General features: G+C 39.3%; 1 protein-coding gene across 1 annotated transcript; it reads left to right on the top strand.

Moving 5' to 3' along the window:
- The first annotated feature begins 17,767 nt into the window (after positions 1-17,767).
- Positions 17,768-35,541, top strand: ATP6V1G3 (ATPase H+ transporting V1 subunit G3). The gene is made up of 3 exons (XM_058533933.1): positions 17,768-17,849; positions 29,304-29,404; positions 35,368-35,541. The coding sequence occupies exons 1-3, from the start codon at positions 17,768-17,770 to the stop codon at positions 35,539-35,541; spliced, it is 357 nt and encodes a 118-aa protein (XP_058389916.1).
- The last annotated feature ends 36,548 nt before the right edge of the window (positions 35,542-72,089 follow it).

Genomic DNA, 72,089 nt, shown 5'->3' with positions numbered 1-72,089 from the left:
CTCCCAGCTGAGGAGGTGTCTGCATAAACAGGAATGATCCTGACCCCGAGTCAGACAGACCTGCACTCAAATTCATCCGGTGCCATTTCTTAGCTGTATGATCTTCAGAAAATTACTTAACTTATTTGAACACTAATTTCCTTAACCAAAAATGGGATTATAATCACCTAATACAGTTAGTTTGAATTTTTCAGACCTTGTGCACACAAACACTTCTCAGAACAGTGACTGCAATAATATTTGGTGGTTTACTCCCTTCCCTCTGTGCCTGCTCTTTGAGAGCGACTATCTTTTTATCTGTCAGATGTCAGCCATAATGTTAAAAGAAATAAGCCCCAAGACCAAAAATTTTGGGGAGAGATGTTGTACTGCCTAAGAATTCAGATGAGAATTGTCAATGGGTGGTCCAGCATTCCAGTGACACCAGAATTTCTTGGGACTAATCTAAGACCAATTTGAGGGCTGATTCAAACACCAGATTGGTCCTAGAATCAACCTGATTTTCCTGAAAAGGAAAGAACCTCCTCAGCTCTCTTTTAAGCCCAGCCCAGCTAAGACTCCACGGATCACTCCCAGCCTGGAACTGAATCCCAGAAAAAGAAAGAAGGAGAGAGAGAGAGAGGGAGGGAGGGAGAGAGGGAGAGGGAAGGAGAGAGAGAGAGAAAGAAAGGCGGGGGAGAGAGACAGAGAGACAGAGAAAGGAAAGGAAAAGAAAAGAAAGGAAAGGAAGGGAAGGGAAGGAAAGGAAACAGAGCTAGTTGAATTTCTTGGAGGACAGACAAAAAAATCATTCTATTAATATTCACCTTGTGGCATCCTGTAATCCTATATTCCATTAATCCAATAAAACCATTAATCTATAAAGACACAAATCTCCCTAACAAAACAGTATTATTTCTACTATTTAATTTAGACTTCAATAATCTTTCAGTTATCAAACAAAATTTTCTAATTGAACTACATCAGAATCTGCTTTTGATTGTATTATTTTAATGTAACTTCTTTCTCTTTTCTGCATCTGTGGCCACTTCTATCTCCAACTCTTCTTTTCTCTGAATTAAGAAAGTAAAACCTCTGCCAGAAGAAAATACTCTGAGAAATAACCCTATGGATAGACTCATCTGAATAAGAAATCAAGGAGGAATCTAAAAAGAAACAAAGATGATACTCCTGCCTTTGGACCTGCTACATTTTCTACCTGCTGGTTTAGAGCACTCCTTGGTTTCTTTTAGGACTCAGTTTTTGAATTTGAGTGTACTGAATTTTCCAGATTGAATGATGAGGAGCCATGTGCTTCTGTTTATCTCCTTGTCCCTACTGAGGTCACAGTAAAGAGAAGAGGAACACAAAGCAGGTGAAAAGAAATGAAGGTCCTTTCTGGCAACAGAACCAAAAGTTGCGAAGGAACTAGGTTGTGAAAGCGAAACCATCGATGCCTCTACAAGAGTCAAGACGTCTGTTTTCCTTTTCTTAAATATTTAGCTTTCTTTAGTAAATCTAAAATTTAAAAAGCAATAGCAGATTGTAGAAAGGGCTAAGATAAGTTTTTCTGAGTGTTTCTCTGCCAAATCTAGTGCTAGGAATTTCAGGCAGAATAGCGTGAAAGCTCTTTGGTGTCAGATGGGCTTTTCAGCACCGGAAGCTCAGGGCCAACAGTGAGAGTTCTGAAGCATGGACCCAGATCCCCAAGTCAGTCTTGAGACCACACTGTTCTCAGGAATCCGTCAGACTGCAGGTTGATGGACAGGGTCTCCTGCATCCCCAACGCTCTACATGAGATAGGTGCTGACTGGTCCATAACAGCAGCCCCAGGAATTGGCTTCCTGTAATGGGAGACAGAGCATCACAGGCAGGTCATTTTACCCAAAGCCTTTGTATCTTATAATAATGATAATGACTCTGTTCACTGTTTTATTCTTAACACTTAGAATAGTGCCTATCAGGTAGTAATAGATACTTATTGAGTGAATGAATGAATGTAGTGCTTACATTGTGATAGACACTTAGCTTAACTACCTTTTGTACATCATTGCATTTAATCTTCAAGCTTGCAATCACCCTATAGGGTATTAGGTGTTACTCTCCCCATTTATAGGTAAGAAGAGCCTCAGAGAGGTCGAGCAACTTGCCCAAGCTAGAAATAGGGCTATCTGATTCTAAAATTCCTCTAGCTATGCACCATCATCCCATCTCATCCTCAGTCCTAAAATAATAATTTTAGGACTGATTATTAAGGAACTATTTGCTAATGGCCCTAATGGCAACAAAATAGTTACCTCGAATTATTCTAAAATATCCTTCAAGAAAATTAATTTTCCCTATGTTTATTCATGCACTCAGGCAACAAATATTTATGAAGTGCCTACTGCTATGTGCCAAGGACTCTGCCAGGTTCTGGGATGGTGTGGACAAAGAAGACTTGAGTTCCTGTCCTTAGAGAGCTGGAGACCCACACATAAGTGGAAGGTCGTAATATACACAGAGGGCTGAGCACCATTTCAAAAAGATGCACAGGGTATTGTAGGCATGCAGGAAAAGGAGATCTAATCCCCCTTCCTCCAAGAATGTCAAACAAATAGTATGCATTAAAGCAGCACAAGGCTGAAAGTACTCTGGTGGCTTTTCAGGCAGCGATGCAACTGCAATACATCACATGATAATGTCTGTATTCAGGTGTTAACGCGTGCTATTTGCTTCAGACTCATTTGTCATTTCCAATCTTGGTAAACTGTCACTCATCCCTTTTCCGGGTTAAAAACTCTGTGGGTTTTTTTTTTAAGGGTTAAAAACTCTGTGTTAAAATTCTCTGTTCTCAGATATTTCATTTTCTCATCTTTTGATCATTTTTACTGTTCTGTCTACATCCATCACATTTATTTTAAATTATGGAGCCAAAAATTAGAATGAGTCCCCTAAAAAGCCTTGGAACAGTGATACATATCACATAAAAGAGGAACACTCCTACTGTTCTACTCCTGTTTCTATATCCCAGGGTCGTGTGGATAGATTTCTGTTTGTGCAGGCAATTCTTGAATAACATACCATACTCTTGTTGTCCTATCAAGTCCCTTAAACTACAGCAAGTGCAGTTTTTCCATTCCCCTTTCTCTTTTTGATCACACTCCTCCAATTCCACCACAGCTTTTGGATTTCCCCTGTTTTTAGAAGCGTCCACATGTTATAGGTTTTAGGTTCAAATCTAAGCAAATTAAAAGTAGTTTAGGAGACGAAACTAACAAAAACAAATGCACACAAGTAAGCTGCAGATTCTAATTAAAGTCACTAATTCTAGTGTAATTTCTTCTTACTTACAGTAAACAACCAAAAACATTTGTCTGTTTATACCAAAATACCTGCCCTACCTGCTGGATCCTGCACTGTGTGTTTCCTGTCACGACAATCGCAAAACAAGGATACTTTATTGGAATTCACATTTTTAAAAGCTTGTGAAGCTATTTTGAAAAATAGTTGAATTATTATTATTCCAACTATCAGCAAAATACTTCAGATGTTTTCTGTAGCTGCAACAGTTGGCTGGAAATACAGAAATATCCCTACGCAACCCTTGTCTTAGGGTTCATCTCTGATTTGTAAATGTAATTCACTGAAAGTCTTTTACTTAAAAAAAAAAAGAAAGGGCAAAAAGAAAAGAAATAAAGCTATAATAAAAGCACTTTATAGTAGTTGATGCTTTTGTATGTCACTTTGGTTCTGCACATACAAATACACATGTATTTGTTATGGCTGATAGATAATAAAATAGATCAATAGATAAGTAGGTAGGTAGGTAGATAGATAGATAGATAGATAGATAGATAGACAGATGATAGTTAAATTTTCTATATCTCAGATATTTTTCTAAGTGCTTTTCAAGTGTCAAATCATTTCATCTTTACAACTCAATTACTTTACAGTTGAGGAATTGGAGCTACAGAGAAGTTAACTAACTTCCCCAAGGATGCAGAGCAAATGAATTGCAGAACTAGGCTCAAGAGCAGCACTGTCCAATAGAAATATAATATGAGCCACATACGTAATTTTAAACTTTCTAGTAGTCACATTCAAAAACGTAAAGAGATGGATTAAATTAATTCTTATACTTTTTATTTCACCCAGTACGTCCAAAGTATTATTTCAACATTCAATTAACAAAAAATAATTAATGAGATATTTTTACATTCTTTCATGCACACTATATTTTCAAAATCCCGCATGTAGTTACATGTATAGCACACTCATTTGGTATAGCCACATTTCAAGACCTCAATAGGCATTTATGGCAAGTGGCGACCATTTTACATAAGGCAGCTCTAGAGTCTGGGCTATTTTTATTTATTTATTTATTTATTTATTTATTTATTTATTTACTTATTTATTTTTTGATGCTTGACATTGATCAATCTCAGGCTTTAAAATGATGAACGTTTCAGATTGGGTCACTGGATTTAGCTTACATAAATATAATCAGTTCTAAATAATAATGCAAGTGTTTTATGTCTATTTTGACTTCAGAAGGTGCATGACGAGCATGAGCCAAGAACTAAATATTGCCTACATTTGACGAGATGGGAACCTACTTCATCAGCTGAGCCCAGCTTTCCCCTAGCTGTTCACATCGCACCATGTGCCTTGGTTCCACCCTGCAACATCAGGCCCCCATCCCCCCCGCCACCCATTTCCTTCTGCTCGGGCATGCAGCTTCCCCCTGCCCCAGACCATTCTTCTGACCAACCTTCTCTCTTTGTGTGAGTTCCTAACAGAGATCTTCTTGAGCTTCAAGTGGTTCTTGAAAGCTCCCTAATATCTTTGAACACTCTCCTGTACTAAAGTTCTCTTACATCCACTGTGGTCAGATGTTTTTTGCCCAAGGGGAGATGACATCTTTGAAGCCAAAGTCCCAAAGCTGGGCGTGTCCCAGAGCACAAAGAGAATGCATGGGCACAGGACCTAGCCCAGGGAAAAGGCTGCGCTAGGCAACCCTTTCTCTAGGTCTGGTTCTTGGCACTTTCTCTTTGACACGTTACCTCCCTTTCATTGAGGTTTCTTGAACATTCTCCAGGGTCACCAATGGGTAGCTCAATGGGTGTTCCTTCTTTCCCTCTCCCATATACCCAGAAAGGGGAAACTAGGTTAAAGGAGCATGTGGGGCAGTCCTAGAAGATAAGAAAGCCATAAAAGGGCAGCCTGGGGGGAGGGGGAGAGGAAAGAGGAACACAGCCCCCTCCTTGCCTCCCTGACAAGGGTTTCTAATGAGGGAGGTGGTGGGCAGATGGCGTGCAAAGCGTTCTCAGTTCTCTATAAAACAAGCTGGGAAACACCCTCTTCCCCACAATCTTGTGATGTCCTAAGTCACCCAGGAGTGATTTGTACCCCAACCAAGAGCAGGGGCCCCCAGGGCCAGCCTCATCACCACCTCAACAATGGCTCCAGTGCTGCGCTGTCTCAATCCCATTTTACCTCAAGGAAGCCCCTCGGGCTGCACATTTTCGGATTCCGTCTCAAGCTCACTTGCTGCTTTCTTTGACAAGGGAGGAAAGGGCAAGGAGAAGACAACCCAGTGGCTGTTGATGACCAATGTCTACAAAAAAGTTTGGAGACACTGCCCTCCTCCAGCCACCCTGCCACGTGTATAAACAATCCAACCTCTCTGCAGAATACTCAGTCTTTTCCATGCAAATCCATGACTGTTTTATTCCTAAATCTCTTAACAGTAAGACAGAATATTAAGTAGAAAGAATATTAAGAGTCAGAGTAAATGTCAACTCCTGGTCCTCACTTGACCTTTGAAGAGCCAAGTGACTTGGGCAAATTACTTGAGCTCCTTGCGTCTTAGTTTCTTCATCTATAAAATGGCAGAATTATGTTTGTCCTGCCTACCTCACAGTATTATTGTGAGATTCAATTGAGGTAATACACATAAAGATGCTTAGCTAAAAAAACAAAAAAAAAGTTTTTAATTAAAGAAATTAAAAAATAAAAACATACAGTGAGAGATGGCAACTAGACTTTTGGTGGTAAACACAATATAGCCTACACAAAATTGAAATACAATAATGTACACCTGAAATTTATATAATATTATAAAGCAATGTTACCTCAATAAAAAGAAAGTACTTAGCAAAGCATCAGGTGCTATACACATATTATTATTGTGTGCTATTTTGATCAAGTGCTATATATTATTCCTAACGTCACGTTGAGTGTGTGTCCTCCTTTGCTGTATAGACACTGCAAGTGCCAGTAGCACTGTGAAATTTATGGAGTTCAAGTCAACTAATTTGTGTCACAAAGAGTACTGTGGAGGATGTATTAATTTTCCAGAACCTATAACCTCTAGGCTGATCTAAAATATGTCAAATAAAAAAAATTCAGTTTTATGTCATTTATTTTCCTTTGATAGAGCTACATCTGAAAGATCAAGGGTGAAGTCTCAACACAAGTCTACGACATTTAAATGAAAATGTAACTGAGTGACTTGCCTACTCCATTATCTTGTTTAGTGTTCACAAAAAAGCAAATCTAATGGCCTATGTTATGGTTACAGATTAATAGGAAAACAGAATAAAGCAAGCATTCCAGGCAATCAGGAACACTTCCCAATTGTTCAACCCACCCAATTCACCATTAGGCATTTGATAGTTATCTGAAAGCCAGAAAAACTGGAATACCCAGATACTTTGTTCTTTTGTTGTTTTCCTGGTCTATGTCAGTGGTTCACAAACTTCAGGATACACGGAATCACCATATACAGTTTTTTTAATAAGCAAATTCAAGTAAAGCAAACTTTACAGGGCTTCTAAGGGTTTTTGTTCATATCTTGACATGAGCAACCCGTGGACTTTAGGACCTAAAATGGCTTTATAAGCTGCAAGTGGACCCCAGGACTACCAGTAAGACTACTTACTGCGGCCACTGTTATCTCCTTCGCTCTCACCACTCAAAAACTAGCACTAATAACTACCATTTATTGGGAACTTTCTATATGCCAATCATTACAACAGGCATCTTTTATTTACTACCTCTGATGTTTACAACAACAGAAAAAGGTGGGTGTAACTATAACCATTTACAGAAGAAGAAACAGAGGCTCAGCCAAGGGAAGCAACACTTTGGAGGTTATGTGGCTAGGAAATGGTGTAGTCAAAACCTCAGCCCAATGTGGATCCAATGGGTGTGGCTCTTTCCACCATGACAGAGCACAATAATGACGACCTGAACAAAAGCTTCAAGAAAACCTTCTCTCCTGTAGTAAGCAGACCCAGACCGGTCATATGGCACATGTGGTGTTTTCCGTTTGCTGGTTTGCCTGGTTGAAGAGGTCACTGCGCCTGAAAGCTTAAGAGAACTCTGTGACATTGATTAAAAAAGAGGTTCAAGCCTTTGGTGGTTCTCCTCACGGGCTGCTAGCAAGTCAGTTACATGGTCAATATGAACAAACGGAGCGTTTCACAAGAACGATCTTCACAGGCTCAGTGAGATTTTCTTCTGCTTTGCAGAACGTAACGTCAAGCAAATTATCTTGGACCACGTGGTATTGACCGAGGAGAAAAAGAATGCACAGTTCAGAAGGGGACTAGACAAAAATCACTGTGTAACTGATGCTGTGTAACAGGCAAGAAGGTTACATAATGTTTTTCAGCATGATCTCTGCTTTAGCCAATGGTTAGCAATAATAGCTAGCATTTATTGAGCACACTATATGATAGGCATTTTTAGTACTTGATCCAATTTAATCTTCATAGTATACTCATGACACAGGTACTGTTTCATCTACAGCATTTTATAGATGAGGCTAAGTAACTTCCCCAAGATCACCCCACTTATCAGTAACGGGGGTTTGACCCCAGTCTCCTGGTGTTTGGGCCCCAGTACTGAGCCACTCTACAACCTAACATGTCAGCACTGAGCTAAGAGGTCAGACTTTTGGGAGCAATGGCAGATGCTATACAGACGTCTAATGACACTTCCAAGGGTAGGATCCAAGGGTAATATCTTTGAGTTGCAAATTTGTTAAAAGGAACTGTGATGCAAAAAGTACAAAACCATATTCTTGAATGAAGGAACTGCACTGAAATCTGCCCTTTTAGTCATGATGCATTTCAAACATTGAGGACTAGACCGTATCTCTAATAAAAGCTTCTTACTTTACTTTCAGACCTGCCCTGGATTACTGTTCAAATCCTTTTACATTATGTGTCTGAATTGTCATCTGATAGTGGGAATTCTTGCTTGATAACAGAGTTTAGCTATGTATTTTAGCTAATTCAAACCATAATTTTTCATAGTTATAAATCTATAGAGGGTCTAACAGCAAAATTGGGCCAAAAGATAGGACTTTTTATTATGTTATATTAAGTCACAAAATAAAGCATTTTTCAAATCACTATTCCACAGGCAATTCCTTTTAGCCATAGAAGTTCGTCTTGAAGGCAAAACTGCTGCTTGGACTAATACAATTGATTTAAAAAAAAAAAAAAGTAGGACCTGGCAGAAGAAAAGCAGTGAGTTCGCCTGGTGACAGATGGAAAAATCATAAGGACGTGAGCAGTGAGGCTGACAGGGCAACGGGACCAAATATAAAGCTTTGGATATTTTTTATTTAATTATATACATATAAATTTTTTTTTGGTGAGGAAGATTGGCCCTGAGCTAACATCCGTGCCAATCCTCCTCTACTTTTTGTATATGGAACACCGCCACGGCATGGCTTGATGAGCAATACATAAGTCCCTGCCTGGGATCCAAACCCGCAAACCCCAGGCTGCCAAATTGGAGTGCGCAAACTCAACCACAACACCACCGAGCCAGCCCCTAATTATATATTTTTTAAAATGTAGCACTAACTTGTGCTAGACACTACTCTAAGTGCCTTATAAATATTAACTAATTTAATCTTCACAATAACCCCACACCTACCAAAAGGTAGGTACTGGTTTTCAGACATAAGCTCTGCTCCCAAGTCCATGTTCTTAAGTCGTGTTATGTTGTTTTTGTCAGTGACAATGCATAATCCTAACTAGAAAAGTGAGGGCATGGAAATTAAGATATACTCACTTAAAGACTTCCCAAATAATTTTGGAATATATTGTAGTACAGTTTAAATCTAGTTGAATGTCCTCTAAAGGAATAAATTACACAGAAAATTTTTAAAAGATTATTTTTCCCCTGGTAATAGAAACTTTGATCCAACAAGTCTATTAAAAATAATCTCTCTCGCTCTCCTTTTCTCTCTCTTCCTTCTTTCTTTCCCTCCCTCTTTTCTGCCTCATTAAGCTTTAGGTGTATATTGGATTAATATGTACAGGAAAGGAGCAAAGGGGTAACGTGGTGGTGAATGTACTCTACAAACAGGTCTCCGCAGACCTCTCATACACGAAGTCATATTTATTACCAGCTAGATTCATGGTAATGATCATACTCTCCCTGGGAGCTTCATATTCATTGGTTCATGCAGCAATATTTGAGCACCTACTGTTTACCAGCCACTGTGCTAGATGCTGAGCACAAAGGAATCAATTAAAGAGGCAAAATCTAGGCCTTCATGGAACATGTTATTCTAGTGGGAGGAGACAGAGAATAAACAAGAGAAATAGTAAAATAAAATGTGAGATGGTGCTAATAGCAATGGAGTAAAATAAACCAAGAAGCAAGGCAGTGAGTGTCCGGGTGGCGGAGGGAGGCAGAGTCTGCAAACTTAGATGGGGAGGTCAGAGAAGCCCTCTCTGAGTCAGGACGTGAAGGTGGGGAGGAAGCAAGCCATTGCAGGGGTACCTGGGGAAAAGCATCGCAGACAGAGAAGAGCAGAGCACAGGTGCTGCGGCAGTAGCATGCTAGGAGCAGGGAGGTCAGAGTCACTTGCGTGGAACAAATGGCAGAAGCCTTTGGATGCCTTGGTCAGGATCTGACTTTTACCCTAAGTGGGCTGGGCAATCATTATAAGTCCTTGAACAGAGGCATGGCATCGTCCTGACTGTTTTCATAGGATTACTCCCACTGCTGTATGGAAAACAGCCTTACGAGGAGCAAGAACGGAAACAGAAGAGCAGTTAGTAGCCCATGACGAATCGTGTACTCAAGAGAGGACAGTGGGACGGCGGCTTCCACCAGAGTGGTAACAGGAGGGAGTGAGAGTCTGATTCCAAGTTTATTCTGAGGGAGAGTCAACAGATTTGTTGAAGGACTGGAGATGGGAAACGAGAGAAAGAACAGCCCTGCTCTGAGCTGATATATGAATGGAACTGCCATTTTCTTAACTGGGGAAAAACATAGGAGGAGCATGTTTGCTGGGGTTCAGGACCTCTGATTCGGACATGTTAAGTCCCAGATGCCTTTAAACACTCAGGGGAGAGGCGCAAAGCGGAGACTTCACTTGTGAGTTATCAGCATGTAGAGGGCGTTTAAACCCATGACCAGGATGAGATCACTCAGGGAGTGAATACAGATAAAAAGAGAAGTAGTCCAAAGAGTGAATCCTGGGCAACTCCCAAATTTACAAAAAAGGAAATGGGAAGGAATGAGTAAAATATACCGAAAGGGAGCAGCCAGAGAGGTGGAGGGGAAGTCAAGAATGTTGGTGTCCTTCAAGGTATGTGAAAGGAGCCTGTCAAGGGATTCACTGGGAGTAGCAGAAACACCAGACATGCCGGTCCCTACCTGTCAAAACATTGTGGGGTATTTAGGACTGTGTCTTCCATCCCTTTGAATAAACACCCAGATACCTCAGTGGAACTTGCTGTTCCAATGTGGAGCGGGACAGGGAGTAGAGGGGATTGTAGACAATTACACAACAATCTCAGGACAACTCCCTGAGACTAGAACTATCCAAATTTTCCACAGAATCCATCCCGAGAAGCAACATCAGCTTCTGCAGGGATGGGGGAGCCAAGAAACACGGCAAAAGAAACACAAAACTGAGACCTAAAGTGACAGAATCCTCTCACTGTTATGGAAATAGGAGGAAATACTGTCGGTTAAAATGGCATCTTTCCAACATTCTCACAGTCCAACTACTGTCACAATCCCCTAGAGTCTACTTTCTATCAGTTATTTCTATAAGACTTCAAGTGGAAGGCACAAATGGGAAGTCTCACTTAGGTCATCATCAGGTAACCTAGCAGGGCAAGAGTATTTAAAACGCTTTGTTGAATGCACAAATGAATGTCAGGCTTTGCAGGCACTGAGCAAAATATAGACAGAAGGAAGACATAACGCGTTCGTCAAGAAAACCAGAAAAAGATGAAAGGTTTGTATAATTTAATCCTGGGAGCAGACAATGGTAGAATCTATCTAGGAAATTATTTGCATAATTTCCCCATAGCTAGGAAGATTTTCTTTCAGCTGTAAGCAACTACCGTATTTAATTAAAATATCTTCACCTTTATTACCTTTTTGTCCCAATGATTGCTGTATACGTGCTTGTTCCTTTGTTATAAGAAGTGCCCTGCTGGGGGCCAGCCCGTGGCTTAGCAGTTAAGCGTGCGCGCTCCAGATCAGCCTGGGGTTCTGATCCTGGGCGCACACCAATGCACCGCTTGTCCGGCTATGCTGAGGCAGCGTCCCACAAACAGCAACTAGAAGGATGTGCAAATATGACATACAACTATCTACTGGGGCTTTGGGGAGAAAAAGGAAGAGGATTGGCAATAGATGTTAGCTCAGGGCTGATCTTCTTCACCAACAAAAAAAAAAAAAAGTGCCCTGCTTCCCAAAATGACAGCTTGAAATCTAGCAGAATCCTTGCTTAACTTTCTCACAGTAAATAGAGTTCTTTGTTGTACTTCGTCTGAAAGAAAGTGTCAATATAATTTTTAAAAAATGTCTGGCGCCCACTATGTGCAAAGCATTGCTCCAGGGACAACCACAAGCAAAGCGCCATCTTTATCCTCAAAGAGCTCGCAGTCGATGAGTGAAATAGGGCAAGCGAAGCTTGGGAAATGTCCTCTGACAGCTACGCATCAGGTGCTATGAGGTTATGGACGGAGAAGGGATCAGTGAGGTCTGAGAAGATCTAGAAAGTTTCATCCTCTGAAGTAGACGCTGGAAATGGACTTTGAATGATTTATTTTCTAGGCAAATAAGAGAAAGCTATTCCAAGCAGAAGGAAGAGTCTGAACCAAGGCGCAGAGGAATATTTGCGGTGTTGAAGAGACAATGAGTAAGTATGGTGAACCAGCTGGAGGGAGAGAGGGGAGGGGAAAGCCAGAGGATGAGAGAGAGGAATTAGGAGGTCATTTCCCTATCTAGTGATAAGAGATAAGAAAATAGAAGATGATCAATATTTGACTCATATTTGTTTTATATATTACTGCTCAGCTACAGTGAAGAGGTGAAGTGAATAATGATACTGTGCTCCATAGAAGCACCCAGACCAAGTCTTAGAGTTTTCTTAAAGAAGTTTACAGTTTTGAAATACCTAGAAGCTCCAGGCCTTCTGGAAACCAGGAATTAATCTACTTTTCACTATTATTTTGATTCAAGGGCTAAACCAAAGTGGGCAAAAGGAGAAAGGATCATATGATTAGCTGAAATATGCAGAGGTGATGATGGAATGGATAATAAGAGGAAGTCTGAGTAGAAATGAAACTTCAAACATGAGAAACCAAAAAAATATATACTGAACACTTGCTAAATATATAATTATAGCTGTTCAAAGCAATGTTAAATTTTTTTCAAGTTAAGTACAAGCAAAAATAAGAGGTTTCACTATAATCCTTTAAAACATGCAACAATTGAAACTTTTCCAAAGGGCACACATTTTGTTTTTAAGATTTTGTCGTTTTTAATAACTTTTTTTTTGCATTTTGCACTAATAAAAAGGAAACATTAAAGTATTTTTTAAAAAGAATCAAAGAGTAGAGACCTAAATATACGCTATACTGCTTCTTACAGTTCCTTTTTACAAGGTTACCATGAGCAATACATCCAAACCTCCACCTCATCTGAAAAAACAAATCCCTTCAGTCCTTGGAATTTTTAAAGAAACGTACAAGTAAATATTCAATTTATCTCTGAAAATAATAATAAAATAACATTATATGCTATAACAAAGAATATAAACAATAATAAGTAATAGTATCAGTAAATTGTGTCTTTTATATGGTAACATGTGGAAATCATCAATATTAATATTCTATTAACATAGAAACCAAAAATGATCTATACCACTCAAATTAAATAAAATTGTATTATTTGATTTGATTTCTAGGTATAAAAGAAAAAGATAATATAGAATATAATAAACAATAAGACCAGAACAAGCAGTCCCAAATAAATAGAATGGGAAGAACGCTAGTTGCTTAAAATGAGCATTCCCAAGGCCAGCCCCATGGCGTAGTGGTTAAGTTTGGTGCACTCCACTTTGGCAACCCAGGTTCGCAAGTTTGGATCCCTGGTGCAGACCTACACCACTCGTCAGCCATGCTGTGCCGGCGTCCCACATACAAAATTGAGGAAGATTGGCACAGATGTTAGCTCAGGGTGAATCTTCCTCAGAAAGAAAAAAAAAAAAGAGCATTCCTGAGGAGGAATCTTGCATAGTCGAGGAGACCTAAGTTAAGCCAAATCTCACTTTGTTTTGATGTTTTTGTTACCAATTGTTTGAGCACCTTGCATTTTAGTTGATCCATAACTTAATAGTGTTTTATACAGAGGGAAATGCCTATTGATAGTCCTTGTTTTCTTCTCATCTTTTTCATCAAGAAAAAAGAAATTCAGAGGGACTTTGTTCCTGGGAAGAGAAAGAGCACCGTGCAGCAGTTAAGATGGCTGACCCTGAAATCAGTTCAGTTCTTCCCCTTCAGAGCTTCCTGACTTGGCCTGTCTCTCAGGTTTCCTGAGCCACAGTTTCCTGACCACTAGCCTTCTTATTTTATAGTTCTAGTCTCTTTATTGATAAAACCAATGTGATACGCGATAACAATACCCATGGCCAGGGCTCCTGGGAGAATCAAACAAGTTAATGCATGGAAATGTGTGTTGTAATACTAAAGTGTTAGACCCAGTTTGGGAACATAGTTGGTCTTTTGTTAGCGAATAGAAAAAGAAATGCTTGTTCGTTGATGCCTCAACAACACAAAATATTTAAAGAACAAACTCAAAATATAGGTTATTAACAAATAACATTTTTAAAAGTATGATTACCCTTAAAATGGTAGATTTTATAAATAAAAAGTCACATCATGAATTAGCTTTGACAAAAACAAGGGAATAATTCAGTTATAGTAAGTAACCCATTAGGAGGATAAAAATGATCCACTGTGTATATAAGAAAGTTCAAAGGCTTCTGGCTCTACCTACCACTATACTGCCCACCTCTCCTCGACTTTATCTTCTTATTCATTTTGCAATTTAGGTCCTAAGCTCCTGTTCAGTGTGGTGATATCTCTACAGAAGACCCTGGTAATATAACTTGAAACCTACACAAGTATAGACCTGTAGTTACTTTTTTTTATCACCCAGAGCCCAAGCTGAGATGAGAAGCTTCCTTGCTATCTTTCTCTGCTTGTGAGCAGATTTTTCTATCCCTCCTTTTCACAATGAGGGTAATCCTTTGAGGGTCAGGAGAAGATAGAATCCACTCTAACTCCCTACTTTGAGTGACGCCTGAAGCTTTTCCCTCTGTGTAAGTACAGACTTCTCCCAAAAATTTCACTTTGCATCTTTTTGTCAAGAGGGATCGTGTAATGTCCTGTCTATATTTTTGCACCAGGAAAAGACTCTTGCATTAAATAAACAAAGAGAAGAAAATCTTCTGTCCTAAAATTAAAAATTGTGTGTGAGATCTTAAAGGAAATGTGATAAAAATATTCTGCCATTGATATGTTCAAGTTACAGATATTTAGAAAGGGCCTCACAATATTATTGTATTGGTGGCAACTACCAATGATGATTCTTCTGTTCCAATCAAACATCTCATGATGCTGAGCAATCGGCTTGCTCTGCACACCATGATCTGAGCCAATTAATCACAATGAGTTAGGGAGTGAGAAAGCATGCTTTAAGTCAAGTAGCCAGCATAACCAGGAAGATGGCAGACTAATGTCTAAAAAAATAATCTTCAAAAATTACAGAATCTTGGGGCCAGCCCGGTGGTGTAGTGGTTAAGTTCACACACTACGCTTCGGTGGCCCGGGATTCACAGGTTCAAATCCCTGGTGCAGACTGACGCACCGCACATCAAGCTGTGCTGTGAAGGAGACCCACATACACAATACAGGAAGATGGACACAGATGTTAGCTTAGGGCCAATCTTCCTCACCAAAAAAAAAAAAAATTGCTGAATCTTGAGGTAGTTATATAGGGAAAATGGGCAGTAAGGAGGGGGTTTCCTTCAAGCATGATGGACTCCAGGGTCTTTTATTGTTTCATTCTTCTGTCAGCTGTGATGGATACCTTGCAGGTGTGTTTCCCACCTGTGGTCAGCCTGTTCCTGGAGAGAAATTCATAGAACAAAGTTTTAATTTATCAAGCTATTGAGGAGTACATATGTAAGCAGAGGCCATAAATCAGGAGAGCATGTGAATTTTTTAGACTACGTGCAGAGCAGTGAGTTGTCTCACAGAGGGGGAGCTGGGGCCATTTAGTGTAACAAGATGGCCTCACTTATGCTCACTTACACTAGGTTATTCAAAAGTTGTCATTACTACTATCAGAGTGTACACACAGGATTCCAATAGGAGTTTGAGAACTTTGTCAGACCAAAATTTAATCACGGCATTGCTGAGTTCTGAGTGTTTGAATTTGCTTATGGTACAATCAGTCCCAATTTGAACCACTGATTTATGTCACCTTGTGGTAGTGGCAGGAAGTGATGTTTGTATTTCACATCATATATGTTTTTTGTTCTAAGTAAATGTCTGAAAGCATAATGCCTTGTAAAATGATATAAAATACATGCACATTCATATTATATTATTTATGCAAACTGGTTTGAATGAAAAGAATGAAGCACACAGGAAAGGACTAGAACTAGGCCAGGAAGGTGTTGATTGTGGACTAGGGACATCTTTGCTGGTGGGAATCTAATCAAGCACCTTGTTCAGATTAAGACAAAGTCATATTTGTCTCTTCAAGCTTTTAGGAGACATTGTACTTTTTTATACCAGTACAAAGAATCATCTTTCTCACAGAGTCCTTCCTACCTAATTCCTCTCCAGCAATCTCACTCCATCTGAATCATCCTTCCTCTGTAATTCACGATTAGGCCTCATTCAGGGGAATGCATACAGGAGATAGTCAATAAATACTGTTGGTACAAGACTAAAGCAAATTTTTCATGATGATCCCCACTTAACCATTCACAGAAATCACTGATGATCTCCATTCTCTCAGTTAGTAAAAAAGTCCTAATTGATGCTAAGACAGGTTGAATTTGAGGCTAATGAACTACTCTCCAGGTTGCCTTCACATTTTTCCTCTTAGAGTTGAAATGTACGTTTCCCAAGAGCAGTGTTTGTTCATACATCTGTTTACGCCAGTCGTACTAATGATTGTGAGTATGCAATAAAAATTAAATTTTGTAAACTGATTAAATATGAAGGCAAAAAAGAAAGAAAGGTATTCCTGTGAAAAAGAGCTGTTCCTTTTGGAAAGATTTGCTAAAGATAGTGTGTATAACATTGTGATATGGGGATGAACCATGAGACACTCTAAACTATTAAGGAAAAATTACCATTAAAACCTTAAAAGATTTAGCTCTCAGATTGTTTGACAATTATCTTCAAATCCACGCACCTGTCTAAAGAAATCAGACCTGGTATTTATAGATGAGGCATTAGGGGTGCAGTTTATGAAAGCAATAGTACGTGGAACTCCAATCTGCAGATCATTTCACGGAGAAAAGCCTTGGCCAAAAGTCAAAAGATAAGTTTTTCATTTCAAATAAAAATTTCTGATACATCTAAATGATATTCCATGATTCCCCACTGTGACCAACATTTTTATTTGTCCAATCACTACTGGATCAAATCAAATTGAGCAAGATTGATTTTACTGTACTATCTCAGGACAACAACCAATACAAGCACTGAGTAATATAAAATGTATGTTTAGATGATTTTAACTTAACCTCAAATCCTACAGTTATAATTTCCCTTAATGCTGATGCAGTCGCCATACTAAGCTCTCCCTGGAACTTGAGCATTATAGCATCACTAGAAAACAACACAACGCCCCAAAGAAATTTATTCATTCTTGTCACCTGAGGCCTAGGAAAAGAAAAGAATGGATTCCTAGCTTATCTTCTGTGTACATAGCCAGGAAATCTCCTTCCTAGCAAAAGGTTAATAAATTTGCCCCAAGCAGATAATTGAATCACTGGAAACAAAGAGAAAAAAAGACCTAAAACTAGAACTACTTGGACAAAGCACAAAGGAAGATCTTGTAAGTGGAAAGGAAAATTCAGTAAACAAGTTCGATATTTCTTGGAAGAAGAGGGAAGCTAACTTTCTGAAAGATATCTTACTCATTTTTTACAAGTAGACTCAACAGCCCGTTAAAGTCACTTTATGTCATACAGAAGAGCTGAAATTGGCAGAAATGGTAAGTTCTCCGCTTCCTCATATTGACTTAACTTGTTTTTCTGGATTCCAACCTTGGGCTCTCCTTGGAGTCCAGCTATCTGGCCCAATTAGGCCATTTTGGAACAAACAGCTGTGTTTAGAACCCACTGTTGACTCAACAATCTGAGTTATGTGGTGATTTCTGAAAGGATAAATGGACCATGGCTCCCCAGATTTCACAGAAGCCATCCGACTTGAAGCAGCCTGCCATGACCAGCCAGTCTCAGGGGGTCCACCAGCTCCTTCAGGCAGAAAAAAGGGCCAAGGACAAGCTGGAGGAAGCCAAGAAGAGTAAGTCTCCATTCTGTCTGACCTGTGAGGGGCATGCAGTGGGATGAGCGCAGACCTCAGGAGCAAGCAGACTCCGGTTCACATCCTGGTTCCTCCCTGTGAGACCATGGACAGTTCACTGAAACTACCCAGTCCTACGTTCCCCATCACTGTAATGGGGCAAAGTTTCCTAACTCAAAGCCTTTTGAGGGGCCATGTGCTAAGTGAGATGATAATGGACATTGAAGCTATGGAGACGTGGGCATGAGCCTTGTCTCTGCAACTTCCTTAATGTTGCCACACTTCAGTTTCTCCATATTGTGAAATGGTTAACAGATAGACAACTGCCAGATTGAATTTACTTAGTAGTGAGTGAACTTCAGCAAGGTCCTGATCCCTTGTAAGCATCAGTTTCTATTTCCATAAAATTGTGATTAATAACAATTAATAGCTCACTTTCATCCCTCTCTTGATGGCTTTTAATTTCCAATATTTTAAAATATCTCTACTTTATTCTCATTTTCTAACTTTCTTTTTATTTAGTCATATATCTATATATTTGCATGTAGAATATTCTCAATAAACTTCAATGCCCTTCCTCTTCTCTTTGATATTCACAACAACCATATGAATTCAGTATTACTATTATTCCCATTTTATGTATGTAGAAACAGAGTTCATAATTGCCAAAGGTATATTTTAAAAAATAGAAAATACTGTGCCAGGCCCCGTGCTCAATGTCTATCTTATTTACTCCTCACACCAACTCTTTTTTGCAAAGGGGGAAAGTGATGCTTAGAGAAATTATGCAACTTGCCAAAGGTCACACAGAGGATAAAGAGTAGAGACAGGATTTGGATGGAGTTTGATTCCCAAGCCAAGAAAACACCAAGACCTGTGTTTTCTCCACTATCCCGTTTCAAATCGTTTCATTAATCTATAATAATTTGTGTCATTTACCTTCTTCCTAATTATATTTCCTGCCCTGCAATTAGAGTCATAGTCCAGCAAGATAGGAACCATGTCTTAAAAATGTTGCATATGTAAGTCTTTGGATGAATGCAGTGATAGGAATAGAGTAGATACTGGCAGAAGCTTGATTAAATGTACTGAATGAGATGCAGGAACAGCACATTATAATGCAAGAGGGAAGTCGGGAGCGAGGCACCACTCAGGCCACTGGGGTTTTTGATCACAGGTCAAATCATTTTGTTTTCTTAAGACAAATTGATTTCCTGAACATTCAGCACTGTGGGTGCCAACAACAAAAAAGGAAAAGACTCCATGTGGAGGTGCTAGAAGAGGAAAGGAAGCAGAAAGACAATGAAGACAAACTTCACCTACTTCTCAATTTCTTTTTCTACAACAAACCATGCAAATGACTGCAAAATGGTATGAGCGCAGAGTAATTCTAAAAAAACAAAGCAGTCCAGAACCACTGGTTAAAACAGTATAGAAAACTCCCTTATCTTTATTCAAATTTCTTGAACCACATTTAAAACTTCCAGAACAGAAAACTAACTTATTTTGAGCCTTGATAATAATGCTACCTTTGCTTCCTAATTATGGAAGAAACAAAATGACGATATTGAGCAAAAAAAAAAAAAATCAATATTATCATATGATTCAAATGATTTTTACCAATTAACTCTCCTTTTTCAAAGTCATTAGAGAAGAAAAGTATTGTGAATCATGGAGGTTGCTTGGAGGTGAGAACTCCTCAGAATGATCTAGCCTCAGATTTCATAATAAAGATAAAAGCCAAGCTTCTTTTCCTCTCATCTAGTAAATCTGCTGTTCTTGGACAATCTTTCCTCAGAAGTCAGCACTGGAAAATACATATGTATACAAAATATTCATTTTATTTGCCAGTGACTTATTGTACTTGTGTCCTTTTTTTCTTGGTCTTTGTTCATAAATATGCAAGCAAATACTCAACCAGTAATAATAAACACTCAGGCAGTAAAAACATTCTGGAAAATATTTTTCCAATTATTATTTCAACAACTAACCTCTGCACTCAGTTTTACAGAGAATGTCAGTCTGTCCTCTTGGCCTCAGAAAGCTTGGCTCTGAGGACCGTTTCCACTGGGTAGAAGCTGTTTTCTTCCATAGCTACCGGCAGGTAGCACTTTATAGCTACAACGTCAGTGACAGTATCCATCGTCCTACTTCTTAAGCATTCTATGGCAACATAAAATATCACCTTTTGTACATGGTTTTGTAACTTCTCTCATATTTCAATGTTTTAGTCCATTCATTTATTTAATTCAATAAGTATTTATTAGGTGCCGACTATGTCCCAGCCACTTTGATATATACACAGATGAGTAGACCTAGACTCTTCCTTAAAGAATTCCTCAGTGAGATAAATGCATAAGTGAACAGGAAAAAAAGAGAAAGGAACAGTGACATGAGAGGTACAGACAGCCATCGTTTTTATAAACCCATGTATTTCACTTAATTTTTTTCCATAAATAGATTCACTTGAAAACCTGACATATGAAGGCAGAATAGAGACTCAGAATGAGAGCCAATAAATCACACAAGCAAGCAAGCACCGTTGTCAAAAGTCTACGAGCACTTTCTCTTTCTTAAATCTGTTTATTTGAAAGCCTCTCTAGAAACTTGCACACAGAGTCTCTGCTAGAGCAGGACTCCGGAATATATACTCAAAAAAGAAAGAAAGGGAGGGAGAGGAAGACAGAGAGGCAGAAGGACAGGGAGAGAAGAAAACAGCAATTCACATGGCAATGGTTTTAGAAAAATACAAGATTAATAAGGTGGTAGTATTTATATATTATGCTGCAAAAATATTAATATTATGCCGTTAAGGAGGACAGCCTCAGATCCCAGTGAAGTTGTGCCATAATACACTATACGGTATAAATGTTCTGCCTTAAGGGACACAGATAAGGGATTGTAGACCTGACATGTCAGGAACTCTCCTGAAGGCTGTTAGGTCTCGGGAAATGGAATACACAGATCCCTACTCTCAAGACACTCACCAGCTACTGAAAGAGAATGTTCTGGGGGAGGTGTGGATTGTGGACAGGCTTGGAAAGTTGGGATGTGAGCCAGCAGAGTAGAAAAACATTGGCTTTTTCTCATGTGTCTTTAAGTTATCTAGCATCTCTAAGCTTCAATCTTTCCTTTTTTTAAAATAAAAATATAAGGTAGGTAGGTAGATAGATAGATAGATAGATAGATAGATAGATAGATAGATAGATAAATGGTCAAGATCTTTTAAGGATCAGAAAACTATACCTAAGACAGTAGAGTACAAACTAAAGAGTTATTTTTATTTTTAATTTACATAATATATATATACTTGCATATTGCCATAGTAATAATAGAAGAATAGAAAGGGCACTCTAGTTTCATTCTTTCTCACAACTGCTGCAAGTTTTGGGACAACTTTTCCCATGATGAAGGAGACCTGGACTGCTTCTAGTAAGATGCCCAGAAAACCTCAGATATTCTCCTCTATTTGCTGATAATGAATTAAATTGTATTTATGAGTTAAGACACACACACACAAATTTTTGTGTGCAAAACAGCCTTACTCTTTTGTTGAAATTAGATGGAATCAGAGTAGGTTGGCACAATTTTAAATTACCTTACTTGAAGTTAACACCTTTTGCCTAGAAAATTGTCCATTAATCAAAACATAAAAATGGGTATGTCCAAGACAAGTGACAGTTTTACAAGAGAACATCAGACCCTCCCCACAACTCCAGGTTTGGGGAACTGAACTGCATCTTTGATCAGAATTACATTAGAAATTCAAGGCACCATATTCAACAGCAGGAACAGACTTGTGTTTCTCTGAAATACATGATATTTTTGCGTTTAGTTATGACCTTCTATGAGAGCAGGATTTATTTCATTTATACTTATTGCAGACTTGGAAGACCCTACAGCTCTGCACTAACACTGTTCTTTTGAAATGCTCAAATGCATGCGACTCAACATCACATAAAGAACCCACATTCCCCAATTATTTCCAAAGGTGCGCCATAGCCCCTCCCACAAAGCAACACTTGATCTGTCTACTTTGACAGCTGCAGACAATAGCGTTTGCGTTTAACTCAAAATTACAAATTGCATTACGGGGTATAGATCAAAGACATGGTAAACAATGTAAATGTTCAAATCTGGATTTGAGAAAAACTGAACAAGCAGGTATATTAAAAATGTTCTAAGAGCTATAGACATCTTCACAAAAATGAAAGACACACTCCTAGAGCTTTCCATCAAGACAGTGTGGTCAGTGCTCACTTCCTGGGGCTGCTCTGCCTGGGTGCAAACCAGCTCTGCCTCCAACTAGCGGGGTGATGTTGGGTGGGTTACCTCTAACCTCACTGCCTGAGTTTCCTCAGCCTCATACTGGAGATAACAGTATCTACCTCATGGTGGTGTTGTCACAATCAACTGAGTTAATACTTATCAAGGACTTAAAACACCACTTGGTATGTAGCAGTTGCTCCACAAACGTTAGCTATGAATATTCTTTCACTACTTAATCAAAAGAATTCTGTTGAAGAATACAGCAAAATGGTAGAGTCCCACTGATTTCTTAAGCACAATCTTCTATGAAGTTCTCATTGAATTATACTTTAGTGCAAACCAAATACTTAAGAAAATATTTCTACTTTCTACTTAGATAATACATCAGCTAATACAGTAATGCAGATTCGTTTTCGTAGGTTTATAGGATGCCAACCATCAATATTTTTTTAAAACAGCTAATTGCCTATTTGTTTCCAAACATACAGATATTCCAAATTATTTACACAAGCACCTTGATTTAATAAATTCTTCACTATGCAAGGGAATGTTTTGATTCATGAAGACATGACTTTTAATAAACTAATAAAATAAAAGTTGCTATATTAGAATTTCATGGCCCTGTCTTGTGTGTTTTGTAGGCCTGTAAATCCTTCCTCTTTCTTTATAGTCCAGAGACTAACGGGGTATTTGTAAGTTTATTGGACTTTTATTTCTTCAAGGGGGTCCTGTTAAAATAATAACCACAGACTATTTTCATCTATTAATAGCTTTTGGTTATATTTAGTCCAGGATCTACACAAAACCATTTATGATTTTTTTAATAAGGAGCATACAAGCAATAGGAAAATGCAACACCAACGAAGCAGGGGTAGGGCCTGAGAAATGAGGGTCAGCAGAGAAGCTTGTCACAGTCACAGGCTCCAAGAGAGGCTGCTTCTTGGTTTTCCTGGTGCCCTATTACTTTTTCCAATGTTTGTAGTAGGTGAGGAAAATAATAGCATTCTTCAAACCAGGTTGGTTTTATCATACTGTTAACAACCCCCAACAATCAAGAAAGGTTGTTTTATTTTTTCTTCTGCATAGTAGAACAGAATAAAAATGGTTATCAGTGACATATAGAAATCTCCAAACATTTCCAATGTGCCCTTGTTTTCATACCAAACAAAGGTGGCCTCTGTTCTGTTTATGCATATTTCTGTCAGATGGTGTGTTCACGTGGATCCCGACTCTTTCCACCACACTCAGCTACCTGCCTTTGCTTCCATTGCTTGGCTGACATCTTCGTCTCTCTGTTTCTCACTGATCCTCTGTATTTGTTTCCCAGAGCTGCCATAACAAATTACCACAAACAGGGTGGCTTAAAATGACAGACATGTATTATCTCACAGTTCTGGAGGCCAGAAGTCCAAACACAAGGTGCTGGCAGGGTTGGTTCCTTCTGGAGGCTCTGAGGGAGAATCTGTCCCTTGCTTCCCTCCTAGCTTCTGATGATCGCCAGCAATCCTTGGCTTTCTTTGGCTTGGAGCAGCATCATTCCAGTCTCTGCCTCTGTCATCACATGGCCTTCTTCCCTATGTGTCTGCTCTATGTCTCCACGTCTCTGTGTCCAAATCTTCCTGTCCTTATAAGGACACCAGTCATTGGATGTAGGGCTTGTGTTTATCCAGTATGACCTTAGCTTGATTACATCTGCAAAGACCTTATTTCCAAATAAGGTCACATTCACAAGTCTCTGGGGTTAGGACTTAAACATATCTTTTCCAAGGGCACAATTGGACCCACAATTCAACCCAGCCACCTCTAATTGTCAAATTGGTCTTGAGCCCTTATCTTCTTTATCCCCCTTTGTCAGTGAAAACCTCTCAAAGAAGTTGTTTGTATTCCCTGTGTCTACATTTTTCTATTCCATTTTCTCCTGAACCCACTTGAATCAGACTTTTGTCCCTACAACTCCACCAAAGCTCTTCTTGCCAAGACCACCAATGTTGCTAAACCCAATGTTAATTGAATATCTCAGTCACAATCGGATCCCTCTTTCATCTTTGGAACTCTTCTTTCATTTGACTTTGGGACACCACTGTCATGGTTGGCTTGCTGTCATCTTCCCAGTCTTTAAAGTCAGGGCCCCAATTTGGACCTGTTTTCTTCTATGTCTGCAGACACCTCCTCAGTGATCACATCTAATGCCGCGGCTTCCAACACCTGCTCCGTGCTGATGATTCCCAGAGTTGATATTTCCAGCTCTAGTTGCTTCCTTGTCTCCAAGTTTATCAGCCTTCTCACCATCACACTCTGTTGTTTAATAGGCATCTCAATTAAACTGCATTCTTGACTCCACCCCCAAAATAAAATGTTGGAGTCATCATTGACTCATCACTGTCCCTCATGTTTATCCGTCAACTCTGCCATCAAAGTTCTTGCCAATTCCTGTGCTGCTTTACTATTTCCAGCAACCATTAACGTTTGTCTGAACTATTGCAATAGATTTCAAACTGATCTTCTTGCTTTTGCCTTGCCCCCATCATCTATTTTCACCACACCAGCCAAAGAAATCTTTTTAAATCATCAGTAGTATTATGCTATGCCTTTGCTTCACCCTTCATGGATTTAGCATCTCAAGGACCAAAATCCTCTCCGTGCCCCATGAGCTCTGTGACCACTGCTACCTCTCTGATGTCATCAAACTTTCACCCATTCTCTTCTCTTTGACTCAGCCATGATGGTGTTTTTACTGTTCCTGGAATGTGTCAAATGCCCTCCCACCTCAGGGTCTTTGCATTTTTTGTCCCCCCTGAAATGCTCTTTCCTTTCAGTTTTGCGTAGCGAGTTGTCTTCTTCCTTCAGGTCCCTGCCTGTGTATCTCTTCTTCCGAGAGACTTGGCCCATCTGAATGAGCACCCACCACCATCTCTCTATCTGTAATGCTCCTTTATTCTTCTTCATAGGACTCATCATCCCTGTCATATTACATACTCATCGTCTGCTTTCTATTTCTATCCCTCCCTACTGCACTCAGAATGCAAGCCCCACGAGAGCGGAAAGTTTGTCTGTGGTTTTCATGGCTATATCAATAGACCTAGAGCAGTGTGGGGCACATAGCAGACATCCAGGAATATTGGTTGATTAAATGTCTCTTATTTCCATTCCAAGTAACATTTGATACTGTTGGCCACATCCTTCTTGAATGTTCTCTCCTCTCTTTTGGTTTCATCTGCTTCTCTGACCATGATTCCCAGGCTCCTCCTTAGGCTCCTCTTCCTTCTCTTACTCCTTGAATGTTGGCATTCCCCTAGCTGGAGACCTTAGCCCTCTTTTCTCTTCATTCTGTACACTTCTCCTTGATTTCAGTCCAAACTCCATCGCTAAGACTAGCACATACACAAACCCAGCTGACTGACATGCCAATCTCTGTCTCCCTTTCAGATCTTTCTCCTGGATTCCAGACCTGTCTGTGCAGCTGTCCTCTGCATACCTCCACTTGCACGTCCTCAGGGAAGCCTACAGAGGCTTCTTCGGTGACGGCCTGAGGACTTCTCCTCAAACTCATGCTTTACTGGTTGCCTTCCTTCTTAGCAAAAGGCCCCCAGAAATTGGGCCTATTTTCTAACAATGATGAAAAATTATTGACTATTCTTTGTCAAGCACTTCCTATACATCTTTTTCTAATCCTTCTAATGACTCTTTGCAGTAGATTATTGGATCTGTTTTATAGGTAAGAAAACCCAGGTTCAGAGACTCTAAATAACTTGCTCAATGTTACAAAGATTCTAATATCTTATTCTGGTAGTGCCTAGTGTAAATTCTGATGCCCTTCTGAAATGATAAATGAAATCCCATCTTCCCCATCAGAAAAAGGTTCCTGAACCAATTTAGCAATCCAAGCAACAAAGGAGCGTTCTCCGTGTTTCCAGGGCTCATTTGCATGTTGGGACATGCAGTTCACTCGACCTTTCCTAGCCAAGAAGCCAGCAAGAGTCTATCTTTAAGCATTGCCCTCCGTCTTTCACACAGAGTTCGGTTTTAACCTGCCCAGAGTTGATTTTTAATCCTTTCCCCACAAATCACCTGGAAATCAATCTAGACGTCTTTCTCTTCTTTTCCTCCCACAAACATCCTATGGAATATATCTCAATAATGACTTGCTAAATGTAGAACATATCTGCATAAACAAGCCACATGTCTGAAAATGAATGACTTTATTAAGGTGGAACCATTGACAAAGAGGTCCCAAAAGTCTCTTAAAAAGGATCTTCTTGCCTTTTTTCTAATCCCCCAAATGGGTGTCCATCCCGCTTCCCGTCCGGGCTCATAAGTCTCTTCAGCTTAATGCTTCCCCCCACAGAAGCCTATCCTGACCTCCCCTGGCAGCTTATCTGAGGCCCACTCTGCATATCTGGGTCTGTTTGTTTATATTTTTGATTCCTCTGTTAGCATAAGACATAACATGACAATTGGGGTGGAGGGCAAGCACCGATTCTCTAGGATTTTAGTAGTAGAAGTTTCCATAAATGTGATTTTAAACTGTCACAGAACAAATAGATTTATGTTCCTTTGTTTTCAGAGTTGATTTTGTGTATTCACAATTTCACGTATTTTATAATTTTTGTCTTGGAAGCTGGAGCAGCATGTACACATTTCCAAAATACACTGCATTTATGCCAACTGCATTTATGCCAATCTATCCTCTGTGTCTAGTCCTGTGCATAATATATGTATAATAGCTGTTCAATAAACACTGAATAAATAATGGATGGTAAATAAAAACCATCCTTTCCTGCACCATTCTGCAGCATCTGCTTTGCCAGGATTTAAAATCATGATGCATTAGATAACTATATTTTCTAAACCAAAAATCAGAACATTTGGCCTGATAACCTAGTGTGACCTTGTAGGAACTTTAGGACCAAATATTTGATTGTCATATTTGGATTCGCCCATGTGGTCACCCCTATGTTTGACACAGAAAGCATTGAGAAATAAGGATATGATCCCCTTTTGCTTCACAGCAGCCATGTTTTTAATGCTTAAGAAAGAGGTATAATTTTAAAATTTGGAAATTTTCATACACAGACAGAGGAGCAAGCTAGAGGTTAATAGGAGTGGATTCAATACATGCATTTTGCTTCACCTCTAGCAAAACAGCGGGCTTTAGGCTCCAGTTTCTTGCACTGGATTAAATCAGGTGTAGCATATGCAGGCTCTCACAGGGCGGCAGCTGCTGAGTCTATCCAGAAAATCGCTGCGCCAGCAGCGCTTTCCCTGTGGCTCTCCTATTTAATTGAATGAGAACCAGCAGGTGACTGGTGCCATGATGGGGGAATCACAGACACACTCTGAGTCTGTCACTGTGTGATGGAGCCAATACACAGCCTCTTAAGCGGAGCCCTGGATTCTGCTCAGGGGTAGGGCACACAGAACTTGGCCTGTTATTGTTATTTTTTTATGTGCTAATACAATATTTTTATATATTATGTCATTAAGGTGGAGAGTAATGATGTTTTATGTGATTTATTTTATAAGATAGCTATGTATCCTACAACCCATTATTACTATGAAAATGTTAAGGCATCTTAAATGTATTTTTATCCTAATATTAATGACAAGCAGTGATATGAAGGTGGGCTAGGGATGAAAACGTAGTTTTCTCTTCCAACGGATCACCGATTTGTTCTGTGAACAGTATGTGTTCCGTTACTACCAAATAGTTAGAACTGTAGAGAATGAAGGAATCCGTATATACAAAACGGTAATGAGCATTAATTAAGTAGGAAAAAGGTTAAGCATTGCTGTTAATGTTCCATGACACCTCAAGCATCAGAAGGGCGCTAATTTTCACCAGACCTTGGATTTTAAAGGGAGTAAAGACAGAAGTAAATATCTGCTCTGAATGAGGTCTACTCAGTCTCATTTAAGGGTAATAGGCATTAAAAGAGACACATTTCAATTTATAACTCAGGGAATCTATCTCTATCCCATATACACAGGACTGGCAGAACAACTCATATCTAGCAGGGAGAGAAACTGAGAAACCAGCTACACTCAAATGCTACAAAGATACATAAAAACAAAGGCATATGAAAACCTGTATCTAGATGACAGATAGATAAAAGTTAATGTTAAGTATGCTACTTAATGAGAACACGCTTCCTTAGTTCAGAGTCTACACAATGTAACAAATCCTTGACAAAAATTATAAACGAAAGCTTAAGAGACATTATCAGAGAAAAGAAACTATGTTAAATAAGAAAAAGAATGAAGGCGTTTAACCGAAATAGAAATACAATAGACTCAGAGAAAAAAGAATTTTAACACAGTTCAGAGTTTCTTTCAAGTTTTAATGATCGCAAAGTGTTAGTACCTAACCCCCCAAAGGTGGTGGGTGGTGGGAGCAGAGTAGCAATTAATATTAGTCTATAACCCCCAAACTTACTCTGGTTGTCAAAAAAGTCCTGTGCTGAGCTAATGACCCCCACAGCATTGTATTTGTCTGCAACTTTCATCTACATTACTGTCTGCTGGCTTAAGGCTTACACCTTTGCTCTTAATAAAAGAAAAGAGAGCAATTTAACTAAATCTCCTAACCATTAAAAACAATTGGTTTTACAACCACTTTCAAGTCCCCCTCAGAGAAAGCTACTACAAAAAAAAATAATCTACTTTGATGTGTTGTAGGGCTTAATCAGACATTCTAGAGTCAACAAATGGTAAGAAAAAAATCCTAATAAAATGCCTTAAAAAATTGTAAGTTGGTTTGATAGAGTCTGAGTTGCATATTTGTAGTGCTTTTGGAAATCTGCCAGGGTTAAATAGGATCCAGTTGGTGTGGACTGAAGGATTCCTGGCAGCAAATCAGACCAGAAAATCTGACCAAATAATGTCTTTTTGAGTAAGTGACAGCTAAAATCTGTTCTCTGGCTGTTACTGCTGTGAGTAAATGGGCAGATATTTTATTTAAACATGTAAGTGTGAAAGAAAGTTGTCATTTCAATGTTCTAAAGAATCTGGTTGAATAAATAAGGAATTTTCAGTATCTATTGTTTTTTAATGAAGCTTGCCATTTTAGAAAAAAAAATCATCAAAAAAATAATGTAGACCTCACCTATGTTTTTAAAAATCAAGTTTGAAGTTCCATGTATTTTTGAAAAGAAATATCATTCCTTCCATGCTGCTGTTAATTTTCAGGAAAAGGGAAGAGATTGAAGCAAGCTAAGGAAGAAGCAATGGCAGAAATCGATCAGTACAGAATGCAGAGAGATAAAGAGTTTCGACTGAAACAATCTAAGGTAAGTAAGAAAGTCAACACTGATTTTTATGCAGAATAAATTATAAAATATTAATATTCATAAGGTGTAATGCAGAATATTCGGGGGTAGGGAGGAGAATACACTGGATTGAGCAGATATAGTTGAACCAAGGTTGAACATCAAACTAAACCTTAAACATTACAGAATTACAGACCTTCCTTGACTTACAATGGGGTTACATCCAATAAACCCATCATAATTTGAAAATATCGTAAGTGAAAAGGCAGTTAATACACCTAACCTACCAAACATTATAGCTTAGCCTAGCCAACTTTAAACGTGCTCAGAACACGACATTAGCCTACAGTTGGGCAAAATCATCTAACACAAAGCCTATTTTATAATATCTCATGTAATTGATTGAACACTGTACTGAAAGTGAAGAACAGAATGGCTGGATGGGCACAGAGGGCTAGAAGCGTACCCATTGTTTACCCTCGTGATCGCGGGGCTGATGGGAGCCACGGCTCGGCAGTCCGAGATAGGATCCTATGGCATATTGGCAGCCCAGGAAAAGATCAAAATTGAAAATTTCAAGCATGGTTTCTACTGAATAGTAGCATTTTGGCACCCTCATGAAGTCAAAAAATCATAAGTTGAACCATCGTAAATTGGGGACCATCTGTACTGATTTTACATTTTCACTTTCAAGGCTTTTTGACTTGTCATATGAAGTGTCAATCAATTGTTGTTATCTAATACCCAGTGTACCTTAAAAATCGTATTCTCAAATACACGTCGAACGGATTGTTTAAAATATCATTCCTACCGCAGATTGACTAACATTTCACTAAGAAAAAAACTTCAGAAAACGTATTGTCTATTAATGTTTACTAGTGGAATCGATAAAAAGTGTTGTATAATGCTATAGAATGAGTTTGTTAGGCCACATTTCCCGTCGTGAATTCAAGATTCACAAATGACTGAAGTAGATCTTGTGGCATATTGCTGAAAAGTCCTCTGGTATTTCTTTATGATTCCCTTTTCAACTGGTTGGCTTCAGTCAACAAATCTTTCATGAAAATATAAAGAAATGCTTTTTCCTATACTAGCATTTTAAAAATATCTGCAGTTTACAGTAAAAAGTAAGTGCATGCAATTTTCAGAGCTGACATCCTCCTTTCCGTGTTGCAACATGAACTAAAAGAAGTTAAATTCCAGGCGCCATAGCTAAAGTTTATATGATATTTGATTTCTGCCTCAGTAAAAATATCAATAAAGCTCTGCGCAGAAGCCTGATATTGCAAGAGGAACTACAAGCAGTTTGGAAATCTCTCCATTTACAACTTCGATTTTAGTGGGAGAAGGTACAGAGCTTACGTGGGATCTGGTAAATTGGATCCCATGGTAGGAAAAACTTTTCCAGTTTCCAGGGCTGTTTCTTAAAATAAAAAATCCTTCCTAGAATAAAGTGGACCACTCAGCAAATATGAATCTTCTTACCAATATTTGGAACAAGGAATTATAAAATCCTAAGTCTATACATGCGTACGCAGCCCTCCGTGATCAGCCCTTGGCTGTCTCTCTAACCTGTCAGCCCTGAAAATCTCGTGCACTTATCTTTTACTGTAAACTGCAGATATTTTTAAAATTCTAGTATAGGAAAAAGCATTTCTTTATATTTTCATGAAATATTTTTTGAATGAAGCCAGCCAGTTGAAAAGGAAATCATAAGGAAATACCAGAAGATTTTCCAGCAACAAGATCTACTTTGGTCATTGGTAACATTTTCTACAACTTTTGTCTCTACTTGTTCTATTCTAGCCATATCTGTCTTCCTGTTCTTCCTCAAATGGACTGAATATGCCACTGCCAGAGGACCTTTGCATATGCTATATCTGCTCCCTGGAATCCTCTTCTTTTGGACACATTCATCTTTCTGTGATCTCTGTTCAATTACTAAGTCCTCTTCCTGATCACCTTCTCTAAAACTGTGTCTGTCATAAAAAAAAGTAATTCCCCAATATAGTCATAGCATTTATCACTATTGGATATATTATATATTTACATTGTTTTGCTTATTGCCTATCTTTCCTTCTGAACTGTAAGCACCAAAAATGGCAGGTTCTTTGGTTTCTTCTCTGTTGTTTTCCTCAACATTGGAATAGTGGCTGCTCTGTAGTAAGGACACGATAAATATTCATTGAAAGAATGAATAACTAAACATTTCTTCTGTGCCTTTATCTTTCCTATTGAGTCTAGTCATAACCATGACATAGTAGGACCTGAGAAAATAATCAGCCTTAACATCAATCAGCTTTTATTATCCTGTGTAGGATATTTCTGAGATATATATATATATAGATTACTATCTTTTAACTAATAACAAAACTGACCATAATTTTAGAGAAAGTTTGGGTTAAATCTCTTGAAACATTTTTTTTCTCCAGAAGAATCTCATAAGATGTAAATCTGGTTTAGGATATTTGTTCTCCACTTTGGAGAATAATTAAAACTCCTCATCACTCTCGTAATTAGAGCTCTAAGCCAATTTTACAGCTAGTTGATCAAACACTCACATAGAAAGGTCAACACGTTTGGAACTCTGCTACTTCAAGCATATTGTAAAACCATTAATACAGATCTCCTTTCCTTGGCATGACCTCCATATGTCAGACATATTGCTATTCCAGTTAAATCTCATCATCATTAACCCAGGGCAAGAGGGAGGTCTGGGAGGAGACCCAAGAAGCCAGTTTGCTGCCTGCTGTGGGTGTTGCCCCTCGATGTTACTTTTTTTTGCTTTTTTAGCTCTTGTTAACGTATGTGTTTTTCAAGTCCCGTGACTTACCAGTCGAAGCCTATATACCAATGTGGGTTGTATCTCAATACTGCTTTATCAAAGATTTATTTATCCTTTTGTTTATCATTTCTACCCAACCTAACATCTTCTACTGAAGAAGACATGACATCACTAAAAAGAAATCTGGGCTACAGTGGAAACACTAAATCTACTGTTAATGCAAGTAAAAGTTAGATGGACGATGAATCTAAACAGAAGACTTGAAAAATTGTTGCCTTGGGCTTATTGAAGATTTTTATATCTTTAACCTTTCTTCCTGAATTCATGACATGAAGGCATTTTGTTTCCTTGAAGCAACCACAAATTGAGAATGGAAAACTGTATGTGAGACCTGAACCTCTGTCTTCCCTTAAACTGTAACATTTGAACAACTTACAAGGAAACTGATTGAATGTTCAGAGATTTCACCAGCATGTCAGTTGTTATGCCATAAAGCCATACCCATAAGTCTCAACATTGAAGTTTTGAAAATTAACATGGAGAAGTCCTTAAATGGCACCCTTTGACCCAATGTACCATTATATGTCACATAATTATCAACTTCTGACTTAGATAATGTCCCAAACATTCAGGCAGCGGGCTTCTGCCAGTAAGAACAACAGAGCGCAGTAATAAGTTCTCTGTGATACCTGGAGATCTGCTCATTCTATTCAGTTCAACAAACATATGTTGAGCATCTCCTATGTACTAGGCAGTATTTGAGGCACTTAAAACTCATCAGTGGACAAGATGACACTTATCTCTGTCTTTGTGGAGCTTATAGTCACTTATTTAAACTCCTACATGGCTGAAATCAACACTATCAGCAGATACGAAAGTATGGAATTCTTCCCAAGGAAGACCATTTAAAATCATGTATGGTTAGTCATTGGTATAGTACGGTCTAGAAACTCAAATTACTGCACATCAAATAAACTCAGAAATAATATTATATTTAATTATGCAAGATGACACATAGGATTATGGGCTATTTACAAGGATATTCCAATGTTTCTGAAAGCGTAGGATGGATTATAAAAAGTGCAAACAATGCAATGAAAAATCGGGATAATAATCACTAACATTTACTGATTATTTCTCAGTGCTAAGCTCCTGTGCTAAGCACCATCTTTATAATAAATATCTTCAGAAATTTATCATGCTGCTTAGCTCAGTATATTAAGAATACAACTGATAAGTAGCACTGCCCTAGACCTGCACAGTCCAAAATGGCAGCCACTTCACTTATAGCTACTGAGCCCTTGAAATGCAGCTAGTCCAAATTAATACACTCCGTAAAGTGTAAAATACCAGATTACAGAGACTTAGTACGAAAAACAATAATACAATAAATTTTATATTGATTGTACATCAAAATATATTATGGATATATTGGTTAAGTAAAATCTATAATTAAAATTAATTTTACCTGTTTCTTTTTACTTTTTTAAAATGACTCTAGAAAATTTAAAATTACTTATATGGCTCATCTTGTGGCTTATAGGACATTTCTACTGAACAGCACTCTTTTGCATACATTGCATTCATGAATCTGGTGGGGTTTTTACAACGGTCCCATCAAATGAGTGAGGTTATCCCCATTTAAAACATAAAGAGGTTGAGATGGACTTTTCCAAAGTCCTACAGGATAGTTACAGTAATATAGCCTAATAATAACTATTTTTAACACTGCTCCAAAGGAAAATAGATAATAGTTTCACAACAGTTTGCCTTTTAAATTTTTCACCACTTAAGACATCGGATTTAGAAAAAATGATTTTTCTTTTAGTTTGGTAGAATTTCTCACATAAGATTTTGGATTTAAAGGAAAAATTTGATTTTGGTAGAACTATTTGGGTAAGCAGTTCTCTTCTATTTTTAAACTTTTTCTTAGCAAGGGAAATTTAGTCCACAATGTCTCTGCTTCTTGTGTACTCACTTATCAAAATGTCATTTTAGAAAAGTTATTTGACGTCTTAGAAGCTATTTCTCCTCACAATGATTTTCTTTGAACTGGGAGGCCCCTATTGCCTGGACTACAAACAGGAAAGAACTTGAACCTCATAGCCTCCATCGCATTTGATTTCAAGTTTAGCACCCAGAAAGATTATGTGGAGTTTAGAATTTGGAATAGTCTAACAATCCTGTGGTAGAAGTCACTCATTAGCGGAGTCTCTTGGCTTAAATTAAATGCGTACTTTCTCTAAACACTCACAGAAGAGAAGAACAAGCCGACAGAAAGCAGCTGTGTCACCTGAACAACGCCACGTTTAAGAAAGGCTGAGTTTACCACGGAGGTAAATCAGGAATTGATGGTTTGCTTCAGCAAAGGATAACATGACAAAAAGAGTTTCACTGCAGAACACCCCTAAACTGGTAACTCCCCTGGCGAAATTATATTTTAGTCAAATCACTGCTGGATAGAGAAGCTAAGAGGATAGAGAAGATAGTGGAAATACCGGGAATCCCTGCCGAGGAAAAAGCAATCAGAAAGATATATGAAACCGTGTCCGAAACTACAATGTAACTGAGTAGACGTGTATATCTCAATTTGAAAGAAATCCACTTTATACTAAGATTTTCAAGATTATATCTATCACCCAAAAAGATATACCTGTGTATGTAAAAGTGTCTTACTGGGCATATGGTGGCTTTATCTTCCTGAAAAACAAGATTTAATAGTTCAGATAGTGTATTTTAAAAATCGACAAACCAGTTATTTGCTATTTAAAAACCAGGAAATATGGGTTTAATGATGTTTTTCAACTTTATTTTCTGCTTTTAATTCAGAAAGTAAGCAATAGGGAAGATGCAAGAACTGAATGGAAATAATTATAAATATGTGAAAAATGTGATGAGAAAACTTCTGAGTATGGTATAATGATCGTGAACTTGTGTTCCATTTGTACTGTGTGGGGCTCAGCTTAGAAGGAGAAGTATCTGCCATGGCCAGCTTCCATTTTTTAGGAAAGTCTATCCATCCCACTCAAGGTATTGGTAATTTTATCCATTCTCTGAGAAAATTCTGGAAAAATAATACATAATGTGTACACTAGAGAACCATCATTGATAAATAGGCCCAAACAAATTTAACTTATAAAACCGTTAAAATTTAATATGATGTATAGTGTAGTGAATCCTGTTTGTTTTATCTTGGTAGATAATGGGCTCTCAGAGTAGTCTCTCAGAAGAAATAGAAGAACAAACACGAGGGCAGATAAAAGAACTGAATGGAAGCTACAACAAGTACGTGGAAAACGTGATGAACCAGCTTTTGAGCGTTGTCTGTGACGTGAAACCAGAAATCCACATGAACTACAGAATCGTCGACTAAATGTGCACTCTATTGTCCAATAAACGGTGCATGCATGCCAGCTGGTTGCTGATGGCTTCATGTTTATATTAAGAAGTTTGACATGTAAATCTGAAATTTACTAGACATCTACAGATTTTAATGTGACATAATTCATACTGAGTACTGAATTTAAAAGCAAACAAACAAAAGTTCTCATAGCTTTCCTGGTAATAGGTATGACCTTGTCTTTTAACATGGAGTAAGTATTTTTTGACACTTGACAGAAAAACCAGGACCTGGCCATTTTTCAGTGGATATGAGTTTTTTTTTAATTTCTTTTCTTTTTCTCAATTTAGAAAATGTGTTCCTAGTTGCAGATGTTAAAAGATCCTTTTTAAGGAGGATGTAATCATGACTTTCATACAGATATAAAATGTACATATGTCAAGGATTTTATTTAACTCATTAATCAATGAGAAAATCAGTAAGATGTTACCATTAATTCAAAGAAGAATACTAAGAACTTCGTAGATAGAAAGAGAGATGAGATAGATAGACGACACATGGATGGATGGATAGATAGATAGATAGATAGATAGAAAAAGAGAAATGGGTTAAATAACCATTTTCTCTGCCTAACCTCAACTAACCAGATATTCTTCTCTTTCAAGTATAATTTTTTAAAAGAAAAAAGTAAGTGATAATTAAATGAGCTGCTAGCATAGATATTTAGGCTTAAAAAAAAAAAAAAACTCCCAGGAAATATAGTAGGTTAGTAGGTTAGTATGTGTTATGAACCGAATGTTTATGTCTCCCCAAAATTCATGTGTTGAAATCTAATCCCCAATGTCACGGTATTTGGGGGTAGGGCCTTTGGGTGGTTAGTGTGAATGGGATTAGTGCCCTTATAAAAAGAGACCAGAGAGCTAGCTAGCCCTCTCTGCCACATGAGGAGACAAGAAGTTGGCTGTCTACAACCTGGAAGAAGGCATTCACTAGAACTTGACAAAGCTGGCACCCTCATCTCACACTTCCAGCCTCCAGGACTGTGAAAAATAAATTTCTGTTATTTATTAGCCACCCAGTTTGTAGTACTTTGTTACAGCAGCCCCCAAAACTGACTAAGACAGTATGCCATTAGTCCAGTTGCCTAGACAGTACGAGCTAAATTCTTGTTAAGTACCAGGGACTTTAAATGCATGTATAAGTGATCTCAGTCTTATTGTGGAGGGTAGTATTAGTGTCCCCCTTTTACAAAATGGGAAACAGAGGTTATGGAACTTGACTGGAGTTGCTTGAGTAACAGCAGCAGGTCTGGGCTTCAATCTGGCAATGTCACTTCAGTGTCTCCACTCTTCATTGCTTACCATGCTGCCTCCCTGAAAAGTTTCTATGTTTACATCATTAATAATCGCAGGGACTCTGATTTTCCAATAATACATACGGACAAATTTTAATTCCAGTCCAAATAAAATTTAATTAGTAAATTTTAATTGGTACCAAACTATTCATATACTCAATTCCAAATATAAACTGAAATGATTCTAATTGATCACTGTTTTAGATTACTAGCATCATTGTTTCCAATTAGCAGACAAAGTTAAAGTTCTACCACATAGTTTTAAATCTCAGAACTATTCAATTTTACATTCACATTAGATAAATGGAAAAAAATTTGAATTCCATTTGTTTTACCAACATTTTGGGCAAGGAAAACCAAACAGGTTAGTTTATTGGTTTTATGTGGTAGATTTCTCCATTTACCAAAAAGACAACTGATCCCCCAATTAACAATCAGAAGAGTATCAACCTTTCCTAAAAGCATTGTCCCTCAATTTTTGGGGGGAGGAGAAGATGAGAGAAAAGCATGAGGTAAAGATGTCTTTCTAAAATGAGGACAGTCATAGAAGATTTCCACCTCAAAACAGATTCAGAGAAGTCAATTACTCTATCCTACAGAGGGTGATACACAAAGCAATAATTAAAACCTCACATTTGAAAAATTATCTTGTGAAAAGATAATTCTGAAAAACATAGCCTTGTGATTTGCCTTAAATATCTTATCTCATGAAAACCATCGAGATGTCAAATTTTTTAATGTAAAAAGCTCAAATGTGTCTGGAACACCCAAGTTAATAAATTCCTGAGCCTGCACAGGACATACGATAATTTTTTAGGCCTTAAACATTATAAAAACATGCTAAAACCAGTGCCGGATTTTTCTCAGCAATAACATAGCCACCACACCCAGAAGGTGGGGATGGAGACTAGGTGTCAACAGCCTGTGCGTCTGGTCCTGGCTGTGCCCCAAGCTCTCTATGTCTCATCAGCAATTCATTCAATCTCTCTGAGCCTCAGATTCTTTTTCAATATTTTAATAGACAAAATGGTGTGAAACTAAATGATCTCTATAGGCCTTTCAACATTTAATTGTACATACTAAATCAGACCAATTTCAAAGAGCAGTATCCACTACTCATAGTTTTCTCATCCACTTCTGTAGTATGGGTTAATTTTTCAATGACCCCCACATCTATTCTAAACACCACATTGGCAGGAGTATGTGCTGGTCCCCAGCATCCTAGATTCTCTGTAACTCACATATTTTTACATTCAAATACGGTTTCATATCTTTGCCGAACTGAATGAGTCATTTTCCAAGAACTCTCAAGCTCTTGCAGATGTCAGAACTGCCAGATTTACCTTATTTACATATGAAAAAGGTTTTATGTGTTTCAGAAATAACTCACTTATCTACGATAGCTTCTCAGTCTAAAAACAGTTGACTTTTTTTGCACATGTACTTATCCTAAAATGCTTTTTCTGTTCACCCAGGTCTTCTCACAGAAATGAAATAACCTAAGGATGTTTTTAATTCTCCCGTATCCTTGTTTTGACCCTCTGCACAATCAGAAACTACAAAATGAGAAATGACTCCATGAAGTTCCTACAATTTCCATTGTACCTGAAAACAAAACCATGCAATTTACAGAAATGTAGAGGAATAAAAAGGTTTCAAATTTGTGTCTTCACACAAACACACAGAAAGTCAAGGATTGCCGCCAATAAATCAGCACTATTACCCTAGGTGGACAGTGCTAGTAGAATAGAGCTGGCCAGACTATGCAAAGCTGCCAATTTTGAAATATCCCAGGTGAGGTCATCTAAAGCCAGCCAACACCAGCATGTAAGAATCCAGCCTAGAATGAGAAAAGAGGAGACCATAGAAACCACCCAGAAGACCCGTAGACTCATGAGCAATAATAAATCATTATTTTAAGCCATTGAGTTTTAGTGTGATGTGTTATGAAGCAATAGCCAACTGATAGACCCAATAGGTATTGCTTTAAAAAAGAGAGGGTGATCATCTGTTTTGAATGCCGCTGATAGTCCAAGCAAAGTAAGACAGAGATGTGACTGTTAAATTCAGATGTGTGGAGCAGGAATTTAAGGAGAGAATGTGTGGTGAGAAAGGGAGAGACACCAGATACAGAGAACTATAAAATTATAGAAATAATCAGAGAAATGGAGCTGTAGCTTGAGGGAGATATGTGTCAAATGTGTTTTTTGTTTGAAATAGGACGTGTTAGAGCATATTCATGTGTCCAATAAAATTCCACTAGAGGAGAAAGTATTTCTAAGGAAACTATTGCAGAAGCAAAGTCCTCCAGAAGGCAAGAAGCCTGGGACTCCGATCGCAAGTAGAAGAGTAGCCTTGCATAGAGGCAGGGACACTTCTATTAACAGGAAGATGGCAGTGGGGTTGACATACGAGAGAGTAGTAGATTTAGCGCTAGGAAAATGAGGAAGTTCCTGTCTGATTCCTGCTGTTTTCAAAATAAATATGAGGGAAATGACAAGCCGAGAGTGAATAGAAATTTTAGGAGACTTATGAAAACAAACGAATGAGTAAAATGACCCTATTAGAAAGTAAGAAGATGACTCTGCTAGGGAATTGTAGCAAGATTGCCAAGCCGTGTTGAGCATTCAAATGAGAGATACTGTCATACAGTCATGTGTCACTTAATGACGGGGATGTGTTCTGAGAAATGCATCATTAGGCAATTTTGCCAATGTGCAAACGTCATAGAGTGCACTTACACAAACTTAGATGGTATAACCTACTACACACCCAGACTGTATGGTACTAATCTCATGGGTCCCATACATGGGACCATGTATGCCGTCTATTGTTGATGGAAACGTTGTTAAGCAGCACGTGACTGTACCTGTAAAATGAGAAGAAGTCAGGTGTGTGCTTTCCTCCAGTGATGGTGAGCTGCCCCGTGCAGGCAGGGAGTAGGCAGATAGTCTGGTTCCATCTCCAAACTCATCAACAAAGACCCGAGAGCAGCTTTCTTGTCCCACTTCCCTCAGCTCTAAATTTGAATTGGGACAATTCTTCTCAAAATGGCTACTGTAGCCCTATATTTAAAGAAAACAAGATTACTGGAAGAAAAGCATGAAAAAAAGACAGAAAGGGATCTCAGTACAAAGATCATTAAAAATTTAATGATTCTATTTTATCAACTGGAATAAACATAATTGCCACTATTTCTACGTGGTTCTCCTAGTTCCCATTCTCCCGTCTCCCTCCTCCCGGGATTGTGGGTGTCGGCATTGTGGGGAGCTTCTAGTATAGTGAGTTTCTTTACTCACTTCAAAGGCTAACCTGACGGAGCCACTTACCAATGACATAACTGGAAGATCTTACATCCTGTGCAATGTTTGTCATTCATTCACCCCTTCACTGATTCAACCAAGATTGTTGAATTCTGAAATATCACACAAGCGAGATTGGTACTGGAAATACAGCCATGGCTATTACCATAATTGACAAGTGCCATATTCTTACTCCTGCCACCTCCAGTGACCCAAGTTCTCTCTTCCAGTTTAAGATGAGGTTGACTTGCGTGCATGGGGTTCCCTGTGTCCTCAAATCAATTAACGCCCTGCTACGATGCTGTGAACAAGGCGCATTTCCTTTGACTGTTTTTAAAGAGGCGTGTAGCACAGTATGTAAGCACATCATCCCCACAAATGGACTGTCTGGGTTCATATCCCAGCACCATCAATGACTAACTCTGTGACCTTGAGCACGTGAATAACCTCTCTGTGCATTAGTTCCCTCACCTGTAAAATGGAATAGTAATAGTGTCACCACTGAGAATTATTGTAAGGATTAAATAACTAGAGACCCATAAGATGCTCAGAATGTTACCTGGCACATGATGAGTGATACGTGTGTTTAATATAATAATGGCAATTATTGTTATTATAGTTGAAAACAGAACTATGCCAAATAAGCTCATCTAAGGATGGAATGAGTGAGGAGGGGAGTGGTGAGCTGAGAAATGGCAGAAAATCACTGTAATTTACTTTGCCACCAGTTTAAATAGACCATTACCGAATTTTTAAAGTAGGGTAAGTCTAAGCCGTTTCTCCATCTTCGGTTAAGTAGAATCCAAGGGAACAGAAGTTTACCGGAGCCTGTTCCACCACGCTAGCACTGCCACTGAAAAGCACCCACAACTGTTAACTTGTTATCATTTTTACTAACGTGTAGTCAATTAATAAGAACATATGTGTTCCACAAACCCCAAAGATACTTCAATGGAGTTTACAGCGAACATGAGAACCTTGCCAATATTCTAAAGACCTGTTTCCTAGTGGAATTCACAGTTTGTAGTCTCAGTTCAGAAAGATGCTTTCCTAAGCAAAAATGTAAATATGTCCAAACACCCCAAATAAAACCACCAGCACCGAATATTATGTACATTTCAGTCTACACAAGAGGCAAGAAGTTCACCATGGTGACAATACTGGAGTCAGCGAGGTTCGAAAGAGCTGTGATTTTGCTGATTGGAACTTGCATAGGCCATCATTTGTGAAAGCACTTTCAAAATTGTCTGTGACCCCACCGAAAGGAAAGAGGAACCCTCAGGCAATAAATACACATCAATACAATGCCCCTCCCCGTCCTAACTGGGAAATGAGTAGATGTGGCAAGTAAAAATTCACCAATTCCACTCTCTTAAACTCAAGTTAAGGCCTTGCTAATGGTGAAAAAGTCAAAATAGGGCTGGCCCGGTGGTGCAAGCTGCTGAGTGCGCGTGCTCCGCTGCGGCAGCCCGGGTTTCGCCGGTTCGGATCCCGGGCGCGCACCAGCACACTGCTTGGCAAGCCATGCTGTGGCGGCGTCCCATAAGGAGTGGAGGAAGATGGGCATGGATGTTGGCCTAGGGCTGGTCTTCCTCAGCAAAGAAGAGGAGGATTGGCACATGTTGGCACAGGGCTGATCTCCTCACAAAAAAAAAAAAAATCAAAATAACAGCGTTAGCAGCAGCATTAGCAAATGAAATAATAACATTAAGGCTGGTTACTATAATAATACAATATTCTCTTTGCCTCGCATTTCTCTTTTTTCCTTCTCTACCTGGCAAATCCTCTAAGTTTTTTAAGGTAAGGTTTAAAGCTTTGTCTAATCTGTGAATTCTTACCCGACTTCCCTGGGCAAGGTGGCCATTATCTCCTTGGTAATTTTATAGCTGTTATAACACTTCCCACGTTGTATGACATTTAGTCATATTTGTCTCCTCCCTGGACTGTGATTCCTCAAGGGCAGAAGCTACGTCTTACCCATCTTTCTCCTAAGGCTTAACTCAATGCTTGGTGCATAGTATTGGTTAATGGTTAATTAACAAGTTTAATATTCATACTAATCAACAGTTATTGTTATGATATGAAGAGAGCTTCTCATTAACATTGCAACAGGAATCTCACAGAATTAGAACTTAAAACATTTCTTAGACTCTCCTATTGGTCTCCTAAAAAGACAACAGAATCCTAAAACATGAGGTCGACTGGGAGCCAGCCTGGTGAATGTGGGGCATGCGGGATGCTACAGTAGAGAGAAGAGCATGCTCAAGGGCCCAGAGTGGAGAGATTAGGATGCAGATGTAGAAAGCTAGAGGATTGCATTTAGGGAGAAGAAGCCTTCAATTGCTGTTGTAGAGGTTTCAGGGGGAGCTTTTTAGGCCTTGCTAAGAAGTTTATTCTTTAGCTGAAATGGATGGAGAGCTGTTGCACAGCTGTAAGCAGCAGAGTAACAATGAGAACCGTGCAGGTGTTGATCAGAGTGCATCCAGTGGATTAGAAAGAGCGACAAGACTGGAGACACAGGCGTCTGTTAGGAGGCTATTGTAGGAATCCGCGTGGGTGATGAGTAGGTCCTTATCGACAGCAGGGATGGAGATAAGAGGATAGACAGACAGATAATAAGGAGGTGGAACTGACCTGACTCAGAACTGGCTGGATATGAAAAGAAAAAAGAATATGAGAGAATGCTAAAGAACATGAAATTTTAAGGAGAATTCAAGGGGGAAAAGACTGAGCACTGAGAAGAAATTGTCCTTGAGGACAAAGGGGAGGACCAGAAGTTAACAGTCCTGCAGAAGTTGGCTGAGCATACATGCTTGCTGGCTCACGCCAGACAGACAGACCCAGTTTATGCTTGTTTTCTTGGTGGACTATTAACAGCTTCCTCTTTCACTCTCACAGTTGTCATTCTATGCAGAAACCAAGGCTGAGTGGAGATAACACACATGAAATTCTACTGAAGTCAGCATTGCCTCTGCTTCTACCTGCCACAACTGATACCCCTTCTTCCCACCAGAATCTTGACTCCCAGTTTTTATCCAGCTCCCTCCATCTCAGTGCCCTTACATCTTCCAGCCCAGGCCATTGCCAAATTCTTCCCCACTCCCTCCAAAACAACAACAACAACAAAAATAGTACGAAACAATACAGATAGCCTGGAGATTTGGGAGAGTTGGTGGATGTGTGAAATATCCTTGTAGCTACAATACACTGGTCATTCCATGTGATTGACAGCTGCCATCTCACATATGTGGGTGGACTCTGTTCTGACCTGTGACTACCTGAGGACAATCTCACATCATCAGTGGCCTTCTCAAGAGAGCTCATCTCTCCTAGCATATTATGGGTTTTATACTTTTCCTGAATATTGATGGGGTCAAAGGGATGGCTCATGTCCTAGCATGCAGCATTTCACTTGAAAAGTTCCTTTTGCACCTGCCTTTCCCCTCAAGTCTCTCCAGCCACTCCTTCAAGCAGTCGTGCTTTGCCATCCTCAATAGCATAGAGACCAGCCACCTAATCTCTTTCCTTCTAGAATTTCCTTTCTTAAATTGTCTTCCTTTCCCTCTCTCCTTGCCTACTCCTTGCCCTCATATATCCCCTGCAGAAGAAGGATAATTAAATACAGCATCAGCTTCTATCTCCAAAATGAATATTCCCACATCCATCACTTTGCTCAGCAAACAAAGAATCACCCAGCTACTGGGAGCCAACCTCTAATAAGGCAATGGGGGAATTTAAATAACAAACTCCAACCTTAAACTAGCTACACAAGTTCCCAGGATAAACCACAAAACTCTCCTTGTGCTGGATGCAGCTAATCTTAAATTTCAGGAAGAAATGGGAATACCATGTTTTAAATTTATCTTCTTAAAAATGGGGATTTGAGGATACCACCCATAGAGAGTTTAATTCAGTAGGTCTGGAGTGAGGCCCATGAATATGCTTATTTAACAGGCAGCCTCGGTGATTCTGATGCAGCACTATCACACGAGATTCACTATAGATACAAGAACAGACACAGGCTGAGAGTAAAAGCATTAAAAAAAGATATTCAATGCAAATGTAACCAAAAAAGAGCTGGGGTGGCCATACTGATATCAGACAAAATAGACTTTAAGTCAAAAGCTGTCACAAGAGGAAGCAACCTAAGTGTCCCTCGACTGATGATTGGATTAAGAAAATGTGGTATATATATACAATGGAATACTATTCAGCCATAAAAAAAGACAAAATTGTCCCATTTGCAACAACATGGATGGGCCTGGAGCGTATTATGTTAAGTGAAATAAGCCAGAAAGAGAAAGACAAACACTGTATGATCTCACTCATATGTGGAATATAAACCAACACATGGACAGAGAAAACTGGACTGTGGTTACCAGGGCAGTGGGGGTGGGGGGTGGGGGGTGGGCACAAAGGGTGAAGGGAGTCATATATGTGGTGATGGACAAACAAAAATGTACAACCCAAAATTTCACAATGTTAGAAACCATTAAAACATCAACAAAAAAAAAAAGCTGTCACAAGAGACAAAGAAAGACATTATATAATGATAAAAGTCAATTCACTAGGAAGATATAACAATTATATATATATATATACCCAACATCAGAGCACCCAAATATATGAAGCAAACATTGACGGAATTGAAGGCAGAAATAGACAGCAACAAAATAATAGCAAGAGATTTCAATACCTCATTTTCAGTAATGCATAGACCATCCAGAAAGAAGCTCAATAAGGAAACGGAGAACTTGAAAAATGCTGTAGACTAAATGGGCCTAACAGACATATACAGAATACTCCACCCAACAGCAGTAGAATGTACATTCTTCTCAAACACATACAGAATATTCTCCAGGATAGATCACATGTTAGGCCACAAAACAAGCCTTAAAAAGTTTAAGATTGAAATCACACCAAGTATCTTTTCCAACCACAATAAAATGAAATTGGAAATCAATAGCAGAAGGAAACATGGAAAATTCACAAATATGCAGAAATTAAACAACACACTCTTGAACAACCAACAAGTCAAAGAAGAAATCAAAAGAAAATTAAAAATATCTTGACCAAAGGAAATGAAAACACAACATACCAAAGCTTATGGGATGCAGCAAAAGCTTCCCATTCTAAGAGGGAAGTTTATAGCAATAAACACCTACATTAAAAAAAAAAAAAAAAGACAAACATCTCAAACAAGTAACCTAATGTTACAACTCAAGGACCTAGAGAAAGAATAACAAAGCACAAGGCCGAAGTTAGTAGATGGAAGGCAATAATAAAGATTAGAGCAGAAATAAGCAAAATAGACAATGGGAAAACAATAGAAAAAATCAACGAAACTAAGAGTTGGTTTTTTTGAAAAGATCAACAAAATTGACAAACCTTTAGGAAGACTAAGAAAAAAGAGAGAAGGCTCAAATAAATAAAATCAGAAATGAAAGAGGAGACATTATAACTGGTACTGCAGAAATAAAAAGGATTATAAGCAACTATTATGCACAATTATACACCAACAATTTGGAAAACCTAGAAGAAATGAATAATTCCTAGAAACATACAACCTACCAAGACAGAATCATGAAGAGATAGAAAGCCTGAATTGACCTATAACTAGTAAGGAAATTGAATTAGTAATCAAAACTCTCCAACAAAGAAAAGCCCAGGACCAGATGGCTTCACTGGAGAATTCTACCAAACACTTAAAGAGTTAACACCAATCTTTCTCAAACTCTTCCAAAAAATTGAAGAGGAGGGAACACTTCCACAACCATTTTATGAGGCCATCATTACCTTAATATCAAACCAGACAAAGACACTACAAGAAAAGAACACTACAGGCCAATATCCCTCATAAATATAGATGCAAAAATTCTCAAAAAAAATACTAGCAAACAGAATTCAATAGCACATTAAAAGATCATACACGACAACCAAGTGGAATTTATCCCTGGAATACAAGGATTGTTCAACTTATGCAAATCAATGAATGTGATACACCACATTAACAAAATCGTATGATAAAAATCATACGATCATCTCAACAGATAAGGAAAAAGCATTTGCCAAAATTCAATTTTCTGTCATGATAGAAACACTCAGTAAACTAGGAATAGAAGGAAAATACCTCAATTTAATAAAGGTCATATATAACAAGCCCACAGCTAACATCATACTCAATGTTGAAAAACTGAAAGCTTTTCCTCTAAGGTTAAGAGCAAGACGAGGGTGCCCACTCACCACTTCTATTTGACATAGTACTGGAAGTCCTAGCTAGAGCAATTAGACAAGAAAAAGAAATAAAAGGCATCCAAATCTGAAAGGAAGAAGTAAAATAATCTCTGTTTACAGATGACATGATCTTATATGTAGAAAACCCTAAATATTCCACACAAAAAAACCTTAGAATTAAGAAAGAAATTCAGTAAAGTTGCAGGACATGAAATCAACATACAAAAATCAGTTGTGTTTCTATACACTAAAAATGAACAATCCAAAAGGAAATTAAGAATCCAGAATCCTATTTACAATAGCATCAAAATGAATAAAATACTTGGAAATTAACTTAACCAATGAGGTGAAAGACCTGTGCAATGAAAACAATGAAACATTTATGAAAGAAATTAAAGAATACATAAATAAATGGGAAGACATCCCATGTTTGTGGAATGGAAGACTTAATATTGTTAAGACGTCAATATTACCTAAAGTGATCTAAGATTTAATGCAATTCCTATCAAAATTCCAATAATGCTTTTTGTAGAAATAGAAAAACTCATCCTAAAATTCATATGAAATCTCAAGGGACTTCCAATAACCACAAAAATGTCGAAAAAGAACAAAGTTGGAGGACTTATAATTCCTGATTTTAAAATGAACCACAAAACCACAGTAATCTAAACAGTGTGGTACTGGCATAAAGACAGACATATAGACCAATGGAATATATAGACTCTTTCTAATATATGGACTCTCTCTATTAACAAAAGAAAAAATAGACAAATCGGTCTTCATGAAAATTAGAAAAACTTATGCATCAAAAGAATTAAAAGGGAACCCACAGAAGGGGAGAAAATATTTGCAAATCATATATGTGATAAGGAATTAATATCCAGAATATATAGAAAACTTCTAAAACTCAACAACAAAAGCACAAACAACCCGATTCAAAAATGGGCAAAGGACTTGAATAGGCATTTCTACAAAAAAGATACACAAACGGCCAACAGGTGTACAAAAAGATGCTCAATATCACCAATCATCAGGGAATTGCAAATCAAAACCACCATAAGTTTTCACCACACCCCTGTTAGGATGGCCATTAAAAAAAATGTGGGCCCGCCCAGTGGCATAGCGGTTAAGCTTGCTCGTTCCGCTTTCATGGCCTGGGGTTCCCCAGTTCAGATCCTGGGTGCAGACCTACTCACTGCTCATCAAGCCATGCTGAGGTGGCGTCCCACATAGAAGAGCTACAACTATACAATTATGACACACAACTATGTACTGGGGCTTTGGGAAGAAAAAAGAAAAAAAAGAGTAAGATTGGCAACAGATGTTAGGTAAGGGCCAGTCTTCCTCAAAAAAAAAAAAAGGAAAGAGAAAGAAAAAAATATTTGTCACTGATTTTTAAAAAAAAAAAAAAAGTATTGGCAAGGATGTGGAGAAATTGTCATGCACTGTTAGTAGGAATCTAAAATGGTGCAGCTGATATGAAAAACAGTATAGAGCTTCCTCAAAAAAGAAAAAAAAAAGAGAACCACCATATGATACAGCAACCCAATTTCTGGGTATTTCTTCTAAAGTATTGAAAACAACTATCTCAAAGAGATATGTGCATTCCCACTTTCACTGCAGGATTATTCACAATATCCAAGAGGCAGAAATAACTTAAATGTCTTTTGACAAGTAGATAAAGAAAATGTGGTTATCCATACAATGGAATATTCTTCAACTTATAAGAAGGAAATCCTGTCATATGCTATAGCATGGATGAGTCTTGAGGAAATTACGCTAAGAGAAATAAGCCTATCACAGAAGGACAAATACTGCATGATTTCACTTCTATGAGGCATCTGAAGGAGTCAAACTCAGAAGCAGAAAGTAGAATGGTGGTTTCCAGGGGCTGGGGGTAGGGAGAAACGGGGAGTTGCTATTCAATGGGTATAGAGTTTCAGTCATATAAGATGAAAAAGTTCTAGAGATCCGCTATACACTGATGAGCATATGGTTAACAATAGTGTACCCTAGACACTTAAAAATTTGCCTAGGGTAAATTTCATGTTATGTGTATTTTTACCACAATAAAAGAAAAAAGCTAAGACACTTTTGTGAAGGATGATATTCTTGTAGATTTAGAGACAGAAAAAAAGAAATGAGATTCAAACCAGGTGTGAGTGTGTTAAATATGGGACATTGGGAAGAGAAAATCGAATAAGAAAGAAATTGAGGTGACACTATAGATGTATATGCCACTGAGCCATTAATTACAAAAAAACAGCATGTTTTATCTTTTAGAGCTTGAACTTTTCCTGTTATTAAAAAAATCCTTACCAGGATTTATACTTATCTGTATAAATAAAACCAATATGTACAAATAAAAGCACACATAAAATTTTCACAGAACTTGCCTACTATTTGATTCCTCCTCTTCTTCCACAATAAGTTTTTATCCTTTGGTCTGCTATTGATGAATATATAAATGCTATTCATTCTCTTCATTCTTAATATTTCTTTATTCTTAACATTCTCAGTCTTTTGTCACTTTTCTTCCCCTTCACAGATCCTTTACATTTTCTTTGTGATACATTTGCCAACAGTTCTTCTTTTCATCCTTGGTGGCTCCAAAATCCTTTGCTGTAGTCCATGAGAGGGTTGTGGCAAAAGAGATGTTCAAGTTGGACATCTCTTAGTTGAAATCCCGGCTCTGTCACACCACACAGGTCAGCCCTCAGCGAGTTAGGGCACCTCTCCAAGACTATACGTAATGCCTAACTCACATATTTGCTGTAAACATTAGATAAAGCAAAAACTAAATGAAAAGCCCAGTACAGAAGCTGGCATATGGTGGGAGCTCAAAGGACATATTTACTCCCCTTGGTGTCACTTGCTGTTGAGGAGGCACTGTCTTTCCTCCCTCAGAGCTCTACCTGTTCCAGCAGTTCACGGGAGACATTCCACAAGACATTTCCACTTTCTCTGAGTTCTATTTCTGCAAACCTTTCAAACATATTCTAAATGTCCTCATCCTCAAGTCCTACATAGGCTTATTTTTTTATTTTTTTGTGAGGAAGATCGGCCCTGAGTTAACATCCATGCCAATCCTCCTCTTTTTGCTGAGGAAGACTGGCCCTGGGCTAACATCCATGCCCATCTTCCTCTACTTTATATGGAACTCCGCCACAGCATGGTCTGACAAGCAGTGCATTGGTGCACGCCGGGGGATCCGAACCCAGGCCGCCAGCAACGGAGTGCGTGCACTCAACTGCTACACCATGGGGCCCGCCCCCGTACGCTTATTTTTAACGTATTGAGTTCCTTGATTGTTCTTCGTAGCTGTCCAGGTTTTCCTGTTCATGTTGTTGACTTTTATCCTCCACTCTGCCATCTTCTTGGCCATGTTGTTTTCTTGGGTTGCCAAATGCCCTTTTCTTTTCAAAACACTCTTTTCAACAGAGTACTCCATTTCCACTGATCATATGACCTAGGAAATGCATTGCAAAATTTGACCCTAGTGTGTTGGGATCCCTTCCTTTCTTAAAGGTGAATCACATTACATGATAAAGCAATTGAATATTACGCTCAGCATTCCTGCCAGAACTGTCTCCTCACTAAGATGTCCCTATAGCTGTGTAGGACCACCGAAACATTGCCATCGGTACACCATACAGAACGATAACAGAAGCCGGCTGCAAAGAAATGTTTAGTTCTTCCTTTATGTCAATTTCCTAGTTTCCTTCTGCATCTTATTTCTCCATAATTTAAACAGTAAAATGTCTCACCAAAAGCCTCCATTCATAGCATAATGTTTCCATTTCTTCCCATTTTTATGGGTTCAATAATGTAACATATAACTTCAATAGCCAAGTTATTACTTTAACAATATTTTCATCATTCATTTTAGCTTTATACTTTTACCGGATTTTCTTTACCCCCCTTAACAGCTGTACATCTTTACCCTTCATCTCCTATTTTTTCTGGAGAAATGCTATCCTTTATTCAAGAAGTTATTTTTCTCTCTATTTTACAGACGAAAAAATTGAGGGTCCCAAAGATTAAATATCATGCACAAGGTTACATAGCTATTAAGCTTGCAGAGCTAGAATTTGAACTCATGCCTATTGATTTCATATCCCAGTGCCCGTTATGCTAGACACCTTCAGATGCGGAACTCCAAGCCTGGGGCACAGGACAGAGGAAAGCTCTTCCCAAGGAGGGTTCCTAAGGCATCTGCAGTGCCTTAGGGAAGAACGTGTCTCACCTTATCTTGAGGGCATTCACTTGCGGAGTTCAGGTCTGCTAGCAGAGTTCTTGTTGACGCATCTGCGAAGCAGCTGGAGTGGGCTTAACTAGCAGGTGCAAGTACTGTAAACAAAGTAGAATAAGACAAAGCAGATCGTGTTATTAAAATGGTGGGCCTAATTGGGAAGGTGAGATTAAGCAAAACTTGAAGAACATGAGGGAATCGGTCAAGAAGATACCTGGGGAGTGATAGATTGCATTCTTGTCCAAAACAGATCTTGCCTCTCTTTTTGAGATTATAAGTCACTGACCAATTGATGTCAGGATTGGCCACAACTCTTTTTAACTAAAGAAGTGCGAGTGGAATGATGTATCCACTTCTAAGAAGAAGACTTAAGAGCCATGTTCTTTAATCTTTTTCCCATATTTTCTTTTCATTTGCCACACTATCAGTAATGTCTAGATAAGGGCTCATCTTTCCACCTGGGTCCAAGAAGAACACAACACGGAGTAGGCATTGGACATGTAACATTGGAAAAATACAAGTCTTTGTTTTTATATGCCACTAAGATTTGGAGTTCTCCTAAGCTGACTGAGACGTAAGAAAGGGCTTTCAGGAATAGGAAACAGCATAAGCAAAGGCCCTGAGGCAGGAGCATGCCCAGTGCCGCTAAAAAGCAGAGAGAGGCCAGGAAAGTAGAAGCAGAGGGAGCAAGGGAGGGATTAGCAGGAGAAGCGTTCAGGGAGGAGCCCCATCATGTAGGGCCTTACAGTCTATGGGAGGGAATTTGCCTGTTACTCTGAATTTGTGAGTCATTGCCCAATTTGAGTAGTAACTGAAACTCTCAGGAGGCTGTTAGCAGAGAATATGGCGGAGGTGGCTCGGAGCAGGGCGGTAGCAGTAGCTGAGGATGTGATGAGAAGAGCTGGATTCAAAATAGCTAATCCGCCCAGCGGGAGCCTGGCAGCCGGAGGCCCTGCAACAGCTGTCGTGCTCCAGAGGCGCCTGTCTATCGGGGCTGAGCCAAGCAGGACGCCGCCCAGCGCGTGTGGACACAGCAAAGAGGCATCACTGGCAAGGGCCAGGCGGGTGGTCCAGGGCTCAGGGCAGCGCTCAGGGTACAAAAAGCCTGAAATTTTAACCAGGAACCAGAAGAAGCATCTCGAGTTGAAGCGCCACTTATTTCGAGAGCTCAGGAAGGCCCCACTCAGAGGCGCACAGCTGCCCAGGACTCACTCGCACCCTCCAGGACTTACCCACACCCACCAGGACTCGCCTATTCCGCAGGACCCTGAGATGCCTTCGTTACAAAAGCTCCAGATTCTACCTGCGCTGCTCGGGAGCAGGTAAAATGTCCGCACCTATTTCAGCAGCTTGGGTGTCCAAGCCAACCCGGTGTGCCCTGTCTTGGTCGTCTCGCCTCAAGCAAAATAAACGTCTCTCTAAACATCCTTCTTTGGAAAGCTCACTGTTTCTCTTAACATCATTCATTCAGATAACAAGTATTATGCTCCAACTATAATTAGATCCCAGACTAGGAGCTGGGATTAAAAACATAAACAAGAAGAAAAAAAATCTGTCCAGAGTAGTTCTCCATCAAATGTGAAACCAGCTTGGAAACAGAAAGTGAGAGTCCCTGGGAGGGTAGGGGAGCTGTGGGCACAGCGCTACCACAGCGGACAGGTGGATGGGCCCCAGCAGGAAAGGAAGGGCCCCTCAGGGAAGGTAGTCTGTGAGCAGCCCTCAAAGACTAAGGAGGAATTTGGTGCCATCATAGGGGAGGTATGTCAAACAGAGGGTGGGCCTTGTCATCACGTTAGCTCTTCTTTGTAGAAATTTTATAAGCAAGATCCAACAGAATACTGAAAAATCAATATTTTGTCATGTCATGGACATTCTATTTTTATTCTCTTCATTTCCTTTTAGACATATCATTGTCTGGTGCTTGTGTCAATCATTTCATCTTTCCCCATTTATCTGTCACTGGAAAATGCAACCAAAAAAGCCTTCTCTGTTGGTGCTCGAAAGTACCTCAAATTCATAGTGAGAACTTTGGACCAGAGAACATCCCCTCTACATCAGTCCCATCATCGCCCCACATCCTGACCTGCACCTTCTGTTAATTCATTTTCTTCTCCATGCTTTGATGTGGCAGTAACCCACATTCTTTCCTCTCTACGAACACCTTTTTCTTGCTCTTGAACAAGGCTCTAAAGAACATCTCCATTATTCACAATTTCTCTTTCTTCATCTGTCAGTTTTAATCCCATAAACCAACCACCGCAAATGCTCCAGGATGCCTGGAGGCTGTGCCTTCGTCCTTGCCTGAGGGGTAAGGATATCCTTGCTCTTTATCTCCATGTGTCTCCTTAATCTTGTCTTACAAGTATTTATCTCATTTTGCTCTCTGTGATACAATTTATGTGTTGAGTGTTTTTGAACCAGTACCTTCTATTAATCACTTCAGCAGCTATTCGTGTTTATTTTGCTCTTTAAAGTCTAACTTTCCTCCTTTCTAGAAAGCTTTCTATCTTCATATTTTACAGCATAACATTCCCAACCATGGGAAAATGAGCAAGACTTCTCATCTCTGGATGATTTATTTTTGATGTCTTCCCCTTTTAATAGTAATTTCCTCATCTTCCATGGATTTCTACCAAGTTTCTAAGTTTTGAAACATTAGTTTTAGAGAAGGGAGAATCTTCCACTGTTTTTACCATCTCTCTTCCTCTGGCCCATTACTCCTATCAATTAAAGGGTCTCCTTTCGTCCTTGGTAAGAAGAATAGGTCTTACCCTTGCATTGTAAAACCCATTGTTAGTATTTCTTCAGGACCTCTGTCATACCAAGTTTTCCTTTACTCAATACAGTTCACTTTAAAACACAATGTTTTATTCAAAATATTCTGAAATACTGAGTTTCATGTTTGTGCAATAGCTCAACTTACACTTTACTTTAATATCACTAGTAAATTACAATGAAACTGATAACATGGATGGCTCTGTGCATATCCCATGAATCACGAGTTTGGCTCTGAGTGTCCAATGGTGATTTATATGATCTGGGATACTGGAGATGTCAGTGGTTATCTTGTCTTTTATGTATCTTTCTATAGACATAACTCAAAAGATGAATTAGGGATGATTGGATTTGGAATTTAAAAGCACACTTTGAAAATGTGAAGCTTGTCAAGAAGTAGTTTGGGAAGAATCATAAAAATGTTGGAGGCTCCAAGTGCTCCAAGCGTTACAATGAAATGACTATTATTGACTTTCTAATTTAAACAGAGGGGCTTAGGTGTTAAAAATCTACATCTACCTTATAATACCTGCTCACATTTTAAACAGTAATTGTTTGTCTTCTGATTTGTTCTTAAAAATTTGGCAATTTGGGCAAAATTGCATTGCCTATTTATAACAATTATGTTGCATTTTGCACATGTGCCCACCAACACACACACACACACACAACACACACACGCGCAACAAACATTTGTCTTGTTTTAATAAACATAAACATGAAATAGGTGGGGTGATTTGGAACAATTATAGCACCAGATTTTTAACATATGCCTGTAAATAAGTAGTGACCCTCCCTACTTCATACATTTGGAAATATTTAAAACCACAGATAACATGTTGACGGCTTTCAGAACACTGCCTCCCACTTTTTCCTGTGCTCAGGTGAAACACCTTCCTGTATCTTTCAAAAAACTTCTCACATTCCAGGTCTGACGTTCTCTCACCTTGAAATCACATCCATAAATGTATTTTTGATCCAGGTCTCATATTTAGCTACTCAGTTTGGTAGGAAGAACCCTGGAGTAGAAGTCTGAAGTTCCAGGGCCTGGTCTGACCCCACAGCTTCAGCAGTATTCATAAAACAACAACAATAGCATCAGTCTCACTTATGACAATTACCATGTACCTGGCACAGAATCAAGTTCTTTCTATACATTACTTTTTTCAATCTTCATAACAGTGATATAGAGAAATCGCCATTCTCTGCACTTTAGAGTTGACAAAATTAAAGCTCAGAGAGGTGAAGTAATTTGTTCAAAGTCACAGAGCCAGTAACTGGTAAAACAGGATTGCAAACCCAAGTGTGCATAACAAGTCCAAAGAGTATCACCTACATTGCTTTGTTAGCTAGGTGACCTTGCAATTTCACTTTTCTTATTTGGAAAACTGACACAAACACCCTCGTCCCCCCACTCCCCCAGGAGCTCCCTCCTACTCCCTACCCTTGGGAAAATTCCGTGCTTGACATATGCTAGGCGCTCGGATATCCAACTGCCAGCCCTTACGTGCCTTATATATGCACAATTTGAAAAATCCTTATTCTGGTGGTAATCCTGCCCAGAAGGGGCTTTTATTTTTGGCCACTTACAAATTCTCAATTCAGGACCTAGGTCTAAAGTAAATTTTACTTCTGTATCCAGCCTTTGATTCATATTCTAATAAGACCACGTTTTCTACTTTCTGAGATTCTGAAGCTGTATCACTAGTTACCATATTCTTAAGTATTAGGATGTATTTCTACTTTAAGCTCTACTAGCTCCATGTTTGTAAAATTTTAGGTTCAATTCTTCGAAGGCTCATTTCCCCTCTGCCTCGCAGGCATGCAGCTTTACCCTCTCTCCGTCGGCCTACTCCATGTTTGTAAAATTTTAGGTTCAATTCTTCGAAGGCTCATTTCCCCTCTGCCTCGCAGGCATGCAGCTTTACCCTCTCTCCGTCGGCTACGTCCCATCTACAGAAGGCCTATTTTTCTCATTTTCCTTTGCTCTTCCCTCCATTCAATTCTAGGATACGTCCCCTCCCCTTTCTTTTCCTCTGGGGACTCGGACAAAGCTCGCCCCCGTGAAGAGCTCTCTGTCTCCGGGATCCATCTTCTCCTGCTGCACTCTTGGAGCAACTTCTTATTTACCCTCAGCTATTGTATCTGTTTTCTTTTGTTTTCCACCACAACCAGAATTCTATATTCTTTATTTCTCTCCCTCACTTCAAAGAGCCTCTTCTTGTGCGTTCTCTTCCCCCCTCTCCCGCCCCCGAGCTTCCCCGCATTGAGGTGGGTTGATACGACTTGCTCCAGTGTTTTCTATCAGACCCTTTCATCCCAGAGTCTGAAGAGGGCACAGCTGCTTCTGAAACTCTTTTATTATTACAAGCTATGGGGAAACGTGTCCTTCTTCACCGTGAAGGTTACAGACAGTATGACAAGGGACTTAGGATGCTCTTGCTCTCCGCACCCAAACCACTTCTTGACAGCACGGCAACCCAGTGATAATAACCTCACTCCCCCTATAAGAGGCAGGGCCCTTCCCTTTTCTCAGCTGAAAAGTTGATTGCAATTAGCAATGGTTCCTGCACCAATTCCTCCCCCTCGGCTGGTGCTGCTTCTCCTGTCTTTCTTAAGACCCCCCCCCCCCCCCCCCGCACTTGATGCTTTCTCTCCCAGGTCCCCAACAAACCAAGAACCACGGGCCACGGAAATTTTCCTGTATTCGCAGACTTGCACTCCTGCAAAATTTACCTCCACATTCCTAGGTGACAGCTGATACTAGCTGTCTATTAACGGATTTAATCAATCTTGGGGGCTTTCGAAGCCTAAAAGAGGAACTGGTTAGCCAATCGTCTGGACAATCCAGAATAAAAGCTGTTGAGAATTGACTCGTCATGACTTAGGGACCCTGCTCTCCTCCTGGGGCCTCGTGTCTCGTTCCGTACTCTGCCAAGCAGTGACACTGCGTCGTCCACGGGCTCTTCTCCTTTTGTTAACTATCCCGCATCCCTTGGGATGGGGCTGGTGCAGAAAATAGGAAGATCTGAACCAAGAATTACGACTCGTCAAATATGGAGTCTCCAGCGTAGTTCTAATGAAAGGACAAAAAAGGAGGGAAATAACGTAAAAGTTGCAGGGCAGAATAGAAGTTGAAGCTTCTCCAGTTAAAAGGGATCTTTATTGTTTCTGGGAGAGAATTTCTAATAAGCTCATTTTAGAGTAAAAATTCCTGGGCTTTATATCTCATCCCAAATGTTTCTTGCTACTGTGGTGAATTGCAAACATGTAAATGTGACCCCAGAGTACAACGTTATCTTGTGACAACTGTGAGTGATAATACAGTAATTTTTAATAAGCTAATCTTTTAAAGAGACTACATGTTAGAAAACAAAAAGTTTTCTAGTATTTATCATTTAGTAATAGTTTCTTTAAATTTGGCAGCAACTATTAAAGCTTATCTAAAACACTGGAACAAGAATTTGAAGATATTAGAGTTGCATAAAATTTAAACTATTTCTAATTTATACCATAATTTTCACAATTATTTTACATGTACTTTTGTGGATTTTTTTAAACAAAAAGTCTTATTAAATCTTTAAGTTAGGATTCTGGTAAATTATTATTCTGGAACAGTCTTGAGCACAGGATTGTTTCCCAAGAAATGCCAAGTTGTAGTGAATAAAATCTTACAAGGAATGATAATTTAATCTGCAACAGGTTAGTGGGTTACTCTCTGAAAGTAGTCAGTTGGTTTAGCAGACAGTTGCTTAGTTAGTCTCATTCTGAAACTTCTGTTGAAGCAGTGTCCTGAAAATATATGAACAAGGCACTTATCTGCTAAATGACACATTTCAGTCCTTGAAGCTTTCCTTTAGTGATGTAAATGACACATTTTGATGGAATTTCTTGGCCACACATAGGGATTAACTGATGGCATTAACCGATTTTTCAGGCATGATATGCTTCAACAGCCAGTATTTACAGAATTCCTACAGAGTGGGACCTGTTGTCTCCCTATCTAACATCCCCTCTGCCTTCCCACCATCCCCTGATTTCTGTCGGTTTATGTGGTTGAGGGGAGCCCCTCCACACCGAACCCCAGTGATGGAGAAATTGACCCAAGTTAGCCAACCAGTGCTCTCAATCCTTGGTCACAGGTACTGGTGCCACGTGGTTGCATGACCTAATCCTGTCCTGTCACAGTGAATCAGGATTTTTGAACAGCAAACGTTGCAGCAGACGTAATGCCTGGAACCACAGCAAGCACTTTGCTGCCATGAGGAAAGCCCACCTGAGAATGAAGCCAACACGCAGCAGAGAGCAAAGCCTAGAGACCCTCAAAGAAACAGGCCAGAGCCACTGTGAGGCTCACCAGACCTCTGGATCTCCATTTATGTAAACTGACAAATGCCCCTTTTTTAAAAACTGATTTGAGTTTGGTTTCTCATTTTTACAACCTAAAAATGTTCACCTGAGTCATCTCTGGTGTGCTTTGGACTCTCCTAGGAGACCACAAGGGCTACCTGACCCTGTTCTCAGGGAGTTTGCAATGTCTTTAAAGTGCTGTGATTTACACGTGTGAAATGGGAGCTTTAGTACGGAGGTGGTATAGAGTTCAGAGCTACGTTATTTAACGCTGAAGAAGGACAAAGATGTTCGAAGGAAAAGAGATCAAGAGTGGGGCTGTCTCAGAGTGTCTTGGCAGGTCTGGGCCTTGAGAGATGGTGGGATTTGGATACAAGGAGGACCAAATGAATTGAACAGGATGAGTGATAGCACTGGGGCAGGAATGGACAGTGGGTACCTGTAGGTCAGTGCAGCTATGATTAGAGCACAGAGGTCTCTGTGCTCGGGATAGAGTGGGAAATAAGGTTCACTGGGTCAGATTATAGAAGGCCTTCAAAGACAGCCAAGGAGATTCAAATTTTATTACAGAGCATGAATGGCCATTAGATATATGTTTTATAATTTTATTTATTGTTTTCCCCCAAAAGCCCCAGTAGATAGTTGTACGTCATAGCTGCACATCCTTCTAGTTGCTCTATGTGGGATGCGGCCTCAGCATGGTCAGAGAAGCGGTGCGTCGGTGCGCGCCCAGGATCCGAACCCGGGCCGCCAGCAGCAGAGCGCGAGCACTTAACCACTAAGCCACGGCGCCGGCCCTAGATATATGTTTTAAATTTATAACATTTCTAATTATAAAAGGTTTACACACCCACTGTAGAAAAATCCAGGACATATAAAAAGAAAATAAAATTACTCCAGTGACATTAAAAATAATTGCCATTTTCATTTGGACGTATTTCATTAATGTTTTCCATATGATTGTTTGTATTTAACAAACTTGAGATCATATTGCCTGCAGTTTGGTATTCTGCTTTCTTATTTAGTATATCCGTGCACTGTTCATAACTACAAATGTTCTACTATGTGACTATTGGATCAATTATTTTGTCATTTCATATTGTTAGAGAAGTGGAATTATAACTTTTAGTGGAAAATATTATGAATAAAAACAGTACTTAAGAAAGACTTATCTTCAGGAGCCTGAATTCTAAATATAAAGTGTGAAGAAAAATCTTACATTCAGCTAAATATCTTAATAATCTCAGTATGAAGGATTGTGAATCAGAACGAGGCTGAGTATTGGGAGGAAGAAACGAAAGATGTTGAGGAATTTTGAATAATATTACATGGCATTAATAAGTTATTAGTCATGACAGATAGAAATAAGTTAAAGATGACTAAAACTTGGAACTTGAATGAGAAAAAAATTAATATAATTATGAGAGAAAGGGAAATCTAAAAATAGAGCTTTTGAGGAAGATAAACAGTTTTATTTTACATATACTGAGAGTGAAACCATCTCAAAACAACCAAGTGGAAATATCCAATAAGCAATTAAAAAACTAGACTCAAAATTAGTTGAAGAGCAAGACGGGAAATAATATTAATAGCTCTTATTTTATTTAGCTCTTACCATGTGCCAATTACTGTGCGAGTACTTGCCAGAGATTACCTACATACTGCACATGGATATAACTTGAGAGGAAAAAGGTGATGGTAGGGCCCACCAAATGGAATAAAAGGCCAAGAAATGGGGCATCTCTGGGTCTAATGGCAGGAGAAATGGACAGTCCCTCTAAGACTCCTCAATGAACTGATACCAATCATTTTGTTCCCATGCATCATTCATACAACATTAAAAATCACTAGTTCCTCGGAGCTGGCCTGGTGGTGTAGTGGTTAAGTTCACTCACTCCTCTTTGGTGGCTGGGGGTTCATGGGTTCAGATACCGGGTGCAGACCTACACATGGCTCATCAAGCCATGCTGTGGCGGCATCCCATATACAAAATAAAGAAAGATGGGCACAGATGTTAGCTCAGGGCCAATCTTCCTCACCAAAAAGAAAAAGAAAATCAGTTCCTCAAAGGAAAGTCAAGATGATGTTAAGAAGTCAAAGGAATGAATGCCAGCCACAAAAAGGACAGACTTTACTGCAGAAGGCAATCATTGCAATGACAATGACAGCTCGATTTTATTGGGCACTTACTCTGTGCCAGGCATTGTATCAATTGATTTACAGCCTCACAACAAATTTCAGATGTGGTACTCATATGAGTTTCCTGAGGCTGTGGAACAAATTGTCACAAATTGAGCGGTTTGAATAAACAGAAATTTACTCTCTCACGATTCTGGAGTCCAGAAGTCTGAAACCAAGATTTCAGCAGGCCTGTACCCCAGCAGGGCTGGAGGTTGGAGAATCCTCCTTGCCTCTTCTAGATCCCACTTAACAGCCCAGCATCTTCAAAACGGTGGCGCTAAAATTCAGCTTTGCCCCTGACAGAATGGCTGCCAGCACTCCGCGGCTTCCTTGGCACATGGCCTCCTCACTCCTACCTCTGCCTCTTTCTTCACATCGCCTTCTCCTCTTCTGTCTGTATTGCCTCCTCTTCTGTTTCTTACAAGGACACTTGTCATTGGATTTAGGGCTAACCTGGACCACCCAGGATGATCTTATTTCAAGACCCTTAGTTTAACTGCATCCACAAAGATCCTTTTTCCAAATAACAGTCATAGGTTTCAGAGATTAGGATGTGGCAATATCTTTTGGGGGATCACCATTCATCCCACTACAGCACCATAGTCATCTTCACTATGCAGAACATAAACTAAAGCCTGGAAAGGTTTAGTATCTTGCCCACAGTCTCACAACTATAAAGTGAGGAGAGAGCCATATTTGAACCCAGTGTTCATAGTCTAAACCACCACACTGCAGTGTGATACACAGAGCACAGGAGGTGGAAGACAGGAATCAGAATCAGAGATCTGAAAGAAGGTGCTCTACTAAGATCAGGACAGAAAATGTCCCTTGACCACAGCTGGTTCTGGGCCTCACCAGGTTTTTAGTGAGCAGATATTGTTTGTCAGCATCAAAATCACACTGCATAAATTTATTTGTTGTTGAAGTTAGTTGTTCGGTAAACCGCATAAATTTAATTTCACAGTATGGGACTCTGAATTCATCTTTTTTATTGTCTTTACATAAGTCCTCCATTTAAAGATTGATCCCTGAAATAGATGGGCCTCATCCACTACAATTTTAGTCAAGAGTTTGGTCCACAGAATGGGAAAACCAGTAAAGGAATGCTCCATCAGAATGGTACTTTGATGATATGAATCCACGTCTGAATAAATCGTGTTGTATCTATACATTTCCTGGAGTTATTGCTGGCATCTTATTAAATTATACACTATTACATTGCAAGGTCTGTGTGTGTGTGTGTGTGTGTGTGTGTGTGTGTGTGTGTGTGTGTCTGTGGTCAGTCCAGCTTTTGGAACATTGCACTTAAAAGAATATGGATTTTGAGGGCCGGCCCCATGGCTTAGCAGTTAAGTGCGTGCGCTCCGCTACTGGCGGCCCGGGTTCGGATCCCAGGCACCCACAGACGCACCGCTTCTCCGGCCATGCTGAGGCCGCGTCCCACATACAGCAACTAGAAGGATGTGCAACTATGACACACAAGTATCTACTGGGGCTTTGGGGGGAAAAAAAGGAGGAGGATTGGCAATAGATGTTAGCTCAGAGCCGGTCTTCCTCAGCAAAAAGAGGAGGATTAGCACGGATGTTAGCTCAGGGCTGATCTTCCTCACAAAAAAAAAAAAAAGAATATGGATTTTGAGAAAGACAAAAGAAAAACCAACTATGTTATAAGCTCTAGATGGGCAAAGTGTTTACTATGTTTGCTTTTCAATACCAAGGTTTTAAGTCACAAAAAGAAGGAATGTGAACATTATGGGAAAATATAAATATGCAACAACTTAACCCCCTATATTTGTATAATTCTTTACAACTTACAAAGTCTTTTACACATATGTTCTTATACGATACAGATGACCCCGGGAGGTAGTAATTTTTACGCTCATTTTACAGATGGAGAAACAGATTTCCCACCAAGCACAGAGCTAATGGGCAAATAAGCTTGCTGAGAGCCTGGCTGTCGGGCTCCATCCTCTTCTCAGAACAGCACACTTCCAGGGAGTGGAGCCGCTGTCCACGCACCTGCCCTCAGAGGAGCTTCACAAGGAGAGCTCCCCTTTCTAGAAAGGGTCCAACTCAACGGGCCAGCATAATCAAAATAGTGGCGCTAAAGCTCAACTTCCCCACCTTGGCACAGTTTCCATCCTCATACTTCCCACCTCCCTCCTTCACAGAAGAGACTATCATTGGCCGATTATACTTTGTATCTATCCATTTCAATTGGTCACTTTCGTTAATGCAAATGAGTGCAAAAAAAGAAGAAGAAAATTCTGGCTGCTGGGAACATATTAAGACATTTGTCTTAATTTGTATGAATGTTCATAAAAATTATTGAACTGTGTGTAAGAAAAAGAGCTGTGAATACTAATTGATGGTGAGTCGAGATGTTAGAAAACCATCGTAAGCAAGAAAAAAAACCCTATAGATATTTGATTTGGTCATGGAAACATGACTCTGTCATTCGTGTCAGGTACCACCTGCCCTGCAACAGCAACTGCCAGTGTTATTCAACGTATCCACTGATCCCAAGTGAACTCTGGTTTTAACTCTAAACCCTGCTCTAAGTAGGTTTTTTCATAGATGGTTATTCTTATAATTGTGTTCTTAAACTAGCCTTCATGGTATTTATTTTGGCTAACATTTGGTGAGCTCTTATACACTAGACATTTTCGATGGTATCTAATTTAACCTTCACCACAATCTTATGAAGTAGAAATCGTTGATATTCCCATTTTGTAGATAAAGGAATCAAGGCACAGAAAAGGTATGAAACTTGCCCAAAGTCACACAGCCTCCAACGGGGGGTACGTACATACGTACATTTATAAAATGAACATTTTCCAGGTCATGCTCCTTCCATAGAGATCATATAGAACTACAGGTACCTATTTCAGCCCCCAAAGTGGGCAAACAGCTTCATTTTTCTACAATCCAATTTAACTCTGATTTGAGCCACCTGTCTTCCTAGCAAGATCTCGGGCTTAGTCAACTTGGAGTGCTCCCTTTTTTCTGAAGGTAAGGCTAAGTTTTAGGGGTTGTATCGAGTGTCAAGGCAATAGGGGGAAGGACACTCATCGATATGATGCGTTTCCATCTGTTCCTACAGAGTCATCCCTTGTTATGACCCCCAAGGTGGCTCCAGATCCGACTCTCTCAGCTGCTCACATCTCCTGCACGACAGCTGGGGGAGCATCTGCTCCCCTGCACCCTAATGGGCATGGTCAGTAGCATAGTGCCACCCAAGGCCATTTTTCACACACATCTGATCCTTAACACTGTGGACATAGGGAACTCTATGAGGTGCCCCAGAGCCTGGGCATACCCCTGAGCCATTTGTAGTCTGGGGTCTTCCCAGGGCTCCATCTGGGATGCAAGGCACTGAATTTCTCTGAGATTGGATTCCTCCAGACCCGTTCAGGAGTTCTTATGCTCTATCTTAGGAAATCAGCCAGAGTTGAGTGAAGCACAGGGCACTCTCTCTTTCTCAAGGACCCACAAAATCAGTGCTTCCCCTCTTTGTTTCTCTTTTTCCTCCCTGAGGCACCCTGTCTAGACTTACTGATGTGCACTACACTTACATCATGTATTCTCCAGAGTCTGTTGTGTGTTCTGCTCCATGAGCCCTATCTATCTGTTTCTGTCCATGGTCTTAGCTTTGAAAACTCAACAGCCAGGTAAAAATGCCAGTGTTGAGTCTTTCTGTTGCATTATTCTATCCTTGAGGCAATGAATGTCTAGCTATTGATTCCATGAAAGGCCAAAAAATAGAAGACAATATTGGAGAAAAAATGTCTTTATGTTTCAAAATATTATACTATGATGCAGAGAGATACAGTTGGCCATCCCCTCAAAGAGGACCGTTAATGAATGCACCCATCCAAAAGGATATATTAGTGTTTTCCAGTATCCACTCCCTGGAGAAACTGCAGTATTTTTGTTTTATTTTGTTCTAGATAGAGACACAAAAGGTCTGGGGTCAGTTCCTGTGTATGTGTTGGTGGTGGAGGGCATGAGTTCCCACATCACCAAGAAATTCTCGGACACCATTAGGGTGTCCTATAATTCAATTCAATTCTGACACTCTCTACCTGGAGATAGCATCAGATCTCACAGGTTAAGGGCTCAGTCCTACACGACTGTCCCCCCATGCAGGTGCCAAACATAAGTACAGGGTGCCACCTGTGCTTCCGACCTAATAACTATAAACTGGAGGTTCTCATGACCCCCTCCTTGGGTTCGATTGATTTGCTAGAGTAGCTAACAGAACTCAGAGAAACATTTTACTTATGAGATTGCCCATTTATTATAAAGGGATATAACTCAGGAACAACCAGATGGAAGAGGTGCACAGGGCAAGGCATGGGGAAGGGCATGGAGCTTCCATACCCTCTCCGACTGTGCTGTTCTCTCAGCATCTCCACATGCTCGCCAACATGTAAGTTCTCCAAATCTGCGCTTTTGGATTTTTATGAAACCTTCATTACATACACATGATTGATTAACTCATTAGCCGTTGGCCATCAATTCAACTTCCCGGGGGGCTAGGGAGAATGAAAATTCCAACCCGCTAATACATGGCTGTTTCCTTGTTTCCTCTGTTGACCAGCCCCCGTCCTATGGTGACCTAGGGGCATTCCAAAGACACCTTTATCATTCTCAGCTCTTAGGAGATTCCAAGGGTATTAGGAGCTCTGTGCTAGAAAGGGACAAAGACCAAATATATGTCTTATTATAAATCACAATATCACAAATACAAATGAGGAAGGGACATGATACTCGCAATCTCTAAAACAGTTTATAAGAACGTGACCTCACTATGCATCATTTTCCAAATATCCTCTCCCTGCTCTACATCTAACCCACAAAGTGTTTTAGGGAATAGAATACGATCTTTCTAAACAGAGTTAATAATTCACTAATGTTCTCTTGAATCTATTTACTTGGCTACAATGCTTCTTATAGCCAAGGTAAATTCATCATTTACAAAGATTCCCTCATCCTTCCCTAATCACAGTATGTCCTGAACTCTATCAGAGGGTCGATTTACAGCATAAAGTTATCCTTTGCTTTTGTGACTGAGAATGACCGCCAACATAGTCGACGAACCTACTCGTGTCTGTTTTTCCTTCTCTCATCAGTTGTTGGCCTTCCACGATGAGTAATGAATGTGATTCGTGGAACTAATCTGGCACAGAGAGTCAACAAAATATCTTGGAGGTGGGGTGCTCTTGCAAGAAAAGAATTAGCGCTTACTTGGAACTTCCTCTCTATCCAGCACCAGTTCAGGACCACTACATAATCCACTGTCCAATTTAATTTTGAAACCAGATTGTAGGGTAGGTGTTATTATCCTCATTTTACAGATAAGAAAAAGTTAACATTCAAACTCATGTCTTTCTAACACCAAATCTTGTGTTCACTTGTCTTCACTGAAAGGCTGAATGTCTGTAGAAGAAATAATGAGAAGATGACTAAGAGTGACACTTGCATGAGGAAGAGAAGAGATACTTCCACAATAAGCAAAAATATGGGTTCCTAGGAGGGAACGTGAGAAAGGAAAGTAAGCATAAAATTGACGTCAGAGAGCCCAAGGCATCTTCACACTTGAGTAATTTGTGTTGTATTATAACAAATGAAAGAAGAGGAGGGCCTGAGCCAAGCCAGAGAAAGGGCTGGGAACAGAGAGGAGGCAGATTCAGCAGACGTCAATGATGATGACTGATGTGGACACTGCGTTGCAAAGTGCCACATGTGGAGCCACCAGCAGGCCCTGGGTAGTGGTTCCCACTCGCAGTGGGAGAGTTTTGACTTAAGTTATCAGCTGGATCCTACTGGGATGGGGACCCTTTCTTAACAGTATACCTAAACTTTAGTTTCTGTTGTTTGTTAAATTCAGAAATTTTATAACAGTTTGGTATAGAACAACTTAATTCACACAGTGGAATATTTACTAAATGGTAAGATTAAGTACCTGTTCATATGCCAACCAAAAAGTAATTGTTTTTTAATTAATTGTTCAGATATAACTACATTGTAGTACTAGTCTTATGCACCAATCCTTCTTCAATCAGGTGAAGCACTTAGCTAGTTGTATTTAAGAAAAATATTTTGGTCTTGGTCCTGTCCATGTCCTCTGTGTGTGTGTGTACAGTTGTGCACACATTCTGTTCTTCTGTATTTATGCTAAACAGCTTGTTTCATCTCAATGAAATACTTTGCTCTGTCTACTTGGACTTGCTAATTACAGAATGCTGTCAATCTTTCAGTCTGCGACGATCAATGTTCTTCAACTGTGGCATTTCTCTAACTTCAGCTTTTTATCGTTGTTCTTCTACGTTCTGCTGCATAGATTTGTACACACGTGGAAACCTATAAAGATGGCACATTCTTCCAAACGTGCACTGGGAATTACTTCTTCACATACTACTATTGTAAGCAGGATTTTATATGTTGCCATGAATTTTGATAGGAAGAGAACAACTTTTGGATTAATGCTTCCTCCATAAATCTCTCAGTATGAAATGAAAGAAAGAGAGAAAGAGAGAGAGAGGGAAAGAGGAAGGGAGGAAGGGAGGGAGGGAGGGAGGGAGGAAGGAAGGAAGGAAGGAAGGAAAGAAGGGAGACAGAGAGAAAAGGAGACACGGAAGAAGAGGGGAAGGGAGAGAGAAAGAGGGAGGGAGGTTAGAAAAAAACATGATTATTTCCTGTTTTGTACCATTAAATGTTTCTCACGCCTACAGCAGCCATCGTTAAAGCAGTCTGTATTAATCCATTTGGATTTGCTGTTCAATCATTGCATGCCAATTTATTTATAGGCAATGCAAGCGCATGCAAAATTAAGTTCCTTGAACATGATTAGACCTGAACCAATGTTAACTTTCAATTTCCTTTAAAAAATGTATTTTATTATCTACTTCTAGAAACAGATTTTCATTCTATAATAAAGAAAACAATAAAACACTGTCTTTTTAAAAAATAGAGAGTTGGCTAATTTTGATGGTTTACAGAAAAACTAAAAGATGACTAAGGAAGAAGAGATTTCCGGCAGGTGTAGGTTAGAACTTGGTGGGGTGCTCACGCTGACACGTGCACGAATCACAAATTTACCTACGCTATGCCACTTCTGAAATACACTTGATCAGTATACAACATTATCCATCACTGTCTTTATCTTTATTTAATTTCAGAAAGTCTCTTCATTATATTGCTGGAGTATTTTATAAATTCACTCGTTCAACAAATAACCATCCAGCAGACCCTGCATGCAAGGCTCTGTGCTGAACCCAGGTGATGCAGAGATGAACGATTTCCAGAATCGACCCACAGAGGCCAGAATGACATAAATACAGAACAGTTCAAAAATGTTCAATGCTAAGGATGGTTTTGGTAATGCACTGTGAAAGTTGGGAGGAGGTAGAAGGTTGATAGTTTCAGGACAGCAGGAAAATACAGTTTAAAATAACTCACGCTTTTTCTTCCAGAGGCATACCCAAATTATGACTTTATTAGCCCATTCTGAACTGCAAGTTCTTTCTGTCTAATTTTTGGTTGGTGGAGCTCACTTGGTGTCAGCTCAGTCTTCCTGCCAGCAGAGCCCGGGTATCCCAGGCATTTACTGAATGCCAGTTCCTGCCACGCCAGGGGACAGAGGCTCCAGGCAGGAGGGCCAGCCAGCAGTGGTGTGGACAGACCTCGCTTTGTGCCACAAAACACGACAGCTACGTCAAAGGAAGGCTTTCGGTGGATGACATAAAGTCAATCCAGTCCAAAAAATATGTTCTTCTAACTACTGTGGCAAATGTCTCCTTCCTCCTGGCTGCCAGCTCCTTTCAAAGAAAATTCCCAAAGGCTTTTTTCCTTTGTTTAGGTTTTGCGTGGAATCAATTAATTCATGATGTGTTGTTATTAAAAAAACAAAACAAGGCCGAACAAAAAAATACCTCTTTCCCCAATCCTCCTCAAAATACCCACAGGAATCTCCCCAATAGAATGGCCTAAAACAAAACACTTTTGTTCAAAGCCAGCAGGCTGGCAGAGCTTCAAGGTCTGCCCACAGCTACCTGGGTCAGGGTGTCTGCGGAGAAATATGCAAACTGGCAAACTGGGTCCATTTCACTGCTTTACAACAATATGTTTTATTGTGCTCTTGCTAAGTTCTTTGCCAAGGGCAAGGAGCACTGAAGTAGCTAGCCGTGGCCCGGTCACAGCTGTCGCTATGAGCCTGACGACTTCTGGCACTGCTGTTTTAGCCACGAGGCACTGCGATTGCTTACCAATAAGTCGTGATGAGTTGATAATGCAGGTGGACTACATCATAAATATTTTAGCATTTAAGCATGTGTTTCATCCCCAGTGACATAATACTGCAATGGCAAAGGATTGTCCCCTAGGACAGGCAATTAAAGAGAGGTGGGAACGACTATTAGAAAATTCACGATAATAAGAAAATTACTTTTAATGGAGTGCGTTAAATGGTTGATCTACAATGATTGAAACAAAGCATTACTTAACATGAAGTTTTATTTTAAAAAATTTAAAAATCTATACTATTTAAGTATTTTTTAATTGTGAAATATTTATAAAATACAACTTTGCTTCTCTAGCAATACTAAAACCAAAAAGTGAATGATCTGAAATGAATCGGAATAGATAAGAAAAAGCAAAAAGAAAAATCTGGTTGGATGTGACTAGCCACAGTTGATGTGATGGTACTCAACGTGTTGAAGATTCTCTGGACTGGATTTTCATGAATTCTTTATATCAGCAATTTTCATTAAGTGTTCGATAATTAATATTCTACTTAGGGACATGTCTTTAAATGGGATTGTTTACAATATTCATAATTATTTTTCCATTCTTTAGAGAAATATAAGCTCATGAGTTACAAAGCCTTGCATAAAATGTTGCACAAAGCTTGCACAGCTTACCTCTCTTGGATGCAATTTGAGTCACCCTCTCTCCCTGTCCAGCGCACTTAATTCTTCCTCTCCTTCCCTACTCCTTTTCTTACTGTCTCATCCAAGCTCTAAAAACACCACGAAGAAAAAGGAACTAAGACGCACGTAGCTGAGGCAGTGCCACGGAGCGTATGAGACAGGTTTCGAATGCCAACTCTGCTGCTCACTGTAAAATGGGGCTAGAACACTTCCCAGTGCTGCTGGGAGATGAAATAACACACACAAGTGCTTCTAAAATTTTAATGTGCAGAGAAATATAAAATATTATTACATTTCAATGACAAAAACCAATGTAAATATGTCACATTTTGTCCTTTGATCAGAAGTGCTTCCAAATCTAGGGAGTCTTCACTATGCTCTTTCCCCTCATAAATTATAAATAAAGTCCTGAAAATATCAGCACAATTTTATATGGGAAGGGAGGGCAATCAAGGCAGAAATCGTTTGGTAAATAGAGCTTTGCTTCTTTACTTGAAGTAGAAGCAAAGTCATTGGCTTTTTCACTTCAGTGAACATTTTCTTCTCCGTATTTTAGTTCCAAACAGACTCAGAGAACATGTATTTTCAGAAGAACATGGAATAAAATAATATCAGTCCTTGGTTCTCTCTATTTTATTTCACCCTGTTTGGGTAGGAGGAGACTAAATTTATCTAAGGTTGCAATTTTCATCATTTTGGCTTTATTTATGGGTTCATTTCATGCTTAATACTCTTAAAAGGGATATATGTTTCTGGTTATGTTTTGGGGATTCTTTTCAAGCTGTACTTTAATTGATGATATCTCACACTAGTAAGTGTGATAAAATGTCAATACCCAATTACTGTAATATCCAAAAACAGAACATACTAGCCTGAGTCAGGCAAGTGACTTGTTTAGACAGAGAACCGAGAACATTGTGTCTCCAGCCAATGCCCCATTTACAATTTCTCCAGAGTAGCGCTGATCTTTCTGTTTGGAAACACTAGATGGCACTATGAATTCACTTAATTTGGAGCCAAACTAGCCCATCCCTAATTTCAAAGAGAAAAAAAGATGAGAATTTTCCTTAACTGATTTGATAGTCTGACACTTATTCTTAAGGAAATGAATTTATATGATGTAACAGTTATTTCATTAAGTTTCAGTGAAAAAAAGCATCTTCTTTTGGCAAGGAAAATGTGACTGTTTCTACAAACACAAACCAGTCAAATCAGCACTCAAAGTCTAGTCAGAGAAAAAAAAACCAGACACAGTTGCTGGCTAACTTGACTGCTTTTTGACTGACTTAAATATTTTCTTGACTACTTGACAGTCAAAACAGTCAAGCCAGTTTGTGTGTGTCAATACAGGCTGCAATTTTTATGTTACAAAGTGAACTTCTGTGCTTGTTAGATTCCTTTGCTGTCACCTTTGTAGTCGGCCTGGTTAGTTCCATTGGTTGGGGCACTGTACTAATGAGGCCAAGGTCACCCTGGTTTCCATCCTTGCCAGGGGGGTTCATTCTCATCACAGAGAGAAAGGCTGTTCCCTGGCTAGGAACTGCGACCTCCACTCTGACCAGCCATGTCACAAATGCCTGATCTTAAAAGATTACTGCACACGGAAATGTAGATGATCAGAATAAACACATCACTACAAGAAGATAAGAACAACTCAAAATGTAGATCCTATTAACAGCAGATCTGCAAAGCCATTTTTCTCTAGAAAGGACTCAGAGAGTGCACCTAAAGTCAACTCGGTCAACTATCAAAGTCATAATCCTTGTTTCTCCATTCAAATATATTGTTGAGAAGCAACTATGTGCCAGGCAGGGAGCTAGGTACTGAAGCACACAGGAGTAAGTAAGAAACAGCCAGTATCACAATGACTTCGCGATCTCATTAGGAAGATACATGGGCAAACAACAGTAGATAATGTGACAAATACCATAACAGACGCAGATGTAAGCTGCCAGGGAAGCAAAAGAGAGTCTAATTTCCAGGCAATCACATGAGCTAGATCCTAAAGGGACTGACATGGATTCGACTTCAAAAGGTGGACGAGAGCGTTTAGGTGAAGAAATAGTGTGTGAAAACAGAGAGGTGTGAGAGAGTGGCACACAACTGAAAACATAGAAGTGTTCCCTGTGCCTAGAATTTTGGGTATGTGGTGGGGTTGGGGCAAGTTGAGCTGGTAAAGAAGGGGGTCCGAATTAAATCAGACAAGTTTTACACAATCTAAGACATCTATGAAACCCAGAGTATAAAATAAATATTCATGAGTCCTCATTAATATGAAGAAACAATTGAGTAAATAAGTTAAATGGAGGGAGATTAGATAAATCTCCTGTTCAGAAGGATCCTGAATAATTTATTCAGATACTCCCCCCTCAAGGAGGTGGAATATAACTCCCCACTTCTCCAGTGTGGTCTGAGCGTAGAGACTTCCTTCCAAACAGCACAGTATGAAAGGAGGGAGAAAAGAGTAACTTCACCATGGAAAAACCTGACAAACACACCTCACCCAGGAGGTCAAGGTTAACCTTAACAGTAAAAAGTCATGTTGATGGTGCTTTATGGCTTTCCTGCCCTAAACCCAGAACTCCAATCTGACTATGATATCAGACCAATCCCAGTGCAGGGACATTGTACAAGATGTCTGACCAGTACTCCTCAAAATTGTCATGGTCATCAAAAACAAGGAAACTGTTGCAGCCAAGAGGAGCCTAAGGAGATGTGACAGCTAAGTGTTCTGTGATATCCTAGATGGGATCCTGGAGAGGGAAAAGGACAGTAGCTTAAAACAAAGGAGTATGAAAAAAGTGTGGACTTGACTTAACAGTGTAGCAATATTGGTTCATTAATTGTGATAAATGTATCTTACTGTTATATGATGTTAATAATAGGAGACATTGAGTGAGGGGTATATGAGAACTCGCTGTACTGTCTTTGCGATTTTTCGGCAAATATAAAGCTATTCTAGAAGAAAAAGTTTAAAAATCTGAGTAGCAAATTATCACTTTGAATAAAACTGATGTATTATTTTTTCAAAACTATTTGTAAATGTGGCAACATTCTCTACCTCTACCTACCCTCTAAAGGGACAGAAAGGGAGGGGAGGGAGAGTGGGAGGGAGAAGAGAAGGAAGGAAGGAAGGAGGGAGGGAGGGAAGGCAGGAAGGAAGGAAGGAAAGAAAATTGACCTGGACTCTGGCTTCAAAA

This window comes from Diceros bicornis, chromosome 38 (assembly GCF_020826845.1).
Source record: "Diceros bicornis minor isolate mBicDic1 chromosome 38, mDicBic1.mat.cur, whole genome shotgun sequence".
NCBI classification, from domain to species: domain Eukaryota; kingdom Metazoa; phylum Chordata; class Mammalia; order Perissodactyla; family Rhinocerotidae; genus Diceros; species Diceros bicornis.
This window is presented reverse-complemented; position numbering and strand designations above follow the sequence as displayed.

Excerpts from the sequence above, each read along its gene's own strand:
- ATP6V1G3 (XM_058533933.1), top strand. The coding sequence starts at position 17,768 with ATGACCAGCCAGTCTCAGGGGGTCCACCAGCTCCTTCAGGCAGAAAAA. Across the intron at positions 17,850-29,303 it reads GCTGGAGGAAGCCAAGAAGA|GAAAAGGGAAGAGATTGAAG; the intron begins GTAAGTCTCCAT and ends GTTAATTTTCAG. Across the intron at positions 29,405-35,367 it reads TTCGACTGAAACAATCTAAG|ATAATGGGCTCTCAGAGTAG; the intron begins GTAAGTAAGAAA and ends TTATCTTGGTAG.